The sequence below is a fragment of the Manis pentadactyla genome, chromosome 10 (genome assembly GCF_030020395.1).
Source record: "Manis pentadactyla isolate mManPen7 chromosome 10, mManPen7.hap1, whole genome shotgun sequence".
Taxonomy (NCBI): Eukaryota; Metazoa; Chordata; class Mammalia; order Pholidota; family Manidae; genus Manis; species Manis pentadactyla.
In genome coordinates, this window is record NC_080028.1 from 41,218,147 (window position 1) to 41,290,235 (window position 72,089).

Sequence of the window (72,089 nt, forward strand, 5' to 3'; positions counted from 1 at the left end):
CCAGTCAGCACCTTTGTTTGCACTCCTTCTGCAAATCTTAGTGCACTGAGAGCAGATTCTCCGTGCACATGCTAATCTCAGACTTGGCCTAGGCAGCCCTCTGACCCCTGCACCATACTCAGGTGCAAGCAGCAGGTTGGCAGGAGATCTGCTCCAACCTCTGCCCCAGTCAACATCAGCAGTACTAGGTAGTTCCCTGGCCCACAAGGAGGGTGCCTGAAATTTTGGATAGGTGCCACCAAGGCAACTTCCCAGAGCAATGAAGGGGACCATGCATGTGGGGTCACCCCTGATGCATGGGTGAAAGCACATGCCCATGGTGTCTGACCCCGACCACTGGCAGTGTTAGTGGGCACCAACATGGGAATTCCCTGAAGCATCCCAGAATAAGAAGTGACCTTGGCAACGCTCTGCCTGACCCAAGACACAAGCAGGACTATGGGCACCAAAGCGATAGCTATCAGGAGTATACCAGAGTGTGCAGGGGCTGAGGGGCTGTGTGCACAGAGCCTGACTTCATACCACAAGTGGGATACTGGCCTACAGGTAAGCAGACCCTGGAGACTCAGCTGGTGCCAATCTGAGAGTTACCTTTAATGTACCCTTGACTCACCTCCCATCCACCACCATCCCCTGCTAGTGCAGATCACATAGGTGTCCACCTAGGAGCCCCTCCAACAGGCTACCAGGGCCCTACAGCTGCAACCATGTGCTAGGAGCACCAGCACCAGGAAAAGCCCATCTCACAAACAGCCTCCAGCTTGCCAAAATCACAAGGCACACATAGTCTATACAGGGGACTCTCCCACACTAGGCCAACACTTCAAGACTGGGAATATAGCCCTTTCAACTAACTCATGAAAACAAACACAGAAAGTCATACAAAATGAGGAGAAAGAAGAATGTGCTCTAAACAATAGCTTAAGAGATAACCTCAGAAAGAAAAAATCTAAATTAAACAGAGTTAACCAACCTACCTGATAAAGAGTTTAAAGCAATGGTTATGAAGATATTCACTGGACGTGAAAAAACAATACTGTGACTCAAGACAAACCTCAAAAAAGTGGTAGAAAGCCTAAAAAGAACAATCAGAGATGAAGATTCAGTAGATGAAATTAAAAAAAAAACCACTGGAGGGAATGAACAGCAGACTAGAGAATGTGTAAGAATGATCAGTGACTTGGAAGGTAGTTATGGATAGCACCCAAGTTGAACACTGAAGGAAGAAAGAAAAGAAAAAAGAAAAGAGAATAGGTAAGAGAGCTCTGAGACAGCATTAAGTGTACTAACATATAGCACTGTAGGAGTCCCAGAAGGAGAAAAGAAAGAGAAAGGAGTGGAACATGTATTTGAAGAGATAATAGTTGAAAACTTTCCTAACATGGAGAAGGAAACAGTCTACCAGGTCCAGAAAGCACAGAGAACTCCAAACAAGATGAACTCAAGAACATCCATGCCCAGTCACATTGTAATTAAAATGTCAAGATCAAAAGTAAAGAATCTTAAAAGCAGTAATAGAAAAGCAACAAATTACATATAAGGCATTCCTCAGAAGGTTATCAGCTGATTTATCTGCAGAAAATATACAGACCAGAAGGGAATGACTTGCTGTATTCAAAGTGTTGAACAAATATAACCTCCAACCAAGAATACTCTACTCAGCAAGGTTACCATTCAAAACTGAAGGGGACATAAAGGGCTTCACAGATAAATATAAGTTAAAAATGCTCACCACCACAAGAGTAGCCTTACAAAAAATGTTAAAGGGACTTCTTTAAGAAGAAATGAAAATACCCTCTCTAATAGCAAGAAATTTAAGAAAGAAAATCTTCTGCTGGTGAAGCAAATGTATAGCAGGGGAAGGTAACATATGAATTACTTAAAAGCTAGTATTAAGGTAAAAAATAAAAAAGTGGCAAAAGCAATTACATCTAACAATTAGTTAAGGGAATCACTTAATAAATTTTGTAAAAGAAGATAAATACTTAAAACATGGGGTAGGGGGTGTAAGAAATGTAGTGCCGTTAGAATATGTTTGAACTTCAGTGACCATCAGTCTATTATAGATTGTTATATTCATAGGATGTCATGTAGGAGCCCGATGATAACCACAAACCAGAAACTTATCATAGATACAAAGAAACGGAAGAATAGGGAACCCAACCACAATACTAAAGAAATTCCTAAAACACAAGAGAAGAGAGCAAGAGGGGAAGAAAGGATGAGAGAACAACAAAAACTACCAGAAAATGTTCAACGAAATGGCAATAAGTAGATACATATCAGTAATAACTGTAAATGTAAATGGCCTAAATTCTCCAAACAAAAGACCTAGGATGACTGAATGGATAAAAACATTACACTCATCTGTTTGTTGTCTACAAGTGACTCACTTCAGTCCTAAAGACACGTGCAGACTGAAACTGAAATCCTTATTTGCATGTAAAAAGATATACCATGCAAATAAGGATAAAAAATCTGGAATGACAATATTTACATCAGACAATGTAGACTTCAAAATAAAGTAACATAAGACAAAGAAGGACATTACATAATAATAAAAGGATCAGTACAACAAGAGGATGTAAAAATCATAACAATCTTTGTATCCAACATAAGAGCACCTAATCATATAAAACAAATACTAACAGACCTAAAGGAAGAAATTAACTGAACATAATCATAGTAGGGGCATTAGTAGCACACTTGCATCCAGACAAAAAATAAATAAGGAAGCAGAGGTGTTGAGTGACACATTAAACCACATTAATTTAACAGATATGTACAGAATATCCTACTCCAAAGCAAAAGAATACACATTTTTCTCAAGTGCACATGGAATATTCTCCAAAATTGATCAAATATTAAGAAACAAAACAAGCCTCAACAAATTTAAGAAAATTGATGATGTTGTATCAATCATCTCAGACTACAGTGGTATGAAACTAGAACTCAGTTGCAAGAAAAGAATTAAAAAATAAAACTCCACATGGGAGTTAAATAAAATGCTCCTAAATAATCAGTGGATCAAGGAAGAGATCAAAGAGGAAATTAAACAATATATATAGACAAATAAAACAGAAAATAAATGGTTCAAAATATGTGGGATGCCGCAAAAGCAGTTCTAAGAAGGAAGTTTATAGCAACACAGGCCTACCTCAAGAAGCAAGAATAAGCTCAATTAAACAAGCTCACTGTACAACTAAAGGAACTAAAAAGGTCACCAAAGCCCTAAATTAGTAGGAAGAGGGAAATAATAATAATCAGAATGGAAATAATTAAAATATAGACAAAGAAAACAATAGAAAAAAATCAATGAAACCAAGAGCTTTTTGATAAGATAAACAAAATAGACAAAAAGACAAAAAGCCAGACTTATCAAGACAAAAAGAGAGAGGATACAAATAAGATCAGAAACAAGAAAAGAATAGTTACAACTGACACAACAAAAATTCAAATAATTATTAGAGGATTCCATGGAAAATTATATACTAATAAATTAGACAATCTAGAAGAAATGGATAAATTCCTAGAAATATACAATCCTCCAAGAATGGTCCAGGAAGAAACGGAAAATCTGAACACAGTAATTAGTAATAATGAAATTGGAGTGTTAATCAAAAAGTTTTCAACAAATATCTAGGACCAGATGGCTTCACAGGTGAATTATACCAAACATTTAAACATGAGATACCACCAATTCTTCTTAAAGTCTTCTAGAAAATAGAAGAGGAGGAAATACTTCCAAAATCATTCTATAAGGCCAGCATCACTCTAATACCAAAAACCAAGAGACACTACAATAAAAGAAAACTACAGACCAATATACCTTATGAACTTAGATGCAAAAATCTACAAGATATTAGCAAACCAAATTCAAAAATACATCAAGAACATCTATCACAACCAAGTGGGGTTTATTCCAGGGATGCAAAGGTGGTACAATTCATAAGTCAGTCAATGTGATATACCATATTAACAAAAGGACTTAAACTGTATGACTGTCTAAATAGATGCTATAAAAGTATGTGACAAAATTGAACATCATGCTACAAACTCTCAACAAAACTGGTATAGAGGGAACATATCTCAACATAATAAAGGCCACAACAAACCCACAGCTAACATCATACTCAATGGTGAAAAGCTGGCAGCATATCCTCTAACATTAGGACCAACACAAGGAGGCCCACTCTCACCACTTTTATTCAATATAGTACTGGAGGTCCTAGCTACAGCAATCAGACCAGGAAATGAGATAAAGGTATCCAAATTGGTAAGGAAGAAGTAAACTGTAAGTATTTGCAGATGATATGATAGTATATATAGAAAACCTTAAAGAATCTACCAAGAAAACTATTAGGCCTAATAACTGGATTCAGCAAAGTTGTAAGATACAAAATTAAAACACAGAATTCTGTTGCATTCCTATATACTAACAATGATCTAGCAGAAAGAGAATTCAGGAAAACCATTCCATTTACAACTGTATCAAGAAGAATAAAACACCTAGGAATAAACTTAACCAAGGAGGTAAAAGACCTGTACTCTGAAAAGAGAAATCAAAGAAGAAACAAATAAATGGAAATCTATCCCATGCTCATGGACAGAAGAATTAATATTGTCAAATTGGCCAACCTGCCCGAAACAATTTACAGATTCAATGCAATCCCTACCAAAGTACCAATAATATTTTTTCAGTGAACTACAAATAATCCTAAAATTTATATGAAACCAAATAATCCTAAAATTTATATGGAATCAAAAAAGGCCCTGAATAGCCAAAACAGTCAATCTTGAGAAAGAAGAACAATGCTGGGGTTATTATACTCCCTGACTTAAGCTCTACTACAAAGCTACAGTAACCAAAACAACATGCGAAAAGAACAGATATATAGATCAATGAAACAGAATAGAAAGCCCAGAAATAAACCCGCATACATACTGTCAATTAATATATGACAAAGGAAGGCAAGAATATACACTGGGGAAAAGAGTTTCCTCAACAATTGGTGTTGGGAAAACTGGACAACTACATGCAAGAGAAAAAAACTGGATTACTGTCTAATTTCATACACACAAGCAAACTCAAAATGGATTAAAGATTTAACTGTAAGACATGGAACCTTAAAACTCTTAGATGAAAACATAGACAAAAACCCTTGAACATAAAGCATGAGCAATAGTTTTCAGGACACATCTCCCCATGCAAGGAAAACAAAAGCAAAAATAAACAAGTGGAACTTCATCAAGTTAAACAGGTTATGTACAGCAAAGGAAACCATCAACAAAACAAAAAGGCAATCTACAGCTTGGGAGAATATATTTGTAAATGCTATATGTGATACAGGGTTAACATCCAAAATATATAAGGAACTCATATGACAGGACATCAGAAAACCAAATAACCTGATGAAAAACTGGGCAGAGGACCTGAACAGACATTTTTCCAAAGAAGAAATAGAGATGGCAAACAGGCACATGAAAAGATGCTCCACTTAGATGATCATCAGGGAATTACAAATCAAACCCACAATGAGATATCACCTCACACCAGTTCGAATGGCCACTATCCAAAAGACAAGAAATAACAAGTGTTGGTGAGTATGTGGTGAAAAGGGAACCCTCCTACACTGTTGGTGGGAATGGAGATTGGTACAGCCACCAGTGGAAAGCAGTATGAAGTTTCCTAAAAAAACTAAAAATAGAAATACCATTTGAACAGTAAATTTACTTCAAGGAGTTTACCTGAAGAAAACAAAATCCCTGATTTAAAAAGATATATTAACACCTATGTTTATTGCCACATTATTTCAGTAGCCAAGACATGAAAGCAACCAAAGTGTCCATCAATAAATGAAAGGATAAAGAAGGTGTGGTGCATATACACATGGAATATTATTCAGACACAAACAAGAAAGAAATCCTGCCATTTGAGACAACATGGATGGTTTGAGAGGGTATTATACAAAGTAAAATAAACTAGGTGGAAATGGCAAATACCATATGATTTCACTTATATGTAGAACCTATAAACAAAACAAAACAAAAAGAACAAAACAGTAATAGACTCATAACACTGAGAGTGACTTGTGGTTACCGTGGGGATAGATGGGTGAAATAGATGAAGGTTATAAAGAGGCATAAAATCTTAATCATATGTTAGTCACTGGGATGAAAGTACCTCATAGAGAATATTGTCAGTGGTTCTGTAATGTTTCTATGTTGATGGACAGAAACTACAATAGTTGGGGTGGGCCTTTAATAATGTATATAACTGTTTAATCACTGTGTTGCATACTTGAAACCAATATAATATTGTGTATCAACTATATTTCAATAAAAACATCTTCTTGCTCCTTATGCCCCATACCTTGTCCTATGAATTTCTGCTATTTGGCTGTTCCTGAGTGGTATTATTTCTAATAAACTGAAAGTAGGAAGTACAGCACTTACATATTGCTATGGGCAATATTCAGAAGGGCAAGCATCAAAATAATAACATTTTTCTGGATATTAAAGTTTCTATAACTTTTTTTAGTTTTTATATGTGTTTGAATTTTTCTACATTAAATATATTTATTATGCATGTAATTTTAGACAAGAAAGTTATCTCCTTACTCACTATATTGCATAATCCATGTGTGAACAAATATATAAGAGCAGGTTTTTGAATTGTCATTGCTGTCTTGTTCTTTTACACGTGGACTGAGGTAGTTGCCATTAATGCTTCTTTGTCTCTCTGTGGACATTATCCCCACTGGGGCTTGGCTGAGAACTTTTATGTCAAAGTGAATTATATTTTATATTCAACAGAGAGTTTTGAATGAGGGCCTTCAGGGCTTTTTTAGTCAGCTGTTTTCTGCACACCTGCTGTAGATGGAAGAGATAAACAGGGTCATAAGAATAAAAACCTGTTTGTCCAAAGAAAATCAGTCCACCCACTTTTGTAGAGCCAGAGTCTTCTTAATTTTTCCTTGCTCTTTGATCTTTATTATCATTCTTTCACCTACCCAGAGTATACAGAAATTTCCTTTAGATATTTCCTTTAAATTCATAATTCATGTGTGTATGTTTGGTAAGTACAGGTGTCTCGGGACAGGAGGCTAGGAATATTCTCAGATAATCATATTACTATACTTATGTTTAACTGTGAGGCTCATAAAGTCTTTTGATTCATGTCTTTCCCATGAAACAATGAAGAATGTCCAAAGTAAGTACTGGGATGTTTTAAAACCCAACATATTGCAAATGTGTATAGGTCTTATTTTATTCTTCATTAAATTGGTGCAATTGCAGGTACCATGGAATTTGATTAACACACAGAAAAAATGTATTAATCTCTATTCTCCTCTCCTTTTCTCTGTCTCTCATTTATTTATCAACTATCTATCTACATATTTTATATCCCATGTATTTCAATTATTATCAGCAAATATTTCATTTTTTAATATTTCCTTTTTTCAAGACCAGTATCACCTATATGCAAACTCTTTGTCTAATAAACCCAACTTAATGTCCCTTTTTTCATCGTGATATCTGTAACCTGGCAATGTATCATGGTAAACTTGTACTTCATGGGAGCTGGTACTACTCACTTAAACCTAACTGTAATCCCATGAGGTAGTATTCCTGTTAATCCACTTTTACCAATTAGGAAACCAAGAGCACAAATGATAGATTAAATTGAGATCACTCAGCTAGTAGATGACAGAGATGTGACTTGATCCTACACTAACTGTTCCAAGGTCCATATACTTAGCTCCTGTGTGTTGCTGAAACATGCATCACACTTGTCATGAAAGAGGGAAAGCAAAATACATTTTGATATTCTTCATTTATTTGTACTTTGCCCATGTTTTTTAACTTATATTAAAATAATCAAGCATCAAAGCCCTCTCTGCTGAAGCACAGATGGAAAATAGGGAATAATAGAGGAATTGAGAGTCAAGAGAAAAAGCCGTTAAAGGACTAATACCTGAGAGAAATCTGAATTGACCTATAAATAATGCCTGGTTCACTGAGGAGGGATCTGGAGAGTCTAGGTAGGGTATAATCACCATCTTCTATGAATTTCCATTTTAATCAGGTACCACAACTTGAAGCAAAGGAATTTTAAGTTTTAACTTTTGTGAATAAACATTTTGGAACAAAGAAGACAATTCCCCATGAAAATATCACTCAAAAACAAGCAGTTACTGATACAGCAGGGGAAACGTCAACCAAAGTATGGACTTGAAGAAATTAGTTGGAGAAAGTGCTATGAATTGGGAGATCCTGGAATACTTAAAACAATTTCAGTAGCAGTAATTATCAAGAGAAACTTTCAACAATCTTAGCTTCTATGTGTTAAATTTCAATGCAGCTGAGGGAATTATCAAAATCTGGTTATCAAGTTAAAGAAGGAAACACATGTGACTGGTTTTCCTTGGTATTGGAACCACTGTCTGAACTTGTCATATTTTGACATTGTTTGTCTGATACAATTTCTGTGACTTTTATGTGAATATTAGCAATAGATGAAGTCAGTGATGAGAATCCATTCAACAATAAGAACATTCATCATTCTGGGATTGAGAAATGATCCACAACTAGAGATTTTGGTTTTTATATTTCTGTTTATCTCATATACATTAAGTTTAATTGGGAATCTTACCATAATTTCACTCATCTTGGTGGATTCTCATTTAAAAACAGCTATGTATTTTTTTCTTCAAAATTTCTCTTTCTTAGAAATCTCATTCACAACTTCTGGTGTCCTCACATACCTCTACATCATATCAAGTGGGAACAGAGCCATCAGCATCAAAGCCTGCTTCAGTCAAATTTTTTTTGTGGTCCTCTTTGGAGCTACAGAATATTTTCTGTTGGCTATGATGTCCTATGACCGCTATGTGGCCATCTGCAAACCCCTGCATTACGTGACCATCATGAACAGCAGAGTCTGCAGGAACCTCATCCTCAGTTGTTGGGCATCTGGCTTATTGATTATCCTTCCACCCCTTGGTTTGAGCCTTAATCTGGAATTCTGTGACTTTGTTATTGACCATTTTTTCTGTGATGCTTCTCCAATACTGAAGAATTCATGCTCAGACACATGGTTCATTGAACAGCTAGTTGTATTCTTTGCTGTGTTGACTTTCATAATGACCTTTGTGTGTATAGTTCTGTCCTATGTATACATCATTAGGACGATTCTAAGATTACCCTCAACCCAGCAAAGAAAAAAAGCCTATTCTACGTGTTCTTCCCACATGATTGTGGTTTGCATCACCTATGGAAGCGGTATCTTTATCTATATCAAACCTTCAGCTAAGAACGAAGTGGCAGTTAATAAGGTGGTTTCTCTGCTAATTATGTCTGTAGCCCCTTTGTTGAACCCCTTCATTTATACCCTAAGAAATAAGCAAGTAAAGCAGTCTTTCCATGATAGTCTCAAAAGACTTGCATTTATTTCAAAGAAATATTAGATATTCATATCAGAAATTTAAATTAAAGTAAAAAATAAATTATCAGCATATGGATGAAAATTGAGTGATGGGAGTTATCCAGTCTCATATTTTTGAGGGCCAAAATATATAGAATTGAGAATAATGTCTAAGAAAATAGTGCCAAAATTCAGAATTACACAGATGGACATTTCTCTAGTTTTCTGAAACTTCTATTCTTCCTCAACCACATTATAATAAACTCTTTTCAGTCTTATTACATAATCATTACTCATTATCTTATGTGTCTATGTCACTGCTCTCTACTTATAACACAGGCTGCTTTTTAAAATTGAAGTACAGTTGACTTGCAATATTATATTAGTTTCAGGAGTTCTACATAGTGATACAAAAATTACATACATTAAAAAACACTTATCATACTAAATGTATTTACCACTATCACCATACAAAGATATTATATTGTGGGCTATATTTTTGTATGCTGTACTTTTGCATACAATGCAAAATGAATAGAAAATGAATTATTTTGCAATCAGAATTATTTTGTGTCTTTTATCCACTTTACCTGTTTTTCCCATCCTCATTTTCCTCTCTCCTATGACAACCACCAGTTTGTTCTGTCTGTTTCTTTTCTTTATTTTTATACATATAAGTGAAACCCAGTGGTATTTGCTCTGACTTATTTCACTTGGAACAATACCTTCTAGATCCATTCATTTGTTGCAAATGCCAAGAGTTTATTTTTCATGGCTCTATAATATTCCATTATATATTTATACTATATCTTCTTTTTCTATTCTTGTATCAATGGACATTAGGACTGCTTCCATATCTTGGCTATTTTGAATAATGCTGCAATAAAAACAAAGAACCATGACAGGGAGCATTAAAGATGGCAGCGTGAGAAGTGAAAAAGAGGCTTCCTCCTAAAACCACATATAATATGAAAATATAATTAATATGATTAATCCTGAAAGAGCAACAGGAAAGAGGGCTGTGCCAAACTGCATACACCTGGAGAAAAGAATAAACCTCATGGAACAGGGTAATGTACCAAAGCTGTGGCCCAGTGGGACCCAAGCCCTTCCCTCATCCCAGCTCACCGTGGGAGGAAGAGAAATGGAGCAGGGAGGGAGTGGAGGTCTGGGACTGCTGAATACCTAACTCCGGAGATCTGCTCTGGGAGCACAAACCTACATTTCATGGTGCTTTCATGGTACTCTTGTGATTAGATGATTGGGAAGCTAAGAGGCAGAATACCTGGAGAGACTGAGATTCCAGCCACTTGAGGAAAGCAGGGATCCATATCCGGCTGCTCTGGGACAAAAGAAAGGTGGCAGTCTGAGAGACTTCCTAACAGCAGAGGGCTGCTAAAGGGGCAGGGATTTCACAGAGTTTACTGCTCACGAGAAAGGACAGGTAGACATAATTGTCCAGGTACACTCAACCCAGCAGGTTGGGAACTTTCATGATCTTCAAGTGCAGCTCCAAGGACCCCCTCTGTGATAGGCAGCCTACTCGCCATTCTCCCAGCCAGCCCCACCTGGCTTGCAAACCAGCAAACCCTACCCTAGCGTTAGGCCAGCCAGAGGGAAGCCCCATCTACAGCAACTACAAATGTGAAGCACAGAGGTTTATACCTGTGTGCTAGGCCCACTGGTTCTGGCAGTCAGGAAGGCATAGAAGCCAGGAAACAGGAAACAGCTTTTTTCTTCCCCCAGGCCCCAATTCCACTCCCCTGCAACCCTGACATTGCTTCAGGGACTGAGCAGCTCCAGAGAGTAGAGCTTCTGGGAAGTAGAGGGCACCATATACAAATATGAAATGCCAAAGGAACCTGGTTCAAAATAAAATTATGAATACAACATCTGAAAAATATTAAAATGAAATCGACCTAATGAATCTTACTGAAAGGGATTTCAAATTAGAAATCATCAACATGCTCATGGAGGTACAGAAAAATATTCAAGAACTCAGGAATGATTTCTGGTCAGAAATCCAATTGTTGAAGAGCACAATGGAGGGTATCAAAAGCAGATTAGATATGGTGGAGGAGGTGATAAATGAAATAGGAATTAGAGAAGAGGAAAACAAAGAAGCTGAGGCACAGAGAGAAAAAAGGATCTTTAAAAATGAAAGAATATTGAGAGAATTTGTGACCAATCCAAGTGGAATCATATTTGCATTATAGGGGCACCAGAAGAGGAAGAGAGAGAAAAAGGGATAGAAAGTGTCTTTGAGGAGGTAATTGCTGAAAACTTCCCCAATCTGGGGAAGGAGATAGTCTCTCAGGTCATGGAGGTGCACAGATCTCCCAACACAAGGGACCCAAAGAAGACAACAAAAAGACATAAAGTAATTAAAATGACAAAGATCAAGGATAAGGACAGACTATTAAAACCAGTCAGAAAGAGAAATAAGATCACATGCAAAGGAAAGTCCATCAGACTATCATCAAACTTCTCAGCAGAAACCTTATAGGCCAGAAGGCAGTGGCATGATGTATTTAATGCAATGAAGCAGAAGGGCCTGGAACCAAGACTACTTTATCTGGCAAGATTATCATTTAAATTTGAAGGAAGGATTAAACAATTTCCAGATAAGCAAAAGCTGAGAGAACTTACCACCCAGAAACTGTCTCTACACTATATTTTGGAGGAACGGTTATAGATGAAAGTGTTCCTAAGGTTTAATAGCTGTCACCAGAGGTAATAAAACCACAGTAAAGAAAGAAGAACAGTTAATTACTAAGAAAATGAAAAATTAAATCAACTATATCCAAAGTCAATCAAGGGGTAGACAAAGAGTACAGAATATGATACCTAATATGTAAAGAATGAAGGAGGAAGAAAAAGGAGGACAAAAAAAACCGCTTTAGATTGTCTTTGTAAATGGATATTAAGTGAGTTAAGTTAGACTCTTAGATAGTAATGAAGTTAACCTTGAACTTTTGGTAACCATGAATCTAAAGCCTGCAATGGCAATAAGTACATACCTATGGATAATCACCCTAAATGTAAATGGTGGAATGCACCCATCAAAAGACATAGAATCACTGAATGGATAAAAAAAGCAATACCCATCTTTATGCTGCCTACAAGAGAGTTACTTTAAACCCAAAGACATACACAAATTAAAACTGAAGGGATGAAAAAAGATATTTCATGCAACTAATAGAGAGAAAAAAGCAGGAGCTGCAGTACTTGTTTCAGAAAAAGTACACTTCAAAACAAAGAAAGTCACAAGAGACAAAGAAGGACATTATATAATGATAAAGGGGTCTGTGCAACAAGAAGACATAACCATTATAGATATCTATGCACCCAAGACAGGAGCACCTATGTATGTGAAATAAATACTAACAGAATTAAAAGCATTCATTCTAGGAGACTTCAACACTCCTAGAAATTAAACTGTCTCTGTTTGCAGATGACATGATATTGTACTTAATAAACCCTAAAGAATCCACTCCAAAACTATTACATCTAATATCTGAATTCGGCAATGTTGCAGTATACAAAATTAAAACACAGAAATCTGTTGCATTCCTATACACTAACAATGAACCAGCAAAAAAGGAAATCAGGAAAACAATTCCATTCACAATTGCAAAAAGAAGAATAAAATACATAGGAATAAACCTAACAAAGGATGTGAAAGACCTATACTCTGAAAACTACAAGACACTAAGGAGAGAAATTAAAGAAGACACTAATGAATGGACACACATCCCGTGCTCATGGATAGGAAGAATTAATATGTCAAAATGGCCATCCTGCCTAAAGCGATCTACAGCTTCAGTGCAATTCCTGTCAAAATACCAACAGCATTCTTTAATGAACCAGAGCTAATTGTTCTAAAATTCATATGAAACCACAAACACCCTGTATAGCCAAAGCAATCCTGAGAAGGAAGAATAAAGCAGGGGGGATCACGCTTCCCAACTTTAAGCTCTACTACAAAGCCACAGTAATCAAGACAATTTGGTACTGGCACAAGAACAGACCCATAGACCAGTGGAACAGACTAAAGAGCCCAGATATAAACTGAACCATATATGGTCAATTAATATACAATAAAGGAGCCATGGACATACAATGGGGAAATGACAGCCTCTTCAACAGCTGGTGTTGGCCAAACTGGACAGCTAAGTGTAAGAGAATGAAACTGGATTATTGTTTAACCCCATATGCAAAAGTAAACTTGAAATGGATGAAAGACCTGAATGTAAGTCATGAAACCATAAAACTCTTAGAAGAAAACATAAGCAAAAATCTCCTGAATATAAACATGAGCAACTTTTTCCTGAACGCATCTCCTAAAGCAAGGGAAACAAATGCAAAAATGAACAAATGGGACTGCATCGCACTAAAAAGTTTCTCTATGGTAAAGGACACCATCAACAGAACAGAAAGGCATCCTAGAGAATGGGAGAATACATTTGTAAATTACATATCTGACAAGGGGTTAACATTCAAAATATATAAAGAACTCACATGCCTCAACCCCCAAAAGCAAATAACCTGATTAAAAAATGGGCAGAGAATACGAAGAGACAGTTCTCCAAAGAAAAAACTCAGACGGCTAACAGACACATGAAAAGATGCTCCACATCACTAATCATCGGGGAAATGCAAATTAAAACCACAGTGAGATATCACCTCACACCAGTAAGAATGGCCAGCATCGAAAAGACTAAGAACAACAAATGCTGGTGAGGATATGGAGAAAGGGGAACCTTCCTACACTCCTCGTAGGAATGTAAGCTAGTTCAACCATTGTGGAAAGCAATATGAAAGTTCCTCAAAAATCTAAAAATAAAAATATCATTTGACCCAGGAATCACACTCCTTGGAATATACCCAAAGAATTCAACTTCTCAGACTCAAAAAGACATATGCACCCCTATGTTTATTGCAGCACTATTTACAATAGCCAAGATATGGAAGCAACCTAAGTGTCCATCAATAGATGAATGGATAAAGAAGATGTGGTACATATACACAATGGAATACTATTCAGACATAAGAAAGAAACAAATTTTACCATTTGCAACAACATGGATGGAGCCAGAGGATATTATGCTCAGTGAAATAAGCCAGGCAGAGAAAGAGAAGTGTCAAATGACTGCCCTCATTTGTGGAGTATAACAATGAAGCAAAACTGAAGGAACAAAATAGCAGCAGACTCACAGACTCCAAGAAGGAACTAGTGGTTACCAAAGGGGAGGGGTGTGAGAGGGCGTGTTGGGAGGGAGGGAGATGGGGATTGAGGGGTATTATGTTTAGTACACATGATGTTGGGGTCACAGGACAAACAGTATAGCACAGAGAAGGCAAATAGTGAATTTGTGGAATCTTACTACAGTGATGGACAGTGACTGCATTGGGGGATGGGTGGGAACTAGATAATATGGGTCAGTGTAGTAACCACATTATTTTTTTCATGTGAAACCTTCATAAGAATGTATGTCAATAATACCTTAATAAAAATTAAAAAAAAGCAACTCCCCCCCCCCACAAACCACAAAGGGGCTTATTTTGGTTTCTTTGGGTAATACCTAGAAATGGAATTATAGGTCCTATGGTATGGTATATTTTATCAGCTAGTAAGTGCAGCATTCATCCTAGAGCCATAGACTCCAAGTTAGCTCCCTACCTACGACATTCTCTCCCCCAAAGTCAATGAAGTGTGTAGCTAGTTTGACTACTGGCTATTCAACACATGGGGGTGCAGATATAAAATGGCTTTATCTTTCCAATGTCCCTATCTGTGTTGTGCTGTTGGGTTGAGGGCTATCTTAATGTCATCTCAGTTCAACTGTGTAACTCTGCACCATTTCAGTTATTAAAACTCAAGTCTTGTTTGTTTTAGAATTCCAATTTCATATTTGATTCAAATCTTTCCTCCTTTCTTAAGCTCAAGCTAAACTTGTGGCTCTAGGGGCCTGGAGTACAGGAGGTGTAGTGATCTGCTTCTATTGCTGCTACTTAAGCATGCTGTGTCCTTAAGCATGAGCTTGCATGAAGGTTTGGGCCCCTCCAATGATGGGTGATGCCCACTGATCCAGCTCCTTTTTTGGCATCTCCTCACCCCCATGGCACTAGACCCATGGCTTGGGTGGCACCTGTGAGACATAGCTGCCCCCATGGTCCTCAGCTATGCAGGTCTGTTTGCTCCAAGCCCAGCAATCTGAGACCCCATAGCCCCAATCTCCTCTTCCTCTCCTAGTCTGAGGCCTGAGGGCTTGGATCAGATCCCTCTTTTATATCTCTGAGACCTGGGGCTTACCACACTCTTAACATGGATTTTAAATGGAAAAATTATGTTGTAACCATTAAGGGGATGAATAAATAGTCAAAATGTTCTCGTAAAACACTCTGAGACTATTAGGCTTAAATAACAATTTTACTAATCATTCTAGAAGAAATTACTTCACAAACTCTTCTGTAAATCACTGTAACAGCTCAATACCCAAACATGACAAGGACTGTCAAGAATAGAATATTATAGAGGAATATTACTCAAGGAATATAGATTCAGAAATCCTAAGAAAGTATTAATAAAACAGGTCAATAATATTTTGAAAGTATCACATAGTTCACCCAAAGTGTTTTCATCTCAGAAATGCAAGGTTGGTTTAATGTTCGAAAACCTTTTTATGTCTCACCACTTTAACTGAATTAGAAGAGAAAAGTATAATGATCTCCATAGATGTAGAAAAGGCTTCGGTAAAATTAATGTACATTTGTTAATGATTAAAAAATTTTAGGAAATTGAAACTGAAAGGTACTTCCTTAACATAATTAAAGAAAATTTACAGCAAGCTCCATAGTAGAACAAAAAATACTGCCTTACATTTTTCTTTGTCAAAATAGGAAGATATTTACTTTATGTTCTGAGATGACAATGGAATTAAAAATGATATGCACAACTAAAATATATGTATAAATGGTATGTACATAAATCATAGAGGACATGTACTTAAAATATTTATGTGTACATAAATATTGACAACATTTAGAAGGACAAACATCAAAATAACCATTTATATTTCTGGATGTTAGACATTCTGAGCTTTCATATCTAGTTGTTTAATTTTTCTATGTTGAATATATATTATGTGTGCAATTTTAGATGAGAAAGTGATTTTCTTAATCACTGCACTTCTTAAATCATGGGTGAATAACCAATGAAGAATATTTTCTGATTTGTAATTAAAATATTATTTTTCTATGCCCGGATTGTATTTAAGCCATTATTGTATCTTTTTCTCTCCAGGGCATTCACCCCATTGGTTCTTGCATTGGGATTACTTTGCCAAAATAAATGCAACGTTAGATTCATTAGAGAATTTTGATTCAGGGCCTCCAAGGACCTCTTTATTTAGTTTTTTTTTCTCTGTACACTATTATGAGTGAAGGAAATAAATAAGGTCTTTACTGTAAAAATCTGTTTGCCCATTGTATACCAGAACACCCACTTTTGAAATGCTAGAGAAACATTTTAATTTTCCTTATTTAAAGCTTTGTTATCTTCCTGTGAGCTACCCAGAGTTCACAGAAATATTTCCTAATGTTAAAATATGATGGTTTATCTTATAATTCAGAAACCATGTGTATATTCACAGTGAATAGGGGTTCCTAAGGGTGAGGGCCTACGAATGCACTTAGATGCTCCTACCGGTATCTTTTTGTTGAGTTGGATGGTCACTTAAGTCATCTGAGGTACAGCTTCCAATAAAACGATGAAGAGTGTCAGAGGTAAGTACTGAGCGTTTCATTAGTCAGGTACCTTTCTATTTGTAGCTGATGATGTAGATACTTATTTTCACTTTAATAATATATTTGACTTTGTATGTGTTTCACTCTAGGAGCAAAAATAAAGTACTACTTTTGCACTTTATTTCTGCTATTTTATGAGGAGAATCAATAGTTTCTGAGATTCTCTATAGAGCAAACAAACCTTCATCAGATTGAACTTGTGGGTATGACTCATTTAAAGCATCATTAAATTGGTGGAATTCCAGATACAGTGGTTTGACTGGTACAGAGAAATAACTCCCCAGATATTTTCAAACCTCTACCTTTGTCTAGCTCTCTATGATGTCTGTCTTTCCTTTTTATCTATCATGTGTCCATCTGGAAGTCTATCGATTCCATTTATCTCAATTATTAATGATAAAGATTCAATTCAAAAAACATCACTCTCTTTTAGCACTGGGATCATCTACCTGCCAACTATCAGTCTCTCCCTATTTCTAAAATAATGATCTACAGCCACGGCATTGTACTGGGGAATCAGCTTAGTGGGAGCTTATACTACTCACTCATTTCACAAAGATAAGGGAGCTTCATACCCTTGATGAAGGCAACATACACTGCAAGGATACTTGTTGGGAATAATAAATTACAGTGAAGACTATTTAGACACCAAATTTATTGGATCCTATGAAAGTCCTTTTTTATTCTTTAGTGGGGGAAGACATGAAACATTGTAACAACTCTAGCCTATATAAATTCAATGCCAGCCCCATTTGCAATTAAAAAATTTCCAGTACTTTCATTTTAAGAAGTAAAAGTAAATATTAATTTTAATTATCTATTTTCCTTATGTCAGTATATCCAGAATATTATGATTTCAAAATGTATACAAATAAAATTATCAGTGAAATATTTTTTATCAGTTTTTTTACCAAGTCTTCCAAATACTGTGTGTATGTTACAATTGCTGCACATCTCAATCAGACCAGCCACATGTTAAGTGCTCAATATCCATATATGACTAGTGGCTACTATATTTGACAGGAAAGATAGAGAACAGTGATTGAAGGTAGCACAGAGTTGAATAAACCGATGTAATAAATTAGATATGTAAGAACAAAATTTTGATGTTCTTGCCCAGAGTGACTGTCTGGTTTGCTATTGGTCTTCTTACCACATTGACAGATAAACTGAGTTTATAGAAATTGTAATAAGAAGGAGAACACCAAGTCTCTGCTTAGAGGATATGACACATTGGATAAATCCAGAACATTTGGTCATTTTTCTTACTATAGTGAATATAATCTATCCATGAAAAATATAATTTAATGGATGTTAGAAACAAATAGTATCTGAGAAAATCGTTATAGAGGAGGTGCAAGATTGTAAACAGAGAAACCAACTGAGAGAGAGATGATGAGGGTTTTGTCTAGTGATCTGTTGATGGATTAGAGATGTATTTTTTTTTTTTAGAGATGTATTTTTTTTGTTGTTGATAATTATTTTTTATTTAAGGGTAGTTGACGGACAGTATTACATTACATTAGTTTCAGGTGTACAACACAGTGATAAAACATTTATATACATGACAATTATAGGTTCCAGCTATCACCCTACCAAGCTGTTACAATATCTTGACTATATTCCTTATGCTATACATTACATCCCGGTTACTTATTTATTTTTCAATTGGAAGTCTGTACTTTTTTTGTGTGTGTGAGGGCATCCCTCATATTTATTGATCAAATGGTTGTTAACAACAATAAAATTCTGTATAGGGGGGTCAATGCTCAATGCACAATCATTAATCCACCCCAAGCCTAATTTTCATCAGTCTCCAATCTTCTGAGGCATAACAAACAAGTTCTTACATGGAGAACAAATTCTTACATAAAGAATAAGTTACATAGTGAACAGTACAAGGGCAGTCATCACAGAAACTTTCGGTTTTGCTCATGCATTATGAACTATAAACAGTCAGTTCAAATATGAATATTCATTCGATTTTTAAACTTGATTTATATGTGGACACCACATTTCTCTCTTTATTATTATTATTTTTAATAAAATGCTGAAGTGGTAGGTAGATATAAGATAAAGGTAGAAAATATAGTTTAGTGTTGTAAGAGAGCAAATGTAGATGATCAGGTGTGTGCCTGTAGACTATGTGTTAATCTGAGCTAGACAAGGGCAATAAACATCCATGTATGCAGAAGATTTCTCTCAGAACATGAGGGGGGAGGTTCTAAGCCTCACCTCTGCTGCTCCCCATTTTCTCACCAGATGGCCCCCTGCGACTGTGCCTGTCTTAGGTTGTTCCTCCCTTGAGGAATCCTACCCGTCTCTGGCTAACCAGTCATCTTCCGGGGCCATACAGGGAAATGTTAGGTTGGTAAGTGAGAGAGAAGCCTTATTGTTTGAAAAGGTTAGCTTTTTACTTCTTTGCATATTTATGCCCTGTGGCTTCTATGCCCAGCATTTGTCTTGAGGTGTCTTTACCAGTTGGAAGAATTATGATACTCGGTAAATTCGACATGTGGCACGAGTTCTATTTAAAGGTTGTAATTAGGTAGGAAGAAGAAAAGCTATAGAAGTAGCAGGCAGAAGAAAACATGGGAAGATTGATTATTTCTTTGACATATCTTCTTGTAGAGTAACTTCAGCATGGATAGGTTTTAAACTACTAATTAAATTGTGCGCACACATTAACATAATAGGAATATAGTTACATAACCAAAGCATACCTGTAATTACCAGCCATCTCCAGTGAAACCAAGAAAACCAGTTAGGCACCTTTGGCATTTGTGAAAACTTATCTATGATATGGTGGATATTGTCCAACTGAACTTGAACAGTCTGAGAGAATTCAGATAAATTAGAACAACCCATTCCTGGGGACTGTTCACATCCCATATGTTCTTTTAACAGTAAGTAGTCTGTGGTTGTAAGGTTTTGGAGTGCTACAATTTGCACTTCTCCTAATTCTTGGCTGAGTTCCAACAGTATAGATCCAGTCAAATTTGTTGTTTTACTGTATGCACGGGCCAGCTTAGATGTCTCCTTCATTCCCATGGCAAGTCCAGGAACTGGTGGGATGAGGGCATCTACAGCTGTAACAGTGCGTGGATCTTTGTTGGGGTTTTTTGATGATCATCTTCTGGCATGAGTCTTCCAGAGAGTGCTGATGTTGCTAGTTCTTTTTCATATCGTATCTTAGTTCATTTTTGGGAGAGCCAAATTAGGCTTTGGTCCTCTGTATAAGCACAAACAGACCCTTTGCGTACACTTTTATATGACCTTTATTCCCTTGTGTAGAACTCATTGGAGGTTACCACACAAGAACTGCCCTTTTTGTTTTGTTTTTTTTGTATTGTTTTTGGTATCACTAATCTACACTTACATGACGAATATTATGTTTACTAGGCTCTCCCCTATACCAGGTCTCCCCTTTAAATCCCTTTACAGTCACTGTCCATCAGCATAGCAAAATGTTGTAGAATCACTACTTGCCTTCTCTGTGTTGTACAGCCCTCCCTTTTCTCCTACCCCCCCATGCATGCTAAACTTAATACCCCCCTACTTCTCCCCCCCCTTATCCCTCCCTACCAACCCATCCTCCCCAGTCCCTTTCCCTTTGGTACCTGTTAGTCCATTCTTGAGTTCTGTGATTCTGCTGCTGTTTTGTTCCTTCAGTTTTTTATTGTTCTTATATTCCACAGATAAGTGAAAACATTTGGTGTTTCTCTTTCTCCGCTTGGCTTGTTTCACTGAGCATAATACCCTCCAGCTCCATCCATGTTGCTGCAAATGGCAGGATTTGCCCTTTTCTTATGGCTGAGTAGTATTCCATTGTGTATATTTACCACATCTTCTTTATCCATTCATCTATCGATGGACATTTAGGTTGCTTCCAATTCTTGGCTATTGTAAATAGTGCTGCGATAAACATAGGGGTGCACTGATCTTTCTCATACTTGATTGCTGCATTCTTAGGGTAAATTCCTAGGAGTGCAATTCCTGGGTCAAATGGTATGGCTGTTTTGAGCATTTTGATGTACCTCCATACTGCTTTCCACAATTGCTGACTAACTTACATTCCCACCAGCAGTGTAGGAGGGTTCCCCTTTCTCCACAGCCTCGCCAACATTTGTTGTTGTTTGTCTTTTGGATGGCAGCCATCCTTACTGGTGTGAGGTGATACCTCATTGTAGTTTTAATTTGCATTTCTCTGATAATTAGCGATGTGGAGCATCTTTTCATGTGTCTGTTGGCCATCTGTATTTCTTTTTTGGAGAACTGTCTGTTCAGTTCCTCTGCCCATTTTTTAATTGGGTTATTTGGTTTTCATTTGTTGAGGCGTGTGAGCTCTTTATATATTCTGGACGTCAAGCCATTATTGGATGTGTCATTTTCAAATATATTCTCCCATACTGTAGGTATCCTTTTTGTTCTATTGATGGTGTCTTTTGCTGTACAGAAGCTTTTCAGCTTAATATAGTTCCACTTATTCATTTTTGCTGTTGTTTTCCTTGCCAGGGGAGATATGTTCAAGAAGAGGTCACTCATGTTTATGTCTAAGAGGTTTTTGCCTATGTTTTCTTCCAAGAGTTTAATGGTTTCATGACTTGCATTCAGGTCTTTGATCCATTTTCAGTTTACTTTTGTATATGGGGTTAGACAATAGTCCAGTTTCATTCTCCTACATGTAGTTGTCCAGTTTTGCCAGCACCATCTGTTGAAGAGACTGTCATTTCGCCATTGTATGCCCATGGCTCTTTTATCAAATATTAATTGACCATATATGTCTGGGTTAATGTCTGGATTCTCTAGTCTGTTCCATTGGTCTGTGGCTCTGTTCTTGTGCCAGTACCAAATTGTCTTGATTACTATGGCTTTATAGTAGAGCTTGAAGTTGGGGAGTGATATCTTCCCTACTTTATTCTTCTTTCTAAGGATTGCTTTGGCTATTCGGGGTCTTTGGTGTTTCCATAGGAATTTTTGAATTATTTGTTCCAGTTCATTGAAGAATGTTGCTGGTAGTTTCATAGGGATTGCATCAAATATGTATATTGCTTTGGGCAGGATGGCCATTTTGACGATATTAATTCTTCCTAGCCACGAGCATGGGATGAGTTTCCATCTGTTAGTGTCCCCTTTAACTTCTCTTAAGAGTGACTTGTAGTTTTCAGAGTATAAGTCTTTCACTTCCTTGGTTAGGTTTATTCCTAGGTATTTTATTTTTTTTGATGCAATTGTGAATGGAGTTGTTTTCCTGATTTCTCTTTCTGTTGGTTCATTGTTAGTGTATAGGAAAGCCACAGATTTCTGTGTGTTGATTTTGTATCCTGCAACTTTGCTGTATTCCAATATCAGTTCTAGTAGTTTTGGGGTGGAGTCTTTAGGGTTTTTTATGTACAGTATCATGTCATCTGCAAATAGTGACAGTTTAACTCCTTCTTTACCAATCTGGATTCCTTGTATTTCTTTGTTTTGTCTGATTGCCATGGCTAGGTCCTCCAGTACTATGTTAAATAACAGTGGAGAGAGTGGGCATCCCTGTCTAGTTCCCGATCTCAGAGGAAATGCTTTCAGCTTCTCGCTGTTCAAAATAATGTTGGCTGTGGGTTTATCATAAATGGCCTTTATTATGTTGAGGTACTTGCTCTCTATTCCCATTTTGATTAGAGTTTTTATCATGAATGGATGTTGAACTTTGTCAAATGCTTTTTCAGCATCTATGGAGATGATCATGTGGTTTTTGTCTTTCTTTTTGTTGATGTGGTGGATGATGTTGATGGACTTTCGAATGTTGTACCATCCTTGCATCCCTGGGATGAATCCCACTTGGTCATGGTGTATGATTCTTTTGATGTATTTTTGAATTCGGTTTGCTAATATTTTGTTGATTATTTTTGCATCTACGTTCATCAGGGATATTGGTCTGTAGTTTTCTTTTTTGGTGGCATCTTTGCCTGGTTTTGGTATTAGGGTGATGTTAGCTTCATAGAATGAGTTTGGGAGTATCCCCTCCTCCTCTATTTTTTGGAAAACTTTAAGGAGAATGGGTATTATGTCTTCCCTGTATGTCTGATAAAATTCCGAGGTAAATCCATCTGGCCCAGGGGTTTTGTTCTTTGGTAGTTTTTTGATTACCTCTTCAATTTCATTGCTGTTAATTGGTCTGTTTAGATTTTCTGTTTCTTTCTGGGTCAATCTTGGAAGATTGTGTTTTTCTAGGAAGTTGTCCATTTCTCCTAGGTTTCCCAGCTTGTTAGCATATACGTTTTCATAGTATTCTCTAATAATTTTTTGTATTTCTGTGGGGTCCGTCGGGATTTTTCCTTTCTCGTTTCTGATACTGTTGATTTGTGTTGACCCTCTTTTCTTCTTAATAAGTCTGGCTAGAGGCTTATCTATTTTGTTTATTTTCTCGAAGAACCAGCTCTTGGTTTCATTGATTTTTGCTATTGTTTTATTCTTCTCGATTTTATTTATTTCTTCTCTGATCTTTACTATGTCCCTCCTTCTGCTGACCTTAGGCCTCATCTGTTCTTCTTTTTCCAATTTCGATAATTGTGACATTAAACCATTCATTTGGGATTGCTCTTCATTTTTAAAATATGCTTGGATTGCTATATACTTTCCTCTTAAGACTGCTTTTGCTGTGTCCCACAGAAGTTGGGGCTTATTGTTGTTGTTTTCATTTGTTTCCATATATTGCGGGATCTCCATTTTGATTTGGTCATTGATCCATTGATTATTTAGGAGCGTGTTGTTAAGCCTCCATATGTTTGTGAGCCTCTTTGCTTTCTTTGTACAATTTATTTCTAGTTTTATGCCTTTGTGGTTTGAAAGGTTGGTTGGTAGGACATACAATGGAGAAATGACAGTCTTTTCTGGCCTGTAGGGTTTCTATCGAGCAATGTGATGTTAGCCTGATGGGTTTTCCTTTATAGGTGACCTTTTTCTCTCTAGCTGTCTTTCAAACTCTTTCCTTGTCCTTGGTCTTTGCCATTTTAATTATTATGTGTCTTGGTGTTGTCCTTCTTGGATCCTTTCTGTTGGGGGTTCTGTGTATTTCCATGGTCTGTTCGATTATTTCCTCCCCCAGTTTGGGGAAGTTTTCAGCAATTATTTCTTCTAAGATACTTTCCATCTCTTTTCCTCTCTCTTCTTCTTCTGGGACCCCTATAATACGGATATTGTTCCTTTTGGATTGGTCACACAGTTCTCTTAGTATTGTTTCATTCCTGAAGATCCTTTTGTCTCTCTCTATGTCAGCTTCTATGCGTTCCTGTTCTCTGGTTTCAATTCCATCAATGGCCTCTTGCATCCTATCCATTCTGCTTATAAACCCTTTCAGAGTTTGTTTCATTTCTGCGATCTCCTTTCTGGCATCTGTGATCTCCCTCCGGACTTCATCCCATTTCTCTTGCGTATTTCTCTGCATCTCTGTCAGCATGTTTATGATTCTTATTTTGAATTCTTTTTCAGGATGACTGGTTAGGTCTGTCTCCTTCTCTGGTGTTGTCTCTGTGATCTTTGTCTGCCTGTAGCTTTGCCTTTTCATGGTGATAGGAATAGTTTGCAGAGCTGGGACGAGTGACGGCTGGAAGAACTTCCTTTCTTGTTGGTTTGTGGCCTTCCTCTCCTGGGAGAAGAGAAACCTCTAGTGGCTTGTTCTGCGCAGCTGTGCGCAGACAGGTTTTCTGCTTCCTGCCCGGCTGCTCTGGAGTTTATCTCCGCTGTTGCTGTGGGCGTGGCCTGTCTTGGGCAGCTACTCCAAAGTGGTGGAGTCGCGTTGGAGCAGGAGTGGCTGGGAGGCTATTTATCTCAGTAAGGGTCCTCCCTGATCCCTGCAGCCCAGGGGTTAGGGTGCCCAGAGATCCCCAGATTCCCTACCTCTGGATTAAGTGTCCCACCCTGCCCCTTTAAGACTTCCAAAAAGCACCCGCCAAAAAAAAAAAAAAAAAAAAAAAATTTAATTAAAAAAAAAGGTGGCCGCTCGTTTTTCTTTATTCTCCAGCGCCAGCCTCTGGCCTCTGCTCACCAGTCTTGCTGCCTTGTTTCCCTAGTATTGGGGTCCCTATCCCTTTAATACTTCCAAAAAAAGCGCTTGCCATAACAAAACAGCAAAAAAAAAAAAAAAAAATTGGTCGCGCGCTTTTCTTGTGTATTCCGGCACCCAGCCTCCGGTGCCCGCTCACTGTTCTTGCTGCCCTGTTTCCCTAGCATCCAGGGCCCCCTGGGCACGTACTGTGTCTGCACTCTGGCCCGGATGGCTAGGGCTGGGTTTTCGGCAGTCCTGGGCTCCGTCTCCCTCCCGCTCTGCCTATTCTTCTCCCGCCAGGAGCTGGTGCAATGGGCGCTCGGCTCCCGCCGGGCCGGGGCTTGTAACTCACCGCCTTCGCGAGGCGCTGGGTTCTCTCAGGTGCGGATGTGGTCTGGATATTGTCCTGTGTCCTCTGGTCTTTATTCTAGGAAGGGTTGTCTTTGTTATATTTTCATAGATATATGTGGTTTTGGGAGGAGATTTCCGCTGCTCTACTCACGCTGCCATCTTCCCTGTAGTCCTCTAGAGATGTATTTTAATATAAAAAGACAGCATTTGCTGATATTCTGGTCTAGGTGTGAGAAAAAAGAAAGACCCGAGGGCATCTAATAAGATTTTTCCTTGAGCCCCTGGTGTGTGTGTATATATATATATATATATATGTACATCTCCCTCTTTCAATCTGATCATTACTAAGATTTGGATGCCTTTTAAATTATGTGATTGGACATGATCCCCTTGGGAGATCTCGCATGTAGATATGAGGGCAGAAGGGAGGCAGGGATCCTTTGTCATTTGCAAGCTGGTTTAGAGAAGTGCCCTGAAGAGGAGGAAGCAGTGGGGTATGAATAACACCAGGAGTGTGGTAGTAGAGAGGCCAGGAGTAAAATGAGTTTTTGAGGAGAAGCTGTTAAAGTATAATCAAGTGTGACAAACATAAAGATTGATGAACGGTTATGCCGCTTGATAAGAAGAAGGTGAACAGTTCCCCTGATAAAAGAACTTTTGACAGTAATGGGAGTGAAGCTGAAAAGAAGCAGGAAGAATTGTGAAATGGGGAGATGCTGTGCAATGGGTGCACAGTAACCGCTATGCTAGATGAATAGATTCTGGAATCTGCTGTACAATATAGTGTCTATGTTACTACTGCATTGTACACCTAAAAATTTAAGAGGATATCTCTCATGTTAACTGTTCTTACCACAGTAAAAAATCTGAGGAAGAAAAGAAACCATTAATGTTCTAATAACAGTAAAAACTCTTCCCATGAGGAAAAAAAAACCAGTGCTGGAAAGCAAGAAAATTAAAATAGACTAAATATACTTCTTTGGAGGCAAGTTGCTGTTAGATGGAGCAGAAAACTGAGGTTATAGATAGGCAGTAATGACAAAGTGAGGGTTTTCTTGAATTCTAACTCTTATTTGGAACTAATTTAAACTTTATAGAAAACTTGCACAATTAGGAGTAGTACCAAAAGTCATGAATAATCAGATACACGTACCATTAGAATTTTCTTCCTATTTCCCTTGATCTCTCTTCATAATAGCTTTGAGACACACTTGAGGTTAAAATACAAACATCATGGTCCTTTACTGCTATATTCTTACACATTTCAGTGTGTATGTCCTAAGAATATTTACTTGAAAAACCACAATAATATTATCAATTTCAGTAAATTTAACACAAACACAATAATTTCCTCTAATTTGTGATCCATAATTCATTTATGTCCTGACAAATATCCTGAATAGCCTGTTTTTCTCCCTTCTACACAAAATCCATGTAGTGTCAGGTATTGCATTTGAATGTTATGATTCTTTAGCCTCCTTATTTGGACCATTTCTATAGTCTATATATATTTTTATATTTTGTAGAACACAGTCTCCCTTTACCCTCTTTTTTCAATAGAACTTCCTTAGTTTGGGATTCTTGGAAGTTTTCTCATGATTCAATTCGAGACATCCATTCACAGCTAGAGTAACACACAGATGGTATTATGTCATCCTCAGGGTGACACATCTGATCGCCAGGTTAAGTTGTCCAATTACTCCATCATGCAATTACTACTTTTCCCTTTCAGCAACTAAGTAGACTATCTTAAGACCATGCAAGTATCCTACTACTCAACAAAATGTTCCCCTTGATCTTGCATGTCTTGACGGTTTTTAACTAATTTGCTCTTTATTGTGATGATTGTAAAGGATGATTTCCAACTCCAGCCCTCCTTCCACCTGTAGCTGGTCCTTGGCTTTCTACCATAACCAAGAGCTTTCCCTTCTTATCAAATTATAATTGATGCAACTGGATTAATATGCATGGATTAATGAATTCCTAGTTTTCAATGCCTATAAATAATTGCTGTACTTAATAATCACGGTGCTCAAATTGTCATACATTATGTCATTGAGACACTCTTCGAGCTGGCTTCTCTGGACCTTGGCATGACTCAGATTTAATGTCCATACTTCAATTTTATCCCTGGCTTTTGGCATAACAGGATGTCGTGTGCTCACCTTGTACCTACTCTACTTCAGTCCTGGATCAAGGAGTTTTTAGGGAGTATTGGATCATTTTAGTTGAGAACACAGCCCCAAATTTGCGATGTAGGTGAGCTCATTACTAACTGGATATCATTTGCTTAGCAATTGTAGTAGGCTTAATAAGTGTAAGCAAGCATATATATACCTATATAACATCATATAAATATATGCACATGCATGTTTAACATATATGTGTACACATACATATGTGCATAGATAGATGTATATATATCTTCACATATACATTTTAGGAATTATAAATTTACACTGATAACTCCCATTCCAGTCTATCCATTCAGGTTCTTAGTTGTTTTTCTGCATTTGTACTTATTCCTTGTTGAAAACCCTGATAGTTAGCATATTCTGATTAGTTCATAATAGATCTAAAATAGTCAGCATAGCTTTGTCCATACCACTAGAAAACAGAAGCATACTAAAAAGAGTTCAGGATTTGTTTCCAGTTCTTCCTGTTTCAGACCAAGGCTGAGTGGATACAGCTAGATAATATGTTCATAAGAACTTATATTAGTCCTCCCCTTTCTCTGAATTGGTATGATAATGGTGTTCACTTGAGATGAAAATGGTCTGTTTTTATCCAATTTGCTCTCAGTGTTAGGTCATCTTTACCATCTCCATTAATTAAAACTGACTTTATTTTGAATATTCATTATGAAAAGTTTCTGAAGGGTGAAACTATATGAAACTATAGTAAAGTATAAGAAGCATCTTTCTCTAATGGGAAGGACTATTAAAAGTTATATAGGGAGCAGCAGATTCATATGTTGATGATATGCTCTAGAAACGTGGAAAAAATTAATAATGTAAAAAACAGAGAGGGAGAGATGCTACCTGAAGAGCTAAATGCCTTCTTGAGATATCAGAGATTGGCTTCATAAAATAAGAAAAACAATATCTGTACAGTCCTTATTATTTCCTTAGTGCTATTATAAGCATTTCACATGGTTTAAGTCATTGAAAGCTCACAGTAATTCTGTGGTGTGGTCTTGTAATTAACCCCTTCGTACAGAATGGAAAACTGGGAGCACAGAATGGTTAAGTGATTTGTCCAAGGTTGCTCAGCTAGGAGAAGACAGAGATATGACATAACCTCAGAGGCACTGTTTCAGTCTTCCCCGCGTCTATTCAGTGGGGTTGGAGGTATCACCGCGTGAAAGATGAACTATAGAAGGAAATACATATGATAGTTTTAATTGCAATTTATTGTTAGTATTTGATCCATCACATTTCACATTTCTTCTCAGATCCTGTTTCTGTGAGTTTTATGTGAAGATTGGCAATAGATGGTCAATGATGAGAAACCATTCAACATTAACAACCTTCATAATACTGGGACTGACAAATGACCCACAACTGGAGATTCTAGTCTTTTTCTTCATGCTTACTACATATATGTTAAGTGTAATTGGGAATCTGACCATAATTTTCCTTGTCTTGGTGGATTCTCATTTAAAAACAGCTATGTATTTTTTTCTTCAAAATTTTTCTTTCTTAGAAATCTCACTCACAACTTCCTGTGTCCCTGCATACCTGTACATCATATCAAGTGGGAACCAAATCATTACCATCAAAGCCTGCTTCAGCCAAGTATTTTTCGTTATCTTCTTTGGAGCTACAGAATATTATCTGTTGGCTGTGATGTCCTATGACCGCTATGTGGCCATCTGCAAACCCCTGCATTACGTGACCATCATGAACAGCAGAGTCTGCAGGAACCTCATCCTCAGTTGTTGGGTATCTGGTTTATTGATTATCCTCCCATCCCTTTGTTTAAGCCTTAATCTGGAATTCTGTGACTCTGTTATTGACCATTTTTTCTGTGATGCTTCTCCAATACTGAAGAATTCATGCTCAGATACATGGTTCATAGAGCAGCTGGTTCTATTCTGTGCTGTGTTGACCTTCATAATGACTCTTGTATGTGTAGTTCTGTCCTACATATACATCATTAGGACGATTCTAAGATTACCCTCTACCCAGCAAAGAAAAAAGGCCTTCTCTGTTTGTTCATCCCACACAATTGTGGTTTCTTTTGCCTATGGCAGCTGCATTTTCGTATATATCAAACCTTTAGCCAAGCAAGAAGTGGCCGTTAATAAGGCAGTTTCTCTGCTTACTATATCTGTTGCCCCTCTGTTCAATCCCTTCATTTATACCCTAAGAAATAAGCAAGTAAAACAGTCTTTCCATGACACTCTCAAAAGATTTGTATTCTATTCAAAGAAGTAGTAGAAGAATAAACTGGGAACTCAATATAAAAAAATAAATAATCAGAGTATGGATGGAAATTGAAGGTATTGAGACTGTTAACGCTTGACAGGTGTTAAAGAAAGATGAGAAGAAATTCTAAGAAAGAATACTAAAGGATAAGCATTAAGAGGCAGGCACTTTTATACTCCCCTAAAAGTATGAATATGTTATATCGCCTTCTAAATACAATTCAATCAATTCTACTCAGACTTTGCAAATTTTCACTAGTCATGATTCTTATATATAGACATGTTACTCCTTTTCTCTCCTTGTAATACAACCTGTTTGAAGTGTCTTCCCTTTTCAAGAAGATAAATTTTCAGAAAATGTAAAACTGTCTTGATCTTCACTCAGGCTTGCCAATGCTGCCTCACAATACAAAATGGTAGTACAAAATGTAATGTAATAATACTCAGTGTTCCTTCTTATCTGAATGTATTTAAAAATGATAATAAAAATACTGGCAAAAGTCCCAGCAATACAAAAAGTGTAACTACATAGCCTTTCAAGTTTATTGATAAACTTTCCTCTCTTCTAGTAATTGCTTCAAGAACTCCCAGGAAAGCCAGATGTGATGCAAAAATCATGGGCTTAAGGATCAGATTGCTGGTGATACAGTGAAGATCAAAGGGCCATGATTCTGCAAAGGGTAGATATGATGAAGGGTGAACTGATGATGTGCAGGTAATTTTTCCACTAGGGGCATTTTCAGATTCATGGCTGGGGTGGAGTAAAGGTTCTTTCAAACTCTTCTTTCAAACTCTTCAGTTTGTCATTTGCCCAGCAGAGATGTAATTTCCTTCCTCTCCCCTTTAGCTTGGTCAGGTCTATGATTTGCTTTTGATCATGAGAATGTGGTAGACATGAAAGTGCATGATGTGAGAGGTAAGAAGCTTTGTAACTTCCCCCTTCTTTTTGGGAACACGTGCCCTTGGGGAGTCCAGGTGCCATGTGAAAAGCATGAATAACCTGAGGTTGCCATGCAGTGAGGAAGCCCAAGCTAGCCCCCTGCGGAGACCTAGGGAGATGCCTGGTCAGCCCCATCTCTTCAGCCTTTCTCAGCTGTGGTGTTGGCACATGGTTGAAGAAGCCATCATGAGTAAAGAAGCCCACTACAGCCTTCTTACCATTCCAACCCCAGTACCATCTGATTACAACTAAATGACAGACCCAAGAACTACCTACCTCATCCCAGTCAGCCCCTAGAACCATGAAAATAATTGGTTTTAAGTCGATATATTTAAGACACTGAGATTTGGGGTGATTTGTTACAAAGCAATTGATAACTGAAACAAGGGCACAGGAAAGGGCTGCCTGGGGACAGGGGGATTTTTAGAACTTGTGGTGGCTTCCTAGGGCCAGAGTGACAATGTGGACACTCCAGGGGGTGGAAATACCACATACACATCCTTTAAGCTGTACCTTTAATTTTGCTCATCTTTCTACAGTATATTTCAAAGGTATAACTCACACATTTGAGAAACTCCCAAAGCTTTGATATACTAATATTGTATAATAAAATCAATCAGGCCTATTGAAAATACATCACATTTCCAAAGTTTCCAAAGACTATAATAAAAATTATTGGAGTCTGGCAGACTTATCTAAAAATGGAAATACTCTCAATTCATTAGGAAAGCTAATGTTTTTAGACTGTTAGGTGCTTGCCATTTTACATTATTGAGAATCATCAAAACAACATTTTACACTGTAACTGTTTACAGGTAAAGAAAATGAGATTCATGAAAGTTTAGATTTATGTGGGGGATGGAAATGTTACTGACAGAGCTGTGCACAGTGCTTGACTTGCTAAGATATAGATAGAAACTTCCAGAGGGTGTCATGTGACTACTGGAAGCGGCGTAGACCCTGGGGATGCCAGGGTTTGTGTAAAGCCTTCATCGTTGAAAAGCCACGAGAGTCACCTGCTCCAGCTGTTCCCATGAGCCTGAAGGTGTTTTTCACAAATGTTGTTTTTGCACACTATATTTCTAAGTTAAACTAAGCACATGGCACACATAGAGCTCTGCTTTGTGTCTCTGAAAATAATCAACACTTGAAAACCTTTAACTGTATGAAAGGTTTAAGACTAATCACATCCTGCAACTTTCTGCACTCTTGTGATCTGCACCTGTGGTATTTTTAATCATGATGTAAGGATTTGAAGCACACAATAAATATGAGAGAGAACAGGGGAAAAGGTTCTTTGCCTCTGAGCACTGACTCCCTCCTCCTCCTCTCTTGCTGTAAGGTAAGGTGTGGAGTAATCCTTCATCCGTCATCTCAGGGATTGCTGGCCATTCCCGGCAGGTTTATACTGGATGGATCCATGAGTCAAATCATCTTCTGTGTGCCTCCAAAGCTGTGATAATTCCAGTACCTGTCAGTGGCCCAAGAAACAATCGCCTTTCACCAGGTGATTTAAAAGACTGACCCAGGAAAAGCCTTCATTTACAAAGACAGGCTGAGGTTAAATCATGACAGTGGCACATCACAGTAGAACATTTTCTCAGGGAGGGGGAGGTGCCGCCAGCAGCCAGCAGCCGCACTTGGTCCTGGCGCTGTGCTCCAAGACCATGGGGACCAGCTCCCGGAGCCTCCTCACAGGTGTCACGATTCCCCCAATGCTAACAGGCCTCTCAGGCTGGCAGTGGGCAGTGAGGAGATGAGGAGAAATATGCAGGCATGTCAAGATGTCAAGGCCTCCCAGACAGCTAAGGAAAAAACAGAGAATGGGGAGGGGTTCATTGGATGCCAAGAGTTGTAAAGGATTCATTTGTCCCAAGGGGCCAAGGGAGTGCAGTGGGAGTGAGGGGTGGAGGCAGGGTTGAAGGCACTTACCTGAAGTCCTGCATCTCCAGGGCTTTGGTTCTGCTTTCTCTGATGAGAAGGCTGCTGATCCCACTTCCCCTAGAAGACTTTTGCCAGGCCCTGTGTTTTAGCCTTAAGCTGATACTTGGCTTGTGTCCCTGATGTTCCCAGGGCTGGGATCCAGCCACAGCGCTTTCTCATGAGGGAATTTTCACCCATATGCATGGAGGAAAGGTCCACGGCACATTGTAAACTAACAATAAGGGAAGTTTTCAGGACCACACACACACACCACACAAAGTTCCAAGATAAAATAATTATTAAGTCATAACACATCATTGTTTTAATGTAAGAATTTTTAAGTGGTCTTTCAAAAGCTTCTCATACCCTCTTCATTACTTATTAAAAGTAATAGACAAACAACTTTAGGTTCTCTGTTCACTCCCTCAGGTGCTCTGTGTGAAGTTGTGTTTTGCCATGAACAGCTGAGCTGTCTTGCTCCCCCAGGGGTAGTGTGCAAGTGAGGGCAAAGGGGTGTTTGGGCTTTTCTACTAGATACGTATCAGTTCTATTGGGCTTTCCATCTATTAGTGGATTCCGTGGGAATAATGGCCCAAGATTATAATTAACTATCACCTTACTTTGTAATCTATTGGATGTGACTCAGGAAAATTCTCACAATGAATATTGATCAGGGACTGAACATTCTTTCACTTTTGGGAAACACAACTTTCTATGTCCCTTTACCGGGCTGGATAGTTCTGCTACTGATTAGATGAACATAACATTACAGAGATGATTATTCATCTTTCTCCATGAGCTAATATATGATTTTATGCCCCGGGAATCCACATATAATCTGGTATTTTTAAACTTAAAAGGAAAAGTTATTAACTTCGGGCTTCTCTAGTTATGTTTCTCTGGTTTTGTTTTGTCATTGGTGATTTTTAAATTAGATGGTAGCCTACACACTAGGGCAGGAGTAATACTATTAGGATTAATGAAGCTATAGTATTTCCTCTGAACAGTCTTAGGAGCTCTTGTGTGTGCTTTCTTTTTTGGGTGTATTTTATCTTTTTGTCCCTTTTAGGAATTATTATGGAATTATGTTTCTACTTATACATACACATTTTTATTTATAACCTACTTTACTAAATTCATGATTACTGTTCTGATAGAAGCTTTGTTTAGGTTTTAGATGGCTGTGAGAGAAACCTTGCTTTCTCAGAACACTGAACTAGTACAGTCCTGTATTGATTTAGAAGAGGCCACAATTCCACTCCAGGAAGTACTTGTTTTAGTGAGGTTATTTAAAGCTTTAATATCTGGGCAATAGTCACACTAAAAAAAATGTGGCTTTCTGCTCTTTGGTCCAAATATGGCAGAGGATGACAATGTTTTTCCAAAGGAGAATTCTCCAGAAGAATTTATATAATTATTGTATTAGATTATGTAAGAAAATACTCCCCATTGAAAAAGAAAGAGGGCATTACAATTAGCAATTATAGTGCGTGGGGGGCACGGGGAGGGCTGTGCAACACATAGAAGACAAGTAGTGATTTTACAGCATCTTACTACGCAGATGGACAGTGACTGTGAAGGGGTATGTGGGGGAGACTTGGTGAAGGGGGAGCCTAGTAAACATAATGTTCTTCATGTAATTGTAGATTAATGATACCAAAATAAAAAAAATAATAAGAAAGAAAGAAAGAAAGAAAGAAAGAAAGAAAGAAAGAAAGAAAGAAAGAAAGAAAGAAAGAAAGAAAGAAAGAAAAGAAAATACTCCCCATTATGACATCTTTGGTGAGACTGTGGATTTTGAGCTGGTTTTGCTTTATTCCATCAAGAACAATGACCTCATGTCCTGCACACTGCCATCCGTCCATAGTCCAGGTATCTGTCCCCAGCATGAGGGAAGTTCAAGTGCCCCAGGTCACTGAAAGGTTAACATCCACAGAAGGCAGAGGGTGAAGACCAAGCACCTCTGGGCCACCACTGGTGGATGGCTGTTTGCTGTGCATGAAGGAGTTCTATTTCCTGGCCTCAGCTGTTTTCTGTAAACAGCCATGTGAGTTGTGAAACTTGGGGAAGAGAAGGAGTAGACATCTTTATAGATCTTCTGGGATCAGCGAACCAGGTTCCACCGTACCCAGTCCCACAGGGAAGGAGGCTCCAAGTGAAGGTTGGCAGAGCACTCCCAGAGATGCAGGCAAAGCTGTGGTGCATGTGCAGGGGCCAAAAGTAAGAGCCCCTTGTGCCCCAGTCTCTCCTGACACTGAGAGATGTGCAGAGGAGGAGGGGGTGCTTAGCTTGGGGGGAAAAGTCAAAGGAAAGAACAGCTCTCTGCCTGTCTGGCCATCTCCCTGCTCCCTGGGTACCTTGCCCATCCTCTGCTCTCCCTGAGCTCCCAGCTGGAGATGACATGACTTTCTGGCAGCTGTTATAAACCCTAATGTACAAGTGTTAGGACACCTTGGTCTGTTTTAGAGAAAAAGGGTGCCTGAATCCAACTGAGAGGATTAAATCAAGACTCATTGTGAGATGAAAAGTTAAAGTAACCGTTGGGATGGAGCCTCTCATTGGTTCAAGGTACACCTATTATAACTCCCATTGCTAAATGTGTTATGAAACTGATGTGTTCCTTCTTGTCCTGTGTATGTCCATAGAGTGTCAGGAAACATTGCCCTGTTCAGGACCCTGTCAAAAGTAGAGAGGTCTGATGGGACAAGCTCCCGAGCCATTAGCAACAAGTGAGTGGGTCAAGATTTATTGTAGGTAGTTTTATTTATTGAAGATGCATTTATCTACCCTCCAAGTTTTTGTACATAGATAATTGTGGTCCTTGAATTATCTATCATTTGTCAGCATTTCAGAACATCTATAACTGACATGGTGCACCTTTCATTGCAAAGCAATGTAGCCATGGGCCAATAGTCATCCTGTTTTATGGATATTCAATACAATCATGGGGTTGTAACTGATAATGAGGAATGTATTGTTTTAAGGGACCAGACGTTTTAAGTGCGTGCAGTATTTCTCCTTGTGACTACTGATATTCCAATAAGGAACTGCCACCAATTGAACAGTGGAGGCGGATCACATGCACACCTTGGAGTCCATAGGCTTCCTCTGCTCACCAAAGTGGTTATCATAAAGCAGTGCAGAACAGGAGACATGAAGAAATCACTATACTGATTAGTGAGCTGGTAAAAGCTGGGGTGTTTAGGCTTACTACCCAAGAGGCTATACAGACGGTTCTCCCAATTGGGCCATTAGTTCTAATGAGACTTTGACTCAGTTGACCTATAGTTATGTAGAAATGGAGCCTGTGACAGAAAGACATTGATACTCATCCAATGTGCCCTGTGGGGTCTTGGATACAGTGCTTGCCAGACACGGCTGCCCAGTATACCTTTTTTTGGACAGAAATTCTTACTAATCAACCACAAGTGTTGTTCTCTCCTGACAACAGTATTTTTGCGTGGGTTAGAGCAAAGCCCCAAGAAGGAAGGTATTGCCCACCAAGCACCCATCTTTAAGTACAAATGGTGCATCTAAGGCAGGAGTAAGTCAGGCTGCATGAAGCAGTGGCCTGAACCCTTCGTGCAGCTATTCCTGTGCTGGAGTCTGACAGTGCTTTGTACTTGTTGGGGTTTGACATATGGAAGTTCTTTGTGTGCCCAGGCTTGGTTTACGCATGGATCAGCCAAGTTAAAGCAAGCAGCCATAGTTGAAGATGATTATGTTAGACCCCTTGTATCTTGGAATGAATAGTGATTCAGGCTTCCTTGGATTGAATCATGTTGGAGATATGTTTCTTTTCCTCAGTGCCTTGTCCAGGACCAATGTGTGAGAATTTATCCATGATCTGACTTATCTTCACAGGATGCTGCAGATTATCTCTTCATTTCAAGGAACCACTTTATGGAAAAGAGGTTGAACTAAGGCACCTGACCATGGTGTCTCCTGTCCCACCACACACTGCATCACCCCGAAGATGAAGCACAGCAAAGGCCTCATAAAAGGCAATTGTTTAACTTGGGTACCAGTGACATCCTGTGAGGATTGGGCACTGGTCCAAAGATGAAGTATGTACTTGAAAGAATGATTATTAAAGATACTGATTCCTGATAGGTTGGATACACAGGCCTAGGATCCAAGTGATAGACAGACAAGTGGCCCTGGCCTCTCTATCTTCAGTGAAGCAATTGTTAAATTTGTGCTTCTCATTCCTGAAACTTTAGGGTTTGCTGGACTAGAAATGCTAGGATGGCGCGAGTGGGAGAAATATTTCTACCAGGAACAAAATAAGTTTTGCCTGGTCATTTTAGGCTACTTATGCCAGGAGGCAATCCACCTGCTTGGTCAGGGCTTCATGTGCAATAGATGCTTTCAAATGGCCATTGATACAGGATAGAGAGATACGCACTTGTTGCCTGTCACATAGTTTCAACCTCTTATGTCATCTCCAATCTTCATTGTCTCAGTGTTCAGTCTTTATAAGGCCCCAGTAGGTTGCAGGAACTGGTTTGAGTCACGAATATATTTTAGGTGTAATGGAATGGCTTTGTTCCAGAACTTTTGATCTCTATGCAGCATCTCTGTTGTTTGGTCCCCAGACATTACCCCCAGCAACTTTATGTACCATGAATGCTTCTAGCAACACAAAATTTGCTGGATGCTATGGCCCAATAGCAGGAGCAGCTGTATTTCAGCCTGAGTCTGCTGCACACCCTCCTTATGCTCACCAGGCTGTATTCAGAGTGGGTACTTTTGAATCACCTGATAAAGCTGTCAGAATTGCATTCCCAAGGGTGATATGATCTGTGCGTAGTCTGTGAAGAAGCCTACCAAACGCTTCAGGTGCAGGAATTAATAATTTCTTCTTTATCCTTAAAGGGGATGTCCTCAAATGCCCCTGATGACGGACCTTTAAAAATTTGCTAATGCAGCAGGCTCCCACTTTTCATGTATACACTCTTACCTGACATTCAGGACACCTGAAGCTTCCGTTCACTAGGTCTGATTAACACAGTGTCATCATTAAAGTGGACCAGAATGACATGCTGAGGAATGTCCAGATGATCAGGCTCCTTTGGTCTCTAAAGTGATAGAGAGTAGAATAAACACAGCCTAGAGATGTGATTGTGGATGCTTTTCCTGGTCATTGCAGTGAATGCAAAATACTTCAGATGCCAACTTCTCTATAGGAACTGAATAAAGAGAATTCATCAAATGAAATTCTGAATAGCAAGTGTCAGATGTGGTATAGATCTGGTCTGCAAAGCAGCTGGACTTGTTTAAACTTAAGACAGCTGCTATCATCACTATGTTCCAAAAGTTTTGCAGGAAGCAAACCGATAATTTAAGTGAGGCTCTGATGGGACCTATAAATCCTGCACTGTTTAAATAATTTAGGGTGCCCCTTATCTTGGCCATTCTCACAGGATGTATTCTTATTTTTGATTTATTAAACTTGGCCAAGGCAGGCAGTTTACTTGGCAGTTACATTTGGTGTTTACTCCACAGGTTGTAAAGTGACCTGTAATGAGGGCTCTGTCATTTCTAACTATGCTTTCTGATGGCACTCAAAGATCAGGAAAATTAAATAAGGTATGATTACAGAAGCACTGAATGCACTGTGAGCTAGTCTTGGGCAAGGACTCCATGTGTCACCTCTTTTCCCATCACCTGAAATATATTGGTTGCATTATAGAATTTTGTATCTGATATATTCCTCAGCTAAGATTCTACCCAATAGTCCTATAAATGTCTAGAATTATTTCTTCAGTGTCCATCTAATTAGGTACATGCCTTTGGATTTTTTTAGGGAAGGAACTGGAGGATTCAATACCTTTCTTCATGTCCTTCAGAGTCTTGCACTGAAGGCATATAGTCTCCCTGTCCTGAAGGAGCTCTGAGCCTGAAAGGTGGACCAGTGCTGAGATCTGGCTGGAGAATCATGAGTTTCCCACTGTGGCTGCTCTATCAGCCTTCTGCTCAGGCATTCTCGATCAGTTTTTATTATAGTTAATTGACATCCTTGGTGGCCTTTTTCTATCTCACCTTTACCATCACCATGGTCATCTAGCCGTTACCACATATTTCTGCTGATCAGGTGCTCTTTTGTTCTCGACTTTCTCTTCTGGTGTTGTACAATAACTATATTACCTTGCCTCTGACACTTAAGTTCTATTGTCTGGTGTCTGTTTTACTGAAATCCTGTTGTCTCCATTGGCAACAGGGAATCTAGTTCCATAACAGATTCTGCTCCTGTAGAGAATCTGAAAGGATAACAAAAATTGTTTCCATGGCACCCAGTCTCACCAATGCATTCCTTAGTGTTTAATGAAGGTAGGATCCTCTGTGCCTCTCTAGGGTTTATAGTCAGTTGATGGATTCTCTAGTTTTAGTTTATAAATATATTTCTGCATGCTCACCTTTTGGCAGCTTTGAATCTTAATTCCTTTTCCGACATGGTGGTTTCAGCAGCTCTACCTTATTAACCTTGGTCTATTATTTTATACCTTCAGAGAGCCGTCCCAGCACTATCTTAGCATCATGTCCAGATATCCATGTCTGAGTTTGATCCTGAATTCTCCTTCAATGTCAATAATCTCTTCCTTATCCAGCCTCATAATGTGACTCATCTCCACATTCATCATTGTCAAGATTCAGTCCCAGGCATGCCATTTCAGTTTCTGAAGCCTGTTACTCTTTGATGATTAGCCCCATTCCTTTCATAGTAGAAAACTACTGTGAAGAAAGTGGACATAATCATAGTTGCTGGAATTTTTAAGATGATGATGGGAGTATTATGGAAACCTTCTCTCAGTACATTTGAATAGTTAGAGTAGATAATTCTTTAAATTAGTTATATATTATGGGTATCAATTACTCCAAACATAACAGTTTAAAACAACAAACATCTCAGTTTCTGTGGGAAGGTGTCCAGGGTAGAGCTTAACTGGCTGTCATGGGGCTGCAGTCACAGCACCATCCAGCCTGGTCTCATCTCAAGTGTTGGCTCTGAGAGGGTCTGTTTCATAGCAATAAACATACAGGCACACATATCCTTTTGAATAGGGATTTGTTTTCTTCAAGTAGATTCCTAGAAGTATTTCTATTTTTAGTTTTCTGAGAAACCTCCATGCTGATTTCCACAGTGGCTGCACCACTTTACATTCCTACGAATAGTTAGGAGGTTCCCCTTTCTCTGCATCCTTGCCAACACTTGTTATTTATTGTCTCTTGGGTAGAGGTCATTCAGACTGGTATGAGGTGATAGCTCATTGTAGTTTTGAGTTGCATTTCCCTGATGATTAGCATTGTGGAGCAACTTCTCATGTGCCTGTTGGCCATCTGTGTGTACTTTTTTGAAATCTGTTCAAGTCCTCCAGCCATTTTTTAATTGGGTTGTTTGGTTTTTTGGTGTTGAGTTGTCTGAGTTCTTCATATATTTTGGGTATTCACCCCTTATCAAATAAATTACTTATATTCTTCCTAATGTAGGTTGCATTTTTCTTCTGTTGATGGTTTCCTTTGCTGTACAGAGGCTTTTTACTTTGTTGTAGTCCTCCTTGTTCATTTTTTATTTACTTTCCCTTGCCCATGAGATATGCTCAGAAAAAAAATTATGCATGCTGATACTGAAGAGATTTTTGTATATGTTTTCTTCTAAGAGTTTTGTTTTTTCCTGTCTTATCTTCGGGTTTTAAATCCATTTTGAGTGTACTGTGATATGTGGAGTTAGACAGTAACCCAGTTTCATTCTCTTGCATGTAGCTGTCCAGTTTTCCCAACACTATTGAATAGACTGTTTTTTTTTCCCATTCTATACACATGGGTCCTTTATCATGTATTAATTGAATGTATATTTGTGGGTTTATATCTGTGCTTTCTATTGATCTATGAGTCTGTTCTTGTGCAAGTACTGTGCTGTTTGAGTAGCATTGTAGTGTACCTTGAAATCAGGAAATGTAATACCTACACCTTTGTTCTTCTTTTTCAGGATTTCTTTGGCTATTCTGGGTCTTTTGTGGTTCCATATGAATTTTAGGATTATGTGCTCTAGTTCATTGAAAAATGCCATTGGTGTTTGATAGGAATTGCCTTGAATTTATAAATTGCTTTGCGAAGGATGGTCACTTTGACAATATTAATTCTTCCTATAAATGAGCATGGGACAGATTTCCATTTATTTGTGTTGTCTTTAGTTTCTCTCATGAGTGTCTTACAGTTTTCAGAGTACAGGTCTGTTATCTTCTTTGTTAGGTTTATTTCTAGGTATTTTATTCTTCTTGATGCAATTGTAAATGGAGTTGTTTTCCTGATTTCTCTTTCTGCTAGTTAATTGTTAATATATAGGAAAGAAACAGATGTCTGTGTATTAATTTTGTATCCTGAAACTTTGCTGAATCCAGTTATTAGTTCTAATGGTTTTTTGATGGTGTCTGTAGGGTTTTTTATATATAGTATCAAGTCATCTGAAAATAGTGACAGTTTTACTTCTTCCTTACAAATTTAGATGCCTTTATCTCTTTATCTTGTCCGATTGCCATGGCTAGGACATCCAGTATTATGCTGGGTAAAATTCATGAGAGTAGACTTTCTTATCTTGCTCTTGAACTTAGAGGAAAAGCCTTGAGCATTTTGCCATTGGGTATAATACTAGCTGTGGGTTTGTCTTATATGGCCTTTATTATGTTGAGCTCTGCTTGCTCTATACCTATTTTGTTGAGAGTTTTTATCATGAATGGTTGTTGAATTTTGTCAAATGCTGTTTCAGCGTCTACTGAGATGATCAGTGGTTTTTAATCCACTTTTTGTTAATTTCTTGTATTACATAGATTGATTTATGAATATTGTACCATCCTTGCAATCTCACTTGGTTATGGTGGATGATCCTTTTGATGGACTTTTAATTTGGTTTTCTAACACTTCATTGAGGATTTTTGCCTCTATGTTCATCAGGGATATTGGCCTATTTTTTTGGAGTGTCTTTGCCTGGTTTTGGTTAGAGTGATGATGGCCTCATAGAATGAGTTTGGAAGTAATTCCTCCTTCTCTACTTTCTGGAATACTTTAGGAAGGATGGGTATTAGCTCTTTAAATGTTTGGTAGAATTCATCTGTGAAGCGCTCTGGTTCTGGACTCTTGTTTGTTGGGAGTTTTTTGATTACCAGTTCAATTTCATTACTGGTCATTAGTCTGTCCAGATTTTCTGCTTCTTTCTGGGTCAGTCTTGGAAGGTTGGACTTTTCTAGCAAGCTGTTCATTTCTCTTAGGTTTTTCCATTTATTGGCATATTATTTTTCATGGAACTCTCTAATAGCTCTTTGTATTTCTGTGGTGTCAGATGTAACTATTCTTCTTTCATTTCTGATTTTATTTGTGTCCTCTTTTTTTCTTTACAAATGTGGCTAGAGATTTGTTTTCCTTGTTTCTCTTATCAAAGGACCAGCTGTCAGCTTCATTGATTTTTTTCTCTTGTTTTATTTTTCTCTATTTTATTTATATCAGCTCTGATCTTTATTATATCCCTCTTTCTCCTGACTTTGGGTTTATATTTTTTGTTCTGAGTTTGCTCTATATTTTGGGTATTGTTCTTGCTTTTAAGGTAGGCCTGTATTGCTCTTAGAACTGCTTTTGTGGTGTCCCACAATTTTTGGACTGTTGTATTTTTGTTCTAATTTGTTTCCATATATTGCCCCACATAAGGCAACCCATAAATGACGCTACTTGTACTTTAGCAGACCTGGGGGAGGTCGAAACAATAAGGAAGTATGGGCTATGAAAGAAAGGAGGGGTGCAAAGGGCCCCACAAAGGTCTCAAGGACCCAGATGTGGGTTGATTTGATAAAGGCTGAGGTAGTAAAAGAAAAACTTAATGGGATCTTGTTATAACTGTGGCATCAATTAAAGCCAGTGCAGTAATTCCAGGTGCTGAGGTCCAGGACATGTAAGCTGGAGGCAAAGCCCAATGCTTGGCCTCTCTCCTGGCAGGACTTCCTGGAGGACAGTATTTAAGCTCCACTTGGGCCCTCACCCCCACAGGAGGACAACTGTGCTTTGTGATGTGATTGAGGGTGAGGTCAAGGCCTGTACTTTGGGTACATGGTGGGGATCAGAGCCCACATATAGAAGTAGTAATGCATTGGTCCCCCATGAATGTACAATCTCTTGTAGTGCTGGTTGACACAGGGGCTGAGTGTTCTCTGATTTATGGGCACCCTGAGCATTTTCCTGGGACCCTTGCTTTGATAGATGACTATAATTGTATGGCAATAAGAGTGAAGGAAGTAAATTCTTTGGGATATGGCTTTTACCACTAAAGGAGTATACTGTGTACATTTCTCCCATGCCTGAATATATTTTGGGGGTATATCCTGCAGGACCCATGGTTACAGACCACAACAGGTGGGTTCAGATCAAAGGCATGTGTGGTAAAGACAGTTCTGAGGGAACATGCTAAGCATCTACCTGTACATCTGCCTTTACCTTAGTGGGTGACAAGTACTAAGGAGTATATATTGCCTGGGGGACACAAGGAAATTGGAGAATCTCTACAAGAGTTGGAGAAGGTAGGCATCATAAAGCCCACTCATAGTACTTTTAATTCCCCAGTGTGGCCAGTGAAAGAGCCAGATGGCTCCTGGTGTATGACTGTGGTTACAGGGATGAATAAAGTCACACCCCCTTTGCATGCTGCTGTCCCCTCTATAGCAGCCTTTATGGACACCCTCAGTCATGAACTAGGGATGTATAATTAAATTGTGGACCTTGCCAATGCTTTACTCTCTCTTGACATACCACAGGAATGTCAGGAACAGTTTGCCTTCACACGGGAAAGCTGGCAGTGGACATTCAGTGTCCGTCCACAGGGATACCTCCCCAGTCCCACCATTTTCATGGTTTTTAGCCTAGGACTTGGCCAGGTGGAAGAAACCACAAATGGTATGGCTGTTCTCTTGTAAATTTAGAAGGGGCAGTTCTTAGACTGCTGTACAGTCTACAGGAAAAAGGATGGGCTGTGAACAGCACCAAGGTTCAGGGACCTGGTCTGTCATTAAAGTTCTTGAGGGTTGTCTCTGGTCAGGTAAAACTAAAGTTATCCCAGACACAGTAATAGTCATGGTGCAAGTTTTCCTTATCCCTACCACTGTGGCATTTTTACAAGAGTTTTTGGCTCTTTAGGGTTACTAGAGATTGTTCATCCCACATTTGGTACAAATTCTAAAGTCCTTATACCTGTTGGTACAAAAGGGCATGAGGTGGTACTGGGACAAAACATATGAAGCTGCTTTTACTGCTGCTTAGCGAGCATTGAAGGCCCTATCTAGTGGGCTCATCAAGGCCCTATGAGCGACATGTTAATGTATCCAAACATGATTATGGATGGGGCCTTTGGCAGCAGGTTAAACAGATCTGCCAACCTATTGGATTCTGGTCACTACTATGGAAAAGAGCAGTGGTCTGGTACAACCTGATAGAGGAGCAAGTGACTGCTGAGTATCATGCCTTGCTGGCTATGGAGCCCATCAGTGGAACAGCTCTGATCAAGGTAATAACAACCTATCCAATCATGGGGTGGTATGAGACTGGATCCAAAGACCACAGAGTGTTATGCCACTGACGCCTACATTGACAAAATGGAGTGCATAATTTCAGCAGCATAGCACCCTTTCTACTAGCCCCTTAAGTGCAGAACTCCATTGCTTTTTGGAGCCAGTGGCATTTACCAGTAGAAAGCAGGAAGAATTTTCTGGGAATATATTTTTTCTCTGGAGTTACAAGGGGACACAGAGCCAGACAGGCTTGGAGAAACAGAGGCAGAGGCACATTCACATGGGTCTGTATCTGTACTTCTTGTTTTATCCTTTGGTCTATTTTACCTACTACTACCAATATGATTTTCTTCTTTATCGGGAGTATTTCTCTAGACTTGGTCCTCTGCATTTCCATAAAAATTTGGACTTTTACTTTACTTTACACAGAATATTTTGCTAGGATTTTGATGGATTTTGTGAAATCAATTGATCAATTGACCAAATCAATTGTCAATTTGGTCAGACAATGTAACAATTTACACTTTTAGAATGTTGAGTCTCTTTGTCTATTAACATGGTATCCCTGTTCACTTATTTTCTTATTCTTTAATTTCTTTCAATATTTTATAGTTTTCCTTTTGGATGCATATGTGTTTGTGTGTTTAGAATTATTGCAAATGACTCATTAAGTTTCTTTATAAGTAGTCATTTTTTTAGATTCTATTGTAAAGGAAATCATTGCAAATACTTTATCTTCTAATTTCTTACCTCTAGTTCAAAGAAGCAAAATTGATTATTTTATAATTACTTGGTGTCCATGAGCTCTAAGTTGCATAATAAATTCTAAAATTTTTTCTTAGGTTATTTTGGTTTTTCAACATAAATGGAAATTCTCTTGTAACGAAACTCAGTTTTATGCATTCCTTTTAAGTTCTTATATGTTTTAACCCTTTTTGTTGATTAATTGTTCTAGCTAGAGTCTCCAATATAATGTTGAGCAGAAGTGATGTATCAAATATTCTTGTCTTATTACTGATTTCAGAAATAAGTCATTAACATTTCAATATTGAGCACAATGTTTGCTAAGTTTTTTGGGTATATAGGCAGTTTATTAGATTAGAAAAGTTACCTATTTGTTTGTTATTGGTTTATTATAAATGATATGGAACTTTACTCAACATTTTAAAATCCATTGAGAGAATCATAGAATTTTATTCATAATTCTAATAATGTCATAAAATTATATTAATTGATTTTCAAATCTCAAACTATCCTTGAACCTCAGGAATTAATAAAAGTTTATCTTGGTTTACCATCCCTTTTGGGAATCACTGGATCTATTTTGCTAACATTTCATTTGGGACATTTGTATGTTTGATTGCAAGAGAGATTATCCTGAAATATTCCTTTCCTATAATGTGTGATGGGATTTTACTGAGATATAATTCATATACCATACATTTTACCCACTTAAAGTGTATAATTCAATGGGTTTTAGTATATTCACACATGTGTGCCACCATCACGATAGTCAATTTTGCAATAATTTCATCACTACAATGGAGGACCCATTTTAGCTTTTATCCCCAACTCACCTCCCTTTCCCATACTTAAGCAATTACCAATGTACTTTCTATCTTTATAGATTTTCCTATTCTAAGACTTCATATGAATGGAATCATGTGATATTTGGTCTTTGTGATAGATAGGCTTCTATCACATAGTACCATGTTTTCAAAATTCATGCAAGACACAGTATGTATTAGTTGTTCATTTTCATGGCCTATATCATTCAGAAGACTAGTAAATATAATGAAACATGAAGAGATTGTCATATTGACTATAGCAAAAGGCACAGGCATATGCTGTAATAGAATCTCTTTGAAATATAAATGCATATGAATATACCACATTTAATTTACTCATTCATCCATTGTAGACATTTGGCTGTTTTCTACATTTTGGTTTTTATGAATAATGCTGCTATGAACACTTGCATATGGGTTTTTGTGTGTGGATACATGTTTTCATTTCTCTTGGGTATATATTTGGGAATGAGATTGCTGGGAGTAGAGTCATACGATAACTCTATGTTTAATCATGAGTAAATGCTAGACTGTTTTCCAAAATGGCGGCAACATTTTATATTCTCACCAGCACTGTGTGAGCATTCTAAGCTCCCCACAACTTTTTCAGCATTTATTATTAACTGAATTTATGATTCTAGCCATCCTAGTGGTTGTGGGATTTCTGGTTATTTGGATATCTTACTTGGATAAAAGGATATAATTATCAGCTATAATGTACTTAAAAATTTTTTTTATTAAGGTATAATTGATATACACTCTTATGAAGGTTTCACATGAAAAAACAATGTGGTTACTACATTTACCCATATTATCAAGTATCCACCCATACCCCAATGCAGTCACTGTCCATCAGTGTAGTAAGATGCCACAGGTTCACTGTTTGCCTTCTCTGCGCTACACTGTTCTCCCCGTGATCCCCCACACGATGTGTACTAAACATAAGACCCCTCAATCCTCATCTCCCTCCCTACCCACCCACCCCTCCCCTTTGGTAATCACTAGTCACCTCTTGGAGTCTGTGAGTATGCTGCTATTTTGTTCCTTCAGTTTTGCTTTGTTGTTATACTCCACAAATGAGGGAAATCATTTGGCATTTGTCTTTCTGCACCTGGCTTATTTCACCGAGCATAATGTTCTCTAGCTCCATCCATGTTGTTGCAAATGGTAGGATTTGTTTCTTTCTTATGGCTGAATAGTATTCCATTGTGTATATGTACTGCATTTTCTTTATCCATTCATCTATTGATGTACACTTAGGTTGCTTCCATATCTTGGAAATTGTAAATAGTGCTGCGATAAACATAAGGGTGCGTATGTCTTTGCGAGTCAGAGAAGTTGTATTCTTTGGGTAAATTCCAAGGAGTGGGATTCCCAGGTCAAATGGTATTTCTATTTTTAGTTTTTGAGGAACCTTCATATTGCTTTCCACAATGGGTGAACTAGCTTACATTTCCACCAGCAGTGTAGGAGGGTTCCCCTTTCTCCACATCCTCTCCAGCATTTGTTGTTTTCTTAGTCTTTTCAATGCTGGCCATCCTAACTGGTGTGAGGCGATAGCTCATTGTGGCTTTTTATTTGCATTTCCCTCATAGTTAACAATGTGGAGCATCTTTTCATATGCCTGTTAGCCATCTGAATTTCTTCTTTTGAGAATTGTCTGTTCATATCCTCTGCCCATTTTTTAATCAGGTTATTTGCTTATTGGCTGTTGAGGTGTTTGAGTTTTTTATATATTTTGGATGTTAACCTCTCATCAGATATGTCATTTACAAACATATTCTCCCATACTTTAGGATGCCTTTTTGTTCTGTTGATGGTGTCTTTTGTTGTACAGAAACATTTTAGTTTGATGTAGTCCCATTTGTTCATTTTTGCATTTGTTTCCCTTGCTCGAGGAGATGCGTTCAGGAAAAATTTGCTCATGTTTATATTCAGTAGATTTTTGCCTATGTTTTCTTCTAAGAGTTTTATTGTTTCATGACTTATATTCAGGTCTTTCATCCATTTCGAGTTTACTTTTGTATATGGGTTTAAACTATAATCCAGTTACATTCTCTTGCACATAGATGTCCAGTTTTGCCAACAGCTGTTGTTGAAGAGGCTATTTCCCCATTGTATGTCCATAGCTCCTTTATCATATATTAATTGACCATATATGCTTGGGTTTATATCTATGCTCTCTTTCCTGTTCCATTGGTCTATGGGTCTGTTCTTGTGCCAGTATGAAATTGTCTTGATTACTCTGGCTTTGTCATAGAGGTTGATGTTGGGAGCATAATCTCCCCAGTTTCATTGTTCCTTCTCAGGATTGCTTTGGCTATTTCGGGTGTTTTGTGGTTCCATATGAATTTTAGAAGGATTTTCTCTAGTTCATTGAAGAATGCTATTTGTATTTTGATAGGAATTGCTTTCAATCTATAGATTGCCTTAGTCAAAATGGCCATTTTTACAATATTAATTCTTCCTATTCATGAGAACGTGATGTATTTCTATTTATTGGTATTTTCTTTAATTTCTCTCATGAGTGTCTTATAGTTTTCAAAGTATAAGTCTTTCACTTCCTTGATTAGGTTTGTTCCTAGGTATTTTAATCTTTTTGTTGCAATTGTGAATGGAATTGTTTTCCTGATTTGTCTTTCTGCTAGTTCCTCTCTAGTGTTTAGGAATGCAACAGATTTCTGTGTATTAATTTTGTATCCTGCAACTTTGCTGAATTCACATATTAGATCTAGTAATTTTGGAGGGGATTCTTTAGGGATTTTTACGTACAGTATCATGTCATCTGCACTCCTTGTCAATTAATATATGCGGATCTTTATTTCTGGCCTGTCTATTCTACTCTGTTTTTCTCTATAAATGTTTTGATGCCAGGACCATCTGTAGCTTTCTTGTTTAGTTTGAAATCAGGAAGTGTGATGCCCCCCGATTATTATTTTTTCTGATTATTACTCTGCTTGTTTCATAGAAAGCTATTAATATCAATATTGAAATATTTAACTTTTTATTAAATATTAAATGAAAATTTTTATTTAACATTCAATATTTAGTAATTAAATATTTTATTAGTGGTAATAAAATTAACAAATATTTAACAGAAATAATTTCAAAAATAAATAGCATGACTCATTTAAAAAGTGTTGAGTATGAAAGATACGAAAAATATATAAGGCCTATTTAAAAAATGGAAATTTTTTCTGTAAAGTAATGAGATTCTATGTGAATTAAATAGAATAAACACATTTAAAGACCATCTTACAAGTGGTGAAATAGTCACAATACACATAACAGGATATATGTACATAGATAACAAGATATACATACATAAGCAATAATAATTTATGCTTAGTTTTAGGAAATACTGTCAGTAGAACAAGATATTTGTACAAAAATGTCTGTATCACAGTGAAGGTTGAGTTAAAAAGATTTATATACGTATAATAAAAATTGTAGAATCACTTAATAAGCTCAAGATAGTCATTTTTTATAATAGTGAAAGGTTTTTTAAGCAATCACAAAGTGTGATCTGTTAGAATTGATTTCAAATTGTGATGGAATGCACCAAAATGAAATTCTGCATCTTCTCCCAATGATAGATATTTCCAACTATTGAGTAAAAACGTTTGTTTTTAATTGTCAGAATAATTGGAAAGCCATCACATAAAGGATGATTCATATTTGTGAATATGCCAGTTCATAAGCATATATTTACATTGGATTATATGGAAGTGCATAATAGACTAAGGGTGGTTATTACCTTAAACTTATTTTTCCATTTTCTTATGTTAATTTTTTTATAATAAATAGGCATTACTTATGGTAAAAATATGTTACCAAAGAAGAAAATTTGTAATTGTATTCTCTTACAACAATTAGCTACTATAGGTGTTATTGAAGAAAAGGAGTACAATGTAGGCTTGCTCTTTCTCATTTGGTTTATATTTTGTGTAAAGTCCTTTGTTGGATAGCATTGTGGAATCTTCAATTCTCTGAGGACATTATCCCCACTGCAGCTTGTTTCACAGTCCTTGCCAAAATATTACACAAAAGATTCATAAATAACTTTGGATCCTAATTCATCTGGGACTTGAGTCCACATACAAGCCATGCAAACCTTTCCTCATCCTTCTAACCCTCAGGATGATCAGGGATAAACAAGCAACTGAAACAACCATGTCTGTAGTCTTTGAGAGACATAGAAAATTATTTTCTTTAAGAAACAGTTTTATATGTTTTACCAAGATTAGAGAGATATGAATAGTTAATTGAATTGTGCTAAAAAGAAACAAGAGTTTATAATTTTGAGTTGATTGAAGGCTTTGATAGGGCTGGATTTGTATATCAACATATGTTAGGTCACCTAAAATAGGTGAAACAAAGGACTTCTGGAAGCAACCTTGAATTGGAAATCATCTGCTGACATAATTTAGATCCTTGCACTCTCTAAAATGTTGTTTTCTATAAGACAAGAGAAGTAAACATACATTAGTCAAACAATAGTGTTAATTTATTTTCAAGATATTTGGGAGCAAGGACATGGCCTAAAGTTTCAAGACTTGTGTAGGGCAGAGTTGTGTTACGACAGAAGAAAGGAGAGGTAGGTGGCCTGTATATGTTTCCTTTTCCATATCTTCTGTTGACTCAACTATTTAATTATTTTAATTACTGAACCTATTATAACTATTCACTTAACTTATTGTTAGTTGTGTGATGTTCACATTCATGGGAGTGCCCTGCTCATCCTAAAACATCAAACCAGGGTCATCCTTTCATTCCTTTACTGAAACCTGTAAACTCTTGGAGATTTACTATGGGTAATAGGCAACTGGTTGATACAGAGTATGTCCCACTTCTGAAGGAAAGGACTATTTTTAAAGTAATTAAGTGAAACATTCTCATAGCCAGTTAATTAGAATTTCTATAACAAATGACTTGGTTATTCTTTAATTTATTTATGGCTTTCAGCAAACATTGGATATTGAAATCATTTTGGAAGGAATTAGTGTAGTTATTTGGTGTTAATAAGGATCAACCACAGAGCAGCTGATGGTCCTAATGCAGAATTTAAGAGTTTTAATCTGTGGTGTTAATATATTTCTGGCAGGTGTAGTGAGGAGGTATGAATCGAATCCATAAAGGAAAGCTATTTCTATGAAAAAAACCAGTGATGTCCAGTAAAACTATTTGCCTTTGCAGGTATTACATACATGCTGAGTGGGTAGTCAGGCTATGGTGTGACTCAGGAGCCACTCAGAGCATTTCCTCCACCACACATAAAAGCCAACAAGAATCACCTAAAGTAGAGTAAGGGGTTTGGCAAAAGTAACAGTTGTCAGAGTAGTTTTATTGCTTTGTTTTGTTTTGTTTTTTATTTTGGTATCATTAATATACAATCACATGAGCAACATTGTGGTTACTAGATTCCCACCATTATCAAGTCCCCACCACACACCCCATTACAGTCATGTCTATCAGCGTAGTATGATTCTATAAAGCCACTACTTGTCTTCTCTGTGCTATACTGCCTTCCCCATCACCCGCCTATATTATGTGTGCTAATCTTAATGCTCCTTATTCTCCTTCTCCCTCCCTTCCCACCCACCACCCCCAGTCTCTTTCCCTTTGGCAACTGTCAGAGTAGTTTTAAAATTGAATCCACATTATAAACAAATGACTTATCTAGATGTGAGGTTATATATTACCTTGAATTAACTCTATATCTCAGTCCACACTGCTCTGTGCTTATTACATTATACAAGATGAAAATCCTGTTTCCAACAAATTTTTTACACCCTCTAATTAACATAGAGTGTGACAAAAACACATAGAAAATTTTTAAAGTGTCCTGGGAGATTTGGAAGTACTTCTCTAAAGAGTGCAAGCAGAAAACAGACGAATGAATCACAGAGACAGGTATATGTCAGAATCAGCAAATGGATGAAGTAAGGGGGAGAGAGAAAATAAAACAATTAGATAATATTTTTTTTCCAGACAGCAGGTAGTTCATGTACCATGACTTGTGCAGGGGAACAGAGACTTCAACGGCATTAGTACATGGATCTAGATACATCTTGTGTCAAAAAGATGCCTCATGTGTTTTTACTTTATTCAGGGAAAAAAAGGACTACAAACAGATAGTGAAACTGGGTAAAATTTTGGTTATTGATAAGGGAAATATTCTTAAGGGACCAAAGTGTGATGAACTAATCTATTCCAAAGTGCAAATTAAAAGAATAGTGCACATTTAAAAAATTATCAAGGAAAATTTTGTTTTCCTTACACTATAGTATTCAAAAGACCCATAAAAACTTTAATTTTTCCCAATACATGTCATGACCATTTAGTAGGCTATAAAATCAATTTGATGGTACTTGTATTTATTTTTAATGAGATACATTAGAACATAAAACATCAGAGATCAGGGCACCAAAGTATCAGTATTTTATTGTCATTTTTGTTCCCAGTATATGTGTCTAAGTATTTGTGGGTGTGTGAACTTGTACACAGGGATGCAGTATAAAATGTCTAAATTACCATATGTTGTAGTAAAAACATTTGAAAACCAGGGTTCTGATCCATATAATGATATGCTATCAACACAGCTGAGTATGAATTATTTTTAAAATTCATTATTAAATAAAACAAAACACATGTAAAATACGTGTGACTTTTCTGAACAAAACCATAATAAGACTATTTTACCACCATATTCTCAGAACTTACATCCTTCGCTTTTACATGCAGTTTGGGCAAAATTCAGCCCCCCTGGAATGAGAAACCACACATCTGTAACCAGTTTCATCCTCCTGGGATTGACAGATGACCCTCAGCTACAGATTCTGATTTTTATGTTTCTACTTATGACCTACATGTTGAGTTTCACTGGAAACCTGAGCATCATCATCCTCACATTAGTGGATTCTCACCTTAAAACTGCAATGTACATTTTTCTCCAAAATTTTTCCTTCCTTGAAATCTCGTTCATGTCTGCCTGCATTCCTAGATTTTTGTACAGTATATCAACAGGTGACAGGACTATTACGTATAATGCTTGCATATGCCAACTTTTTTTTACATATGTTTTTGGAATAACAGAATTTTTTCTCCTGGCTACAATGTCCTTTGATCGATATGTAGCCATCTGCAAACCCCTGCATTACATGACTATTATGAACTACAGGGTCTGCAAAAGGCTCATCTTCTGATGTTGGATGACTACATTGTTCATCATGTCACCACCACTTAGCTTGAGACTGGATCTGGAAAACTGTGACTCTAATGCCATTGACCACTTTGTCTGTGATGCTAACCCTATGCTGAAGATCTCATGCTCAGTTACATGGCTCATAGAGCAGATGATTATTATCAGTGCTGTGATGACTTTCCTCATGACTCTGCTGTGTGTGGTCCTGTCCTACATGTACATCATCAGAACAATTCTAAGACTTCCCTCTGCTCAGCTGAGGACAAAAGCCTTTTCCACCTGTTCTTCCCACATTATCGTGGTTTCCATCACCTATGGAAGCTGCATCTTTGTTTATATCAAACCTTCAGCAAAAGATGAAATGGCCATTAATAAGGGAGTATCTATACTCACTACTTCCATTTCCACCATGCTGTACCCATTCATTTACACTCTTGAGGAACAAACAAGTGAAACGAGCCTTTAATGACTTAGTCAAGAGATTTAAATTGCTCTCAAAGAATTAGGGGAATGTTGATGTCAGTATCCCTAAGCATATTTTCTTCCGTTTCTGTCTCCTTTTGTCTTTTCCTGATCTAGATTTGCCATCCATTCTGTACCAGCCCTAGTCAAGTCACCCCTTTGATCTCCTTATAAAAAAGTTTCTTACAGATGATAATTGTAATGAAGTAAAATGAGAATAGATGTCTCAGGAAATCTAAGCATGACTTCACTCCTAACATTTACTTTCCAATTTTAAGAGGTTTGGGAAATTTATCTCAAAATATTAACACAATAGTGAACACCATTCCTTTAAATAGAACAGAAACAAAAAACAAACCAAAAACCTTACTTAAATAAGAGACTTAATTTTGAAAAGAATCAATACTTGTTTAAGTGTTATAAGAAAAATTTCATAAACTGAAGATATATTTTTAAATGAGGAATAAGTATAAGATTTAGGATTTGAAAGAAGCATTTACTAATGGAAAATCTTTGAAATCACACAATTTACATATTTTATTGACTAGATCCTACCTAATATGAACGTTATTTAAAATTTGACAAAGCGTCATGAATTAAGTAACAATGCATTTGTAATTTCTGTTAAAGATAAATCCTTCACTGAAATTTCATAAAATGTATTTATTTTGGTATCCCATTTAAATTATTTAATCTTGTATGTAGAGTAGAGTATTTTAGCAAAAGAATGGCAGCAAGTCCAAGAAAACTATTATAGGGCTAGAAGAGTGATATATTAATGAGCCTTAAGCCAATTATATTAGGAAGGAACAAATGAGAAACAGAATAAAATGTGAATACAAATATCAATGTGATGATATGCTTTTTTTAAATGAAAAATATGTCAATTCAAGAAACCAAATTACACACCTAATTATAATCCCTCAAGGAAACACCAGCATTTCATTATTCAGTACATTTTGTTCCAACTTCCTCTTCCATAATGCAACATAGTAAAATTTCCTTTGATCCTTTTTCTGTATTTGAGGCCACTTCTCATTTCATGCACAGTGTAGGCATGAATTTACCCCTCATTTTTCAACTTCCCAACCTCCAGTTTAGATGACATTCCCATAAGGAATTTATTGCTGAACTTGTCTTATGATTCCACCAACAGTACCCCAGGCCTGGGTTAGTCCGACCCATTCCCACTACTCTCATGACTTACCCGCTGCTTTCATTCCTTACCAAACTGCAATCGCATGTTTACTTCTCCTTATTCTACTCTCAATGGCAAGTACATTTGACAAGGTCTCCTCATAGGCCAAATTATAGAAACCTTTATGCCTGACACAGACAAATATTAGTTACTTAATAGACAATTTCCAATATGATGATTTGAAACTTCTGACAATGAAAAGTGAGAACTAATATGTGAGTAGAAAAGACACAGAAGTAACATTTGACATGAATGTGTGCATAACAGTGTGGGTAAAATTATAACATTTCCAGAATCTCTCACCCAGCTTTAGTGCATCTCCATATCAACACGTGTTTCCAAGGGGTGGAGAGATGTAGTCCATCTGAACCAGAAAGGTTGGGGGAAGTATTTGCTTGCTTCTGATGCAACAGGAGAGAGAAAGACAGACGCGGGATAAATGCTTGTAAGCAATAAATGGGTTTTAAACTTTATTTCTCCCTTTGATTGATTTCAGTTTCAAAGGTATTTTGACCTGGGATTTCCTCTCTGGAGTTACAACTGGCTGTAGTTGGCAGGACCTCTGAACCTGAAATCTGTCTCCACGGGTGTGACCCTTTGGTGGGTTGACCCTAGAGATAGTGAGGAGATGCCTAGAACCTCCAATGTAGATAGTGGGAAGGCACAAGTGGCTGCAGTAGTAGAAGGTACAGCTTCACCTGGAAGCCCCTACCTGTGTCGCTTCCAATTGGGGAGCTCTTAGTGGGGAATTGGTCTTGGATAAAGTACCTCCAAGAGGATTTGGGCCTTCCCCAGAATTGGGGAAAGTTGGAGACATCTGATGCTGCAAAATTAGCCCACTGTGAGATAGAAGGGTGCTTAGAGGCCTGAGTGCCTTTGTAGCAGCTGACATTGTAGGATCTTTGTCAAGATAGTAGAAAGGGTTATTGAGGAGAGAGACAAACTTTAGCATCGCTTGGAGGAGATGGGTGGTAACCTATGGGATGCCCTTAAAGAAGAGAGAACATTATTGAGACGATGGATCACACTCCTGTGACGAGGAAGCATAAGCCACATTGCAGAAGGTCGTTGGGGAGTGGAAGGAAGGAGCGGTGCCTTCAGCCCCGGAGATGTTGGAGGAGCTGGAGCTGGGGGAGGGAAGAGGTGGTGCAGACGATGAGGAGGCGGGGTCAGGAGCTAATCTGCTGCCATGGCCACCGCCTGAGGCACCAGCCTCTACTGTGTTAAAAGCCCACGTAGCTGTAATTAAAAAAAATAAAAGTGAAACAACCGCGGGCTCCTCAGTGGGAGGAGTCTCCCCCTCCCCAGGTTGTGGAGCATGCAATGCTTCGCCCCTACACCCAGGATGAGCTGGGGGACTTGAGCGTCCAGTACAGGCAGAAGCCATCGGAACCTCTTCCTGCATGGCTTTAATGTCTCTGGGATATGGGGGTGGAAAATATTGTCATGTCTGGTCCTGAAATGAGTAGACTGGCTTCCCTGATGACTCACCCTTCCCTCTGGCAGCGGTTGCAAAGTGCCCATCATACCTCAGGGAATCAGACACCTCTGGATTGGCTGATAGCTGCCATCAGGGCAGTTTGGCCTAATCAGGGTGATTTATCATACCTACTCACTAGCTGGAAAACATATGTAGAGCTCCAACAGGTAAGGCGGAAATTGGGCATGAAAAATATTGTCTGTAGTATGGACATCAAGACTCCAGTGAGGAGTTGTTCAAAGTAGGAATGAGAAATCTGGTGCTCCATACAGCTTCCACATCTTTCTTTGGGTCCCTAGTGACTACCCTTGCCCCCCACATAGGGCAACCCAAAGTGAGGCTACTTGAACTTTAGCAGATCTGGGGGAGATTGAAACAATAAGATCAGAGAAGTAGGTATAGGCTATGACTGAAAGGAGAGATGCAAAAGACCCATCAAGGACCCAGATGAGGGCTGACTTGATAATGGCTGGGGTAGTGAAAGAAAACTTTGATGGACAGCTCATAGGAACTTGTTAGGACTGTGGCACCAATTAAAGCCTGAGTAGCGCATCTGGCTGCTGAGGTCCAGGACACAGAAGCTGGAGTCATAGCCTCACATCCGGCCTGAGTCCCTGCAAAACTTCCTAGGGGAAAGTACTCAGAATTTGCTTGGGCTCTCACCCCACAGGACGGTGACTGGGCATCATGGTTCGAGTCGGGGAGGCAAAGATCCCTATCTTGGGGGACATGGTGGGGAACAGAGGCCACATGTAGAATTAGCAATTCCTTGGTACCCTGAATTGTCAATGAATTGTACAAAAAGTGTACAATGTGTCTTGATGCTAGTGGACACAGGAACTGAGTTTTCTCTAATTCATTGCAAACCAGAGCATTTTCCTAGAACTACTGCTGTGATAGATGGCTGTGGAGGTAAGCCAATTAGAGTGAAGAAAGTCCAAATCCCACTGGGGCTGGGGCATGTACCCCCAAAGGAGTGTGTACTGTGTACATTTCTTCCATCCTTGATTATACTTTGCAGGGAGATATCCTACAGGGCCTGTGGCAACACACCACTGCAGGTGAGTGCAGACTGAGGATGCATGTGCTGAAGGCCGTTCTGAGGGGACATGCTAAGCATCCACCTGTAGTTCTGACTGTACATTTGCAGATGACAAATACTAAGCAGTCTAAATTGCTTGGGCTGCACAAGGAAATTGGTGTGGCTCTACAAGTGTTGGAAAATCACAAAGCCCTCTCATAGTCCTTTTAATTCCCCAGTTTGACCAGTAAAAAGTCCAGATTGCTCCTGGCATATGATCATGGACTATAGGGAATTGACCATTATGGATACACTCAATCATGAACTGGGAACGTATAATTATATTGTAGACCTGGCTAGTGCTTTCTTCTTTACTGACATAGCACAGAAAATTCAGGGACAGTTTGCATTCATGTGGGAAGGCTGACAGTGCACAATCCCTGTCCATGCACAGAGATTCCTACACAGACCCACCATATATCATGGGCTTGTGGCCGCACGGAAGAAACCACAAACAATGTCGTTGTATCACTACATTATCATGCTCACATGTGATTCTCCTGCAGATTTAGAAGGGGCAGTTCCTAGACTGCTGCAATATCTACAAGAGAAAGGATGGTCTGCGAAAAGCATCAAAGTTCAGGGACCTGGGTTGTTTGTAAATTCTTAGAGGTTGTCTGGCTTGTAAAACTAAAGTTATCTCAGAAGCAGGCATAGAAAAGGTTCAGGCTTTCCCTACCCCTACCACTGTGGCAGTATTACAAGAGTTTGGGGTCTCTTGGGCTACTGGAGATTATTTATCTTGCACTTGGCACAAATTCTGAACCCCTTATACTGGTTGGTACAATACGGCATCAGGTGGGAATGGGATGAAACATGTGCAGCTGATTTTATTGCTGCTGACTGAACAGCCAAGCAGCCAAGGCCATATAGGCCTTGAGTGTAACGGACTCATGAACATCATGTGAGTTAGATGCTCATGTAACCAAAGATGTTTATGGATTAGGTCTTTAGCAGCGACTTGAACATGCCAACCTATTGGATTCTGGTCACAACTATGGAATGGAGGAGATTTCTGGTACACCTTGATAGAGAATCAACTGGCTGCTGTGTATCATGCCTTGCTGGCTATGGAACCAATCACTGGAACAGCTCCAGCTAAGGTAATAACCACCTATGCCATTGCAGGGTGGGTGCAAACTGGACCCAAAGGCCATTGAGTGGTGGGCACATTTGTTTGTTCTGGCCAAATGGGGTGCATGCTTACAGCAGCATAGTGCTCCGTCTTCTAGCCCTGTAAGTGGAAAACTCCAGTGAGTAATGGGGCCAGTGACATACAGTATTGGAAAGCAGTAAGAACTTGCCTTTGAGCCATGGTAGCCAAGAGTTCTTATCAAGAGAGGAAAGCCCCTAATACCTGAAGATGCTGGTTATACAGATAACTCAAGTTGTGGGCAGCCCTCGAAGTGGAGGGCTGTGGCTTCCCTCCTAAGACTGAGACAATATGGATGGAGGATGGAGACGGCAAGAGCAGACAATGGGCTGAGTTGTGGGCAGTATGGCTCGCAATCACCCAGGAGCCCTACACTATAGTTGTCTGCACTGACAGCTAGGCCATCCATCAGGGCTTGACGCTGTGGCTACTAACATGGTACCATGCCATCTGGATGGTTGGTCACCGGCCCCATTGGGAGCAAGAGGTGTGGCAAGACCTATGGGCCTCTGGTCAGAATAGGACAGTTACTGTACAGCACATGATTGGCCATTTGCCTTTGGTATCCCCAGGGAATGATAAAGCAGGCTTATTATTACAGGTCTGCAGTCTAGAAGGAAAGCCTACCTGAGAGGTAGTTCAATGGTTACAGCAGAATCTGTTGCACACAGGGCAGAATACAATGTTAGCTGTAGTCTGTCTTTGGGGCATGCTGTTTACCTTTTAGGAAGTCAGCAGAGCCCAGAAGGAATGCCTTGTGTGTTCTAAGAGGAACTTACACTGAGTCCTGCAGGAACATGGGACAGTAGTAAAGGGGCTGATACCACTTTTTAGGTGACAATAGATTACATTGGGTCCCTGCCAATATCAGAAGGGTATTGGTATACCATGACTTGTGTTGACACAGCTACTGGACTCTTCTTTTCTTTTCCTGCACATCTTGCAGATATGAAATGACCAAAAGGTACCTAGAATGTCTCTTTGCAGCCTGTGGCCGACTCTAGGTGATTGAGAGTGATCAAGGCCTGCACTCTACTGGAAGTGCAGTACAAGAATGGGTTCAGCAATTAGGAATAAAATAGAAGTTTCATGTACCACATAAACCTATTGGGAAAGGCATGATATAGAGGTACAATGGTTTGTAGAAATCTGGTCTGAAGTCAGACACCAATTGTCTTTCAGCAGGTCTTGTCATCTTGCTTATGGACAGACGGTGCTACAGCATTTGGGTGAGAATCCCTGAAGGAGAGCCTTAAGTCCTGTGGACATACAAACACACATTGTTGTCTGTCCTATACAGTTGTATTTGAAAACCAAAAAGAAGTTATTGCAGCCAGTATATGGCCAGCGGGGCAAAATCCTCCTGCCAGGCCCATCTGCTTTTTACCCTGGAGACTGTCGAGTGGACGTGATCCTGGAGATTTTGACACATGGACCAGTGATGGCTGGTCCTTCTGCTACCTTTGGAAAAAGTTCTGGAAGCTGGACTTCTCTGTGTTCCTGGATTAACAGCAGAGTGGTCCACAATGATCACAGTAGTGTTCTCAAAATGATTGGGAGGTAAGAGCATCTTATGGGGAAGTTTTCTTTTTATGTAAACAGCCAGTACATGTACATCCTGCAGCAGTATATACTGACCCACCTGTAACTCCCAGACCAGAATGAGATCCCATTCCTGCCACTGTGCCATCACAGAACCACTCTCTTGCATGCATAATACCTGATGGATAAGATTTGCATATTCTGGTGTTATTGAAACATGTATTTTATTGCCCTTAATGTTATTTTCTTCTATACTTTCTGTGGCTTTGACCCTCCCCATTTCTCCAGATGCCACCTTATGACAGCTGTGAACTCCCTAGCTACTGGCTTCCTGTGGAATGGGCAAGCTAAGGACTTAATGTGCATAGGACTTTGAACCTTGGTAAATTCTCTGGCTTGAGGATCATCATGATTTTTTTGCTGTTGTTGTTTGTTATTTGTCTGGTTACAGTACTCCTGTTTTCTTGAACAGGACCCATTGCAGAAGATAGGGAGTGAGTAGATTGTGAGGTGAAGTTAAGGGTGGGATGTGGATAAAAGTGAAATACTTCCAGAATCTCCCTCCAGGCCTTAGTGTGCCTCCATGTCAATAGGTAATTACAAGGAGCTTTTGGCGGCTAGGTACTATCTGGACTGGAAAGATGTTGTTGGGTCCTTTTACAGTGGGGTTAGGTTAGATATTAGAGAGCAGGGATAGACAAATGCTTGAAAGCAATAAATTGATTTCTTCCACTTTATTTCTCCTTTTGATTGATTTTGGCTTCAAAGGTTATTTGCCCTGGGCTGGGAACATATTTTTCCCCCCAGAGTTACCTGGGGACAAAGAGATAGACAGGCTTGGAGAAACAGTCAGGGGCATATTCACATGGGTCTTTTTCCTTGCTTCCTGTCTTATCCTTTGGTCTATTTTTTCATAATACTGCCAATAAAATTTTGATCTTTTTCAGGAGTGTTTTTCTAGACTTAGTCTTCTGCATTGCCTAACTAATTTTAGAATCAGACATTTACTTAACAGAAAAATAGTGTGCAAGTTTTTTGATAGACTTTGTGAAATGGATTGATTGATTGACCAAATCAATGCAACAATTGGTCAGTGTACTATTTACATTTGTAGAGTATAGAGCCTTCCAATCTATTAATATGTTATCCCTGTTCACTCATTTAGTTATTCTTTAACTTCTTTCAATATCTTACAGTTTTACTTTTGAGTGCATATTTGTCTGTGCACTTAGAATTACTGCAAATGACAAATTAAATTTATTTATAAGTATTCATTTGTTTTGAATGATATTATAAAGGAAATGATTGCAAATACTTTTCTTCTAATTTTTCACCTTCAGTACATAGGAGCAAAATTGATTATTGTGTATTGACTTGTCCATGAACTTTAAGTTGCGTAATAAATTCTAAAACTTTTTCTTAGATTATTTTGGATTTTCAACATAGACATAAATTCTTTTCTAAATTAACAACTTTATGCATTACAAAATTCTTATATTATACTTTTCTGTTAATTGTTCTATCTAAAGCCTCCAATATAATGTTGAGCAAAAATGATGTACCAAATATCATTTTCTTATTAGAGACTCAGAAGTATGCTATCGACATTCAACACTGAGCATGATGTTTGCTAAGTATGTGTGGGTATATAAGCAGTTTGTCAGATAAGAGAAGTTCCCTTTTTTTTGATGGGTTATCATAAATAGATTTGGAATTTTATACATTTTAAAATCAACTGAGAGATTCATAAAATTTTATTCATATTCTATTAGTGTGATAAAACTGTATTAATTATTTTCAAATATCAAACCAGCCTATGATCTCTGGAAGTAATAGAAGTATATGTTGGTTTACCATCCTTTCTGTATTACACTAGACCTATTTTGTTAACATTTGTTTGGGACATTTGTATGTTTAATCACAAGAGAGATTATTCTGAAATATTCCTTTCCCGTATTGTGTGAAAGGGTATTATTGAAAAACAGCATCATTGAGATTTAATTCATATGCCATACATTTTACCCAGTTAAAGTGTATGATTTAATGGTTATTATTATATTCATACATATGTACCAACATCACCATAGTCCATTTTAGGATATTTCCATCACTTCCAATTAGGCCCCCATTTTAGTTTTTATGTCCAACACATATTCCCTTCCCATCGTTAAGCAATCACTAATCTGATATCTGTCTTTTCTATTTCCCTATTCTGAGGTTTCATATGAATGAAATCATATGATATTTGGTCTTTGTGACAGGCTTCTATCACTCAGCACAATGTTTCCAAAATTCATCCAAGTCATAGCTTGTATTAGTTCTTCATTTTCATGGCCTATACCATTCATCAGAGTATTAAATATAACCAGTCATGCAGAGATTGCCGTATTGACTATAGTACAGGCACAGGCATATGCTGGAATAGGACCCCTTTGAAATATAAGTGTATATGAATATAGCACATTTAATTTATTCATTCATCCACTGATAGTCATTTGGTTCTTTTCTACATTTTTGTTTTTGTGGATAATGCTTCCATAAGCACTTGTATATGGGTTTTTGTGTGGATATATGTTTTCATTTCTCTTGGGTATATGTTTAGGAATGGAATTGTGGTGAATAGAGTCATATTATACTCTTCATTTAATCTTTTGTGTAAATGCAAGTCTTTTCCAGCATGGCTGCACCATTTTACATTCCCACCAGCACTGTATGAGCATTCGTATTACTCCACAATTTGTCAGTACCTGTTATTAACTGACTTTTTTATTCTATAAATCCTATTGGCTGTGAGGTGGTGTTTCGTTCCATTGATTTATATTTCCATGGTGACTAATAATATTCAACAACTTTTTTTGTGTTTACTGGTCATTTGGATATCTTTCTTGGATGAAGGATAACATTATTAGCTATAATGTATATTGAACCACATATAAATATATGTATAAATATATATATCAGGTATACAGATCAATGTATGCTTTAGTGAATTTTCACAAAGTGAATGCATCCCTGTAACCATAGTCAGAATAAAGATAATTTTTATCAAAGAATCCCCTTCTATGCCAAAGAATACTTATCTGTTCAAAGGTGACAAGAGTCTTCACCTTAACAGTTGCAATAATTATTTTTAACTTTTCTTGAGATTATATAAGTCAAATCACAAAGTTTCTGGTTTTTTTGCATCCTAAATTATATTTGTGAGCTTATACATGTTGTTTTATTAAGTCATTGACCATTTTCATTGCATAAATATATAACAATTCATTTTTTACTACTCAAGATGTGTAGGGTGATTCCAGTTTGGTGGTATTCATAAGGAATGCTGCTATGCTCATTTTTCATACTTCATTTGTTGGTGGTATTTATTAGCAATGCTGCTATCCACATTTTTATTCTTCATTTGAGGGACATATAAATATTCCTTTCGCTTCACTATTATATACTTAGTAGTGCTATTATTCTATCAAAGGTGTGTGTTTTGTGATAATAGGCGTCAGAAACAGATCTCCAACATCATGGTACTAATTAGTGGTCTCACACTAGTAGTACATGAAAATTCTAGCACCAAATCCACAGCAGCATGTGATATTCTTTTTTTAAATTTTAGATATTATAGTGATTTTGGAACAATGAAAAATAGGAAACAAGCAAAAAGATGATAAATGTAAATCTAAATGTGCAGAGATTGTAACATTAGATGAAGTACAGAGTCCAACTATGTGCTTTACTAGGCATTCTTTTGAAATACAAATATACAGATATTTTAAAAGTGGAAGGTTGGAAAATAAACAAATACATAATTACACAGAATATTTCAAAACCCTTTTTTCAAGCATTGATAGAGCATGTCCAGAGAAATGGAAAAGACCTAGAAGGCTGCAATAATACTAACAATTGCCTTGTCCAAAATGACCTTTAGGGATAACACCCCCAAAGTGAAGGTGAACACACATTCCTCTAAAGTGCTCATGGACAATTTATCAACATAATCAATATTCTGGACCATAATAATATCTTAACAAATCTGGAGATTTGAAATGCAAGAATATTCATTATCCAAAAGGAATTCAATAAGACCTAGAAATAATTAATGTTTGTTATGCTTCCATATTATGTATACTTTTGGTTTATTTATTTTTAACTCTTTAAAAAAGGTTTTAGTGGCTGACCTGTTGTTTAGAATATTGGTTGTTCAGGGGCATTCTGTTTAATTTCCACATATTTTGGATTTTCCAGTTTTTAAAAAAACTTTATTTTGGTATCATTAATCTACAATTACAAGAAGGACATTATGTTTACTAGGCTCCCCCGTTCACCAAGTCCCCCCCCACATACCAGTTCACAGTCACTGTCCATCAACATAGTAAGATGCTGTAAAATCACTACTTGTCTTCTCTGTGTTGCACAGCCCTTCCCGTGCCCCCCCCACAATATACATGTTAATCTTAATGCCCCCTTTCTTTTTTCCTGCTCATATCCCTCCCTTCCCACCCATCCTCCCCAGTCCCTTTCCCTTTGGTAACTGTAGTCCATTCTTGGGTTCTGTGATTCTGCTGCTGTTTTGTTCCTTCAGTTTTCTTTTGTTCTTATACTCCACATATGAGTGAAATCATTTGGTACTTGTCTTTCTCTGCCTGGCTTATTTCACAGAGCATAATACCCTCTAGCTCCATCCATGTTGTTGCAAATGGTAGAATATGTTTTTTTCTTATAGCTGAGTAATATTCCATTGTGTATATGTACCACATCTTCTTTATCCATTCATCTACTGATGGACATTTAGGTTGCTTCCATATCTTGGCTATTGTAAATAGTGCAGCGATAAACATAGGGGTGCATCTGTCTTTTTCAAACTGGAGTGTTGCATTCTTAGGGTAAATTCCTAGAAGTGGAATTCCTGGGTCAAATGGTATTTCTATTTTGAGCATTTTGAGAAACCTCCATACTGCTTTCCTCAATGGTTGAACTAATTTACACTTCCACCAGCAGTGTAGGAGGGTTCCCCTTTCTCCACAACTTCACCAACATTTGTTGTTGTTTGTCTTTTGGGTGGTAGTCATCCTTACTGGTGTGAGATGATATCTCATTGTGGTTTTAATTAGCATTTCTCTGATGACAAGCGATGTGGAGCATCTTTTCATGTGTCTGTTGGCCATCTGAATTTCTTCTTTAGAGAACTGTCTATTCAGCTCCTCTGTCCATTTTTTAATTGGATTATTTGCTCTTTGTTTGTTGAGGTGTGTGAACTCTTTATTTTGGATGTCAACCCTTTATCGGATCTGTCATTTATGAATATATTCTCCCATACTGTAGGATTCCTTTTTGTTCTATTGATTGTGTCCTTTGCTGTACAGAAGCTTTTCAGCTTGATATAGTCCCATTTGTTCATTTTTGCTTTTGTTTCTCTTGTCCGGGAGATATGTTCATGAGGAGGTCACTCATGTTTATGTCTAAGAGATTTTTGCCTATGTTTTTTTCTAAGAGATTTATGGTTTCATGTCTTACATTCAAGTTTTTGATCTTTTTCTAATTTAATTTTGTGTATGGGATTAGACAGTAATCTAGTTTCATTCTCTTACATGTAGCTGTCCAGTTTTGCCAGCACCATCTGTTGAAGAGTCTGTCATTTTCCCATTTTATGTCCATGGCCCCTTTATCAAATATTAGTTGACCATATATGTTTGGGTTAATGTTTGGATTCTCTATTCTGTTCCATTGGTCTGTGGCTCTCTTCTTGTGCCAGTACCAAATTGTCTTGATTACTGTGGTTTTGTAGTAGAGCTTGAAGTTTGGGAGTGAGATTCCCCCCACCTTATTCTTCCTTCTCAGGATTGCTTTACCTGTTCGGGATCTTTGGTGTTTCCATATGAATTTTTGAACTTTTTGTTCCAGTTCATTGAAGAAAGCTGTTGGTAATTTGATAGGGATTGCATCGAATCTGTATATTGCTTTGGGCAGGATGGCCATTTTGACGATATTAATTCTTCCTAGCCAAGAGCATGGGATGAGTTTCCATTTGTTAGTGACCTCTTTAATTTCTCTTAAGAGTGTCATAGTTTTCAGGGTATAGGTCTTTCACTTCAATTGTTAGGTTTAATCCTATGTATTTTATTGTTTTTGATGCTATTGTGAATGGAATTGTCTTCCTGATTTCTCTTTCCATTAGTTTATTGTTAGTGTATAGGAAAGCCACAAATTTCTGTGTGTTAATTTTGAATCTGGCAACTGTGCTGAATTCCGATATTAGCTCTAGTAGTTTCAGAGTGGAGTCCTTAGGGTTTTTATGTACAATATAATGTCATCTGCAAATAGTGACAGTTTAACTTCTTCTTTACCAATCTGGATTCCTTGTGTTTCTTTGTATTGTCTGATCGCTATGGCAAGGACCTCCACTACTGTGTTAAATAACAGTGGGGAGAGTGGGCATCCCTGTCTAGTTCCCGATCTCAGAGGAAAAGCTTTCAGCTTCTCGCTGTTCAATATAATGTTGGCTGTGGGTTTTTCATAGATGGCCTTTATTATGTTGAGGTACTTGCCCTCTATTCCCATTTTGCTGAGAGTTTTTATCATGAATGGATGTTGAACTTTGTCAAATGCTTTTTCAGCATCTATGGAGATGATCATGTGGTTTTTGTCTTTCTTTTTGTTGATGTGGTGGATGATGTCGATGGATTTTCGAATGTTGTACCATCCTTGCATCCCTGGGATGAATACCACTTGGTCGTGGTGTAGGATCCTTTTGATATATTTTTGAATTCAGTTTGCTAATATTTTGTAGAGTATTTTTGCATCTGTGTTCATCAGGGATATTGGTCTGTAGTTTTCTTTTTTGGTGGAGTCTTTGCCTGGTTTTGGTATTAGGGTGATGTTGGCTTCATAGAGTGAGTTTGATAGCATTCCCTCCTCTTCTATTTTTTGGACAACTTTAAGGAGAGTGGGTATTATGTCTTCTCTGTATATCTGATAATATTCCGAGGTAATTCCATCTGGCCCGGGGGTTTTGTTCTTTGGTAGTTTTTTGATTACCGCTTCAATTTCGTTGCTGGTAATTGGTCTGTTTAGATTTTCTGTTTCTTTCTGGGTCAGTCTTGGAAGGTTGTATTTTTTTAGGAAGTTGTCCATTTCTCCTAGGTTTCCCAGCTTGTTAGCATATAGGATTTCATAGTACTCTCTAATAATTCTTTGTATTTCTGTGGGGTCCGTCCTGATTTTTCATTTGTAGTTTCTGATTCTGTTGCTGTTTGTTGACTCTCTTTTCCTCTTAATAAGTCTGGCTAGAGGCTTATCTATTTTGTTTATTTTCTCGAAGAACCAGCTATTGGTTTCATTGATTTTTGCTATTGTTTTATTCTTCTCAATTTTATTTATTTCTTCTCTGATCTTTATTATGTCCCTCCTTCTGCTGACCTTAGGCCTCATTTGTTCTTTTTCCAATTTCGATAATTGTGACATTAGACCATTCATTTGGGATTGTTCTTCCTTCTTTAAATATGCCTGGATTGCTGTATACTTTCCTCTTAAGACTGCTTTTGCTGTATCCCACAGTACCTGGGGCTTTGTGTTTTTGTTGTCATTTGTTTCCATATATTGCTGGATCTCCATTTTAATTTGGTTGTTGATCCATTGATTGTTTAGGAGCATATTGTTAAGCCTCCATGTGTCTGTGAGCCTTTTTGCTCTCTTTGTACAATTTATTTCTAGTTTTATGCCTTTGTGGTCTGAAATGTTGGTTGGTAGGATTCCAATCTTTTGGAATTTACTGAGGCTCTTTTTGTGGCCTAGTATGTGGTCTATTCTGGGGAATGTTCCATATGCACTTGAGAAGAATATGTATCCTGTTGCTTTTGGATGTCGAGTTCTATAGACGTCTATTAGGGCCATCTGTATAGTGTGTTGTTCAGTGCCTGTGTGTCCTTACTTATTTTCTGTCTGTTGGATCTCTCCTTTGGAGTGAGTGGTGTGTTGAAGTCTTCCAAAATGAATGCATTACATTCTATTTCCAACTTTAATTCTTTTAGTATTTGTTTCACATATGTTGGTGCTCCTGTATTGGGTGCATATTTATTTATAATGGTTATATCCTCTTGTTGGACTGAGCCCTTTATCATTATGTAATGTCCTTCTTTATCTTTTGTTACTTTCTTTCTTTTGAAGACTATTTTGTCTGATACTAGTATTGCAATACCTGCTTTTTTCTCTCTGTTGTTTGCATGGAATATCTTTTTCCATCCCTTGACTTTAAGTCTGTGCTTGTCCTTGTGTTTGAGGTTAGTCTCTTGTAAGCAGCATATGGATGGGTCTTACTTTTTCATCCATTCTATTTCTCTGTGTCTTTTGATTGATTTATTCAATCCATTTACATTTAGGGTGATTATTGAAAGGTATGTACTTATTGCTATTGCAGGCTTTGTGGTTACCAAAGGTTCAAGGTTAGCTTCTTTACTACCTTACTGTCTAACTTAACTCGCTTATTGAGCTATTATAAACACGGTCTGATGATTCTTTTTTTCTCTCCCTTCTTATTCCTCCTCCTCCTTTCTTCATATGTTGGGTGTTTTGTTCTGTGCTCTTTTTAGGAGTGCTCCCATCTAGAGCAGTTCCTGTAAGATGCCCTGAAGAGGTGGTTTCTGGGAGGCAAATTCCCTCAACTTTTGCTTGTCTGGGAATTGTTTAATACCTCCTTCATATTTAAATGATAATCATGCTGGATACAGTATTCTTGGTTCGAGGTCCTTCTGTTTCATTGCATTAAGTGTATCATGCCATTCTCTTCTGGCCTGTAGGGTTTCTGTTGAGAAGTCTGATGATAGCCTGATGTGTTTTCCTTTGTAGGTGACCTTTATTTCTCTGGCTGCCTTTAATACTCAGTCCTTGTCTTTGATCTTTGCCATTTTAATTATTATGTGTCTTGATGTTGCCCTCCTTGGATCCCTTGTCATGGGAGTTCTGTGTACCTCTGTGGTCTGAGAGGCCATTTCCTTTCCTAGTTTGGGGATGTTTTCAGCAATTATTTCTTCAAAGACACTTTCTATACCTATTTCTATCTCTTCTTCTTCTGTTACCCCTATAATGCGGATATTGTTCAGTTTCATTTGGTCACACAGTGCTCTTTATATTCTTTCATTCCTGGAGATCCTTTTATCTCTCTCTCCATCAGCTTCTCTGTGTTTCTGGTCTCTGTTTTCTAGTCCATTAATGGTCTCCTGCATCTCATGCATTCTGCTTTGAAGTCCTTCCAGAGCTTGTTTTATTTCTGTATTCTCCTTCCTTAGTTCTTGCGTATTTCTCTGCAATTCCATCAGCATGGTTATGACTTTTGTTTTGAATTCTTTTTCTGGAAGAGTGGTTAAACCTATCTCCACAGGTTGCTTCTCAGTGGAAGATGTAGAAGATGTTGAAGATGTCTGCGTTAGTCTTGTTTGGATCAAATTTTTTTGCCTTTTCATGTTGATAGGTTCAGTGGTATGCTATTGACTTGTCTGTCTGCTGGGAGAGCCAAGACTCTTTCCACTTGCTCTTGGCCTTTCTTTACTGGGAGAACTGCGACCCCTAGTGGCTTGTGTTGGGCAATTGCGTGTAGACTGGGTCTCTACATTGCCCAGCTGGGATGGAGGAAGCTCCCTTGCTGTGGACGTGGCCAGCCTCAGGCCGTGACTCTGCTATGGCGGAGCTGTGGAGGGGTAATGGACGGGGGGCTCTTTGACTGTTTACCTCCATGAGGGGTCTCAGAGCTGTTGCCCAGGGGTTTAGTATGCCCAGAGTTCCCTGGAATTTCCAGCTGCTGGACTGTGACCTGGGATGCTTCCATCCAGCTTTGGGGTCCCTGTCCCTTTAAGACTTTCAAAAAGCACTTGCTTTTCTTTGTCCCTGGGGCTCCAGCTGCGGGACCCACTCACAGGTCTTACTGTCCTTCTTCCCTAGTTTCCAGCACCACATGCATGCACTGTGTGTCTGCGCTCTGGTGTGGATGGCTAGGGCTGGGTGTTTAGCAGTCCTGGGCTCCCTCTCCCTCCCTGCTCTGATGTCTCTCCTCCTGCCAGGAGCTGGGGTGAGGGGTGCTCGGGTCCCGCCGGGCTGCGGCTTGTATCTTACCCCTTTCACCAGGTGCTGGTTTCTCGCAGGTGTGGATGTAGTCTGGCTGTTGTCCTGTTCTCTCTTTTAGGGATAGTTGTATTTGTTTTATTTTCATAAATATATATTTTTTTGGAGAAGATTCCCACTGTCCTACTCTCGTCGCCATCTTTACTCTGCCTCGCCGGATTTTCCAATTTTTTTATAGGACTTATTTATAGTTTCATGCTCTTGTGGGGCAGAAAAGATAATTGATATGGTTTCAGTCTTCTTCAATTTAAGACTTATAGCCTAACATGTGATCTACGTTGGAGAAATGAGCTGTAGATGCCTGAAAGGATTGTGTACATGGCTGCTATTTGGTAGAATGCTCTGTGTATGCCTTTTAGATCCATTTGTCCATAGTCTTTTTCAAGTCGTGTTTCCTTATTGGATGTCTGCCTGGATGTTTTATCACTGATGAAATTGGTGTCCTGAAGTCTCTTAATATTTTGGTATTTCTATTTTTCCTTTTAGGTCTGTTAATTATTGTTTTATATATTAAGGTGCTGTGATGTTGAGTGCATATATATTTATAATTGTTATATCTTCGTGGTGAATTTTTTACCAAGTTGTAATTTATACAGAACATTGTGTAAATTTCAGGTCTACAATGTGTTAATAGGTACATTTTGTATGGCAATATGACTACCAAATAGCTTTAATTAACATCACATGATTATCACTTCTTTTGTGGTGAGAACTTTTCAGACTACTCTCTCAGCAGTTTTGAAGTATGTAATAGAATATTGTTGATTTTAACCACTATGCTGTGCATTAGAGCTCCAGAACTTATTCATCTTCTAATTGCAAGTTTATACCCTCTCCATTTCCACCCCCAAAATTTCCTGGTAACCACTATTCTTCTCCCAGTTTCTATGAAAACAGATTGTCGTAGAAACTTTTTCGATTGCACACATCAGTTGTATCAGTCAGTATTTGTCTTTCTTTTCCTGAGTTACCTCCCTCAGCGTAATGCCCTCAAGGCATATCCATGGAGTCACACATGGCAGAATTTCCTTCTTTCTTGAGGATGAATAATATTCAATTGTATATTTGTACCACTCTTCTTCCTTCCTTCATCTGTTCACGGAGAATTAGGTTGATTCCTTTCCTGGCTTTTATTAATAATGCTGCAGTAAGCCTGAGAGTTCGTGTGTCACTTCAACACCTGTTTTCATTTTCTTTGTCTATGTCCCCAAAGTGGATTGATGGATCAGAAGGCACTTGTATTTTTAGTTTTTTGAGGACAATCCATAGTGTTTTCCAAAAGGGCTGACAAATTTACATTCCCACAGACAATGTAGGAGGGTTCCTATTATTTGCCATCCACACCAACAGTTATTACCTACTGTTTTCTTGATGATAGGAATTCTAACAGATGGGAACTGATAGTTCATTGTGGTTTTGATTTGCATCTAGTTATTAATGATGATCATATTTTCATATACCTATTCTCCACGTGGATGACTTCTTTTAAAAATGCCTGGTTAGTTAAACTGCCTATTTTTTAAATCAGGTTTTCATTTTTTTGTTGCTATTGTGTTGTATGTGTTTCCTATATGTTTTGCAATTTTTGAGGGCCCTAAATACAGTTTATCTGGTATGGTTTGCAAAAATTTTCTCCTGTTTGGTAGTTTACCTTATCAGTTTGTTGATGGTGTCCTTCTGAGCAAAATTTTCTTAGTTTGATGTTGTCCTACTTATTGATTTTTGCTTTTGTCACTTGTGGTTTTGTGTCATATCCAAAATATTATTCCTGAGACTAATGTATAGGAGATTCTTCCCTATACTGTCTTCTAGGGGCATTATAATTTCAAGTCTTATGTTCACA

The 72,089-nt window shown here is 38.0% G+C and overlaps 2 protein-coding genes across 2 annotated transcripts; both read left to right on the forward strand.

The window, feature by feature from the left end:
• Positions 1 to 8,519: 8,519 nt before the first annotated feature.
• On the forward strand, positions 8,520 to 9,470 carry LOC130679278 (olfactory receptor 6C2-like). The gene has a single exon (XM_057487897.1). It carries the CDS (start codon positions 8,520 to 8,522, stop codon positions 9,468 to 9,470), a length of 951 nt encoding a protein of 316 aa, XP_057343880.1.
• A 19,649-nt stretch (positions 9,471 to 29,119) lies between these two features.
• LOC130679032 (olfactory receptor 6C2-like) lies at positions 29,120 to 30,055 on the forward strand. Its single transcript, XM_057486742.1, has one exon. The coding sequence runs from the start codon at positions 29,120 to 29,122 to the stop codon at positions 30,053 to 30,055; it is 936 nt and encodes a 311-aa protein (XP_057342725.1).
• The last annotated feature ends 42,034 nt before the right edge of the window (positions 30,056 to 72,089 follow it).

What these genes read in the sequence shown, in the direction of transcription:
- LOC130679278 (XM_057487897.1), top strand. Translation starts at nt 8,520, where the DNA reads ATGAAGTCAGTGATGAGAATCCATTCAACAATAAGAACATTCATCATT.
- LOC130679032 (XM_057486742.1), top strand. Translation starts at nt 29,120, where the DNA reads ATGAGAAACCATTCAACATTAACAACCTTCATAATACTGGGACTGACA.